Raw genomic sequence first — 72,089 nt, forward strand, 5'->3', positions numbered from 1 at the left:
ACACCGCGGCTCTCGCTTGTCTTGGCTTTCAAAACACAGGTTGGATTGGTGGTACTTCATCTCTGAGCTGCCAGATTGTGGCTGGCAGCATTCTCTTCTCAGGTGGTTGTGGGCAAGAAGACCTGGGCTGAGAGGCATTCCTGTACACCAGCTCAGCAAGGACTTGATTACACTTACACCCTCTCGATGAGTGTGTGACCTCACTGGATGGATCTGTGGTCATGTCGCTGCCATGAAGGGTTGCAGAGCCTAGTGGCTTGGGGGGCTTTGTTGCCCAGAGTGGTATTAGGCAGAGAAAGGCGCAAGCTTACAAACTCATAGATGACAGATGATCACTCCAGACGCTACTTGGAGCGTTGTGGGGTTCCATAATCCCTTTGCCAGGAAAGGTGGAGCAGGGGTGGAAAGAGAAGGGGAGATTTAAGGGCCCGCCATAGGTGCAGAAGCGGGGTCAAGGCTGTGGGTCATAGGGAGAGTTGATGGCAAGTTATGGACAGTGAACAAGGTGGCCGAAACACTAACCCCTCTGTCCGCCCTGGGTACATAATGTCAGGTGGGAAATGGGTAATAAACACAGAAGGCACGCAAAAATGGTCAATGGGCTGGTAATGCAGAAGGGCATCGGCCGCAGGATGGGATTCAGAGACAGTCATTCCAATCAGGTCCTTTGCCTTATTATTGATGATGTCGTAGCGCAGGGCATTCCCGCCATTGGTGAGCGCCCTTCCATTTGTGGCCAGAATTTCCTGGCCATTTACATTGCTCAAAGAGATTGCCCAAGTTGTTATACATCCGAGGCTGGTTACAATCCGTTGGGGCTCTTACTGCCACTCCCATGACGTCTTTATACTGCCCCAGGTCTCGATAGATCTCTTCTAACGGGTCTATAAGATTAGTGAGCTTGCTGGCAAATACCCCAGTGGTTCCAAAACCAAAGCCGGAAGTCTTGGCCGAGGGTAACCCCCCTGCTGCTGCTGTCTTCTCACAGCCAGTGTCTCGTGCTGGGATATGGGTATTTGAGGATCTTGTGCAGCCATTTGGGTACAAAAAAGAAGTGGAGGAAAGGGGGAGATAGGTGAGTGCTCAGTAGCCACTCCAGCATGGCTTCTGTGCTCTTCCACACCGGGCTTCATTACAGGCAACTTAAGCTCACCTCTAGTCTCTTTTACCAGGCTGTCCCATGTTTTGGCCTCAAACTCCCGCAGCACCGAACACCACCCGGTGCCAAACGCTGCGCCCTTACCCCACTGAAGACTTCACCGCTACAGGACGAATACCGACCTGAAGTAAGCAATGTCCGGGAACCAGAGAGTACTGCCAAGGGCCAGAGCGGCGCCAAACACTGCACTCTTGCCCTGCTGCGGGCGAATACCGACCATAAGTAAGCGGGGGGGGGGGCATGGCCTCCAATGTCAGGGAACCAGAGAGTGCTGCCAAGGGCCAGAGCGGCACCAAACACTGTGCCATTGCCCCACCGGGGAAGCAACTGACCTGTAATAAGAAAATGACATCACAGCTGCCCTGTAATCAGTTATTACGCTTCAGTTGCAGTGTCACAATGCTGCTAGAAAATGTCAGCGGTCACTGCAGCGCTTCATTAAAGCCTTGAAAAGCTTTTCAAATTCCTTGCTTGCAGAATAGTTTTCTGTGCCAATTTACAGCCATTAATTGACAAGGAACTGTTAATTGTAGAATTTTTAATATGTGCATTGGTGGAGCTTAACATATGTGAGTAAGAATCTACATGTCATTATTTATTTTAAAGCACAAAATGAAAACTTGTTTTCAATACATTTCAATAAACGGCTTGAACTATTTTTCTGCAACACATTTGTAGTTGCATTTTTGCTTTTTTAAATCCAAACAGATACTATATTGATTATATGGGTCTGCAAATGGAAGATCTCTTACATTATATTAATCAAGAGACGAAGTATTAAATGGAATGACAGAGTGTGGCCATGTAGTATAAGGAATAAAATACTCCGCACCATACATAAAACGGAGATTGCAAGTCACGTTGGAGTTATGTGACCTTCTAAAGGAACCCGGCCTTCGGCCTCATTCCTCTGTTTGGTCACAAAACTCCTCAGTGACTTGCAATATCCGTATAACGTTCGTTAGGGGGTACTTTATCCCATATGGTACAGTAGCAGTGGGCATTATAATCCAATTAATAGGCCAGCTGGCTTTGCTCACTTAGTGACATGACAAACGACATCGAAGGTTGTGCATATATCACCATGACTCATCAAAGGACTCTGCAAATTTGACTTCACCCCCAAACCCTTTAGGGGCTTTGATGTGGATTATTCTGATATTTTGGCTGATGTAATGTAGGATCCTTTTTGTACCACATCAATTCTAGGCCACATGGGTTCCTCTTTCAAAAGGAAAAATACAGGTACCATTCAGCATCAATCCTGTTCCGGGTCCTTTCCAGCAAACCCTTCCCAGAATAGTTATTATATGACCAGTGTTTCCCTTCTCTGTGCATTGGACCTGTTGGAGTGTTCTAGGCCAAAGAGTCTAATCAACACCTAGACCAATCCATTGTTCTGGCTTTAATTTGGGCAAGCTCAGTACATACCGATTTTCCTATCCTGAGACTGTTACTTCTCAGTCATCTCATGAAAAACCCAGTCCCAAACCTGCCCAAATTCCTGTTGCTTACGTATTGGGGCCTACATACCTCAAACAGGCTTGTATGAATGGAATGAGAACACTCCTTCCTTGACGTTGATCTGCCAACTGGTATACCTCCATGTTCATATCCACAGCCACATCTGGGTTGGGACTCCTGCATCTTCTTTCAGTGCCTCATACCAGGACTGATGCCACCTCAGATGGACCACAGATAATCATTCAGTTAATCTTGCACTTTCTCCCAGGTGCTATCCCACTCCATATTCTTTCCATCTTCCATTGTCCGTCTCCATCTGATGTCGAAAACAAGATTCATGAATGTGTTCTGTATGATAATTGTCAGATACTCTATTATCTGTTAGGCATAATGTGATTGAAGTTAATGCCTTCTATGAAACAGTTTGAATTCACAATGGCTTCGCACTGATATTTCATATAATTGATGTTAAACATAACAAGACTGAATGTTTTACTAAAAAAAAATTAACTAATGTCAAGGATCTTCTGTTTGTATTCTGATATGTGAAATGGGAACATGCAGACTTACATAGCTGTATTTGAGTATTTTGCAAGGAAATTAGAGAATGTTAATTATAAATCACATGAGTGGTTTAGTATATTTATGAAAATAGGTTTACTATTTAAATGTGATTATAAATAAAGTCACTGTAAAGAGCATGTTTCTATTACATTGAATACAATGTATCTCACATGCTTTTGTGTATTGTGAACCAAAGGTATGAACTTTGATTAATCTAAACTGTATATTTATGCAAAGCTCAGCTTTCTTGAAAACAGGTCCATCATGCATCGCTGTGACCAATGCATTAAATAATGTAACAGCGCAACTGTGCTTACTCGGGACAAAGGCTTGTAAGTAAAACACTTTTTTTGGCTGTAACTTTAGACCTGTTTGGCCAGTTTGAAATATAAAAATAGATCTGATTTCAACAGAACAGCACCAACCATATGCATACAGGGGTTATTAAAATGCATGAGTTATTAATTTAGCAAACAATACAAGAATGTGGTGTCTCACGAAATAGCATCATAAACATAACATGTTTTATTTCTATACTGAATCCATATGTACCGTATTATATGTGGAAAAATGCACAGGCATAGTCTACCCGACATCCTGAGTCATTAGGATCATACCTTTAATCAATTTTATTTGTGCAAAGAATGACAACATATATCAAAGATTAAAATGCACACAGATAACAAAAGACCATTTATAACAGATATAAAATCAGTCTATCAATTGCATGTGCAAAAGACAGCAATAAAGCACATCAAATAGTGAGGCTACCTTACATGTCTAAATTCATGCCTGAAATAATTATGTATCTTGGATGTAAACTGTGCAACATACAGCATTAAAGTGCATGAATTAATCAGAAAAACATATTGGTCAAGTAATGTATAGACCACATATTGGTCTTTCAAAAAATATATTAATTGTCAATATTGACCATAGACTACTATCTGTAGTTTAATCTCAAACCATTCGTAGTGGACAGAAAGCGTCAATTGTGGGGTGCTTATGGGAGCAAAAACCAGCCTTACTTTCAAAAATGTTCCCTACTGTATATAAACAGCAAAAACCATCCTTCCAATGTAGTTTCGATACACAGAAAACTAATTTCATCCAGTTCTGTCCATCTTCTTCATGACAAGCAAAACCACTCAGTCTCTTCCTATCTATTGATTAGCTTCAAGATAGAGATCGTGGTATAACGAAGCACACAATAGTGTTCTTTCCTACTGAAGATAGATCTACAAAATAAATCACAAAACATCTCAAATCACAAATTGTATTTAAAAAAACCAGTCACTCAAATATAACTAACCAACATCTTAATCAGAACAATTACATGCCTCGTATCTATTTAGCCTATGAGCCTCATTACGAGTTTGCCGGTAACGGGTTACCGGCGACCTCACCTTACCGTTACCGCCACCTGACATCCCAGTGTTACCGGAACATCACAGGCAGCAGCGGTACGGTAAGCTCCCATTCCCATTGAGTCTGGTAGGACTCCATGGGAATGGGAACACTGAAGCACCAGCACAGTTGTAGAAGTAATCGTAATTTTACTTTTATTAAGCTAACGGTGGTGCTTCACTGAAAAACCTTCTGGTAGGGGCCTGAACTACCGGCAGGTCTGGCCTGCCGGTTGTTCAGTGCCTCTGCTGGCAGACACAGAGTAACCCGGTCTAGAAAAGGTGCTTGTAATGTTGTTACCGGCACCTTTGTTTCTGGACCGGTTAACTCGTATATCCATTGTAGAGAAGGATAATGAATTACCTTCAAGCATGTTAAGACGTGGACAGTTGATATCATCACGTATTGGTTAATCAGCATTGCTGGACATTCAATCCCGACAGCAACGAAAGAACAGAAAACACACAGGCACCCAGGGTCAATACTTTCCAATTGAACTGTGGTTTAGAAACTGCTCTTTAGAAATACATGTATACTACATGATACATACCTGTGCCTCAGAATCTATCAGCTCAGTACCAACAGCAGACCACATCACCAAAACGCCATTATGATCATTCTTACACTGTGTACATCAGTGTCTAAGTGCTAAAAACCATCACGAAAACATGCAATCAGTCAATCCATACTGCTGCTAGTCTGTGGTTAATAACTGCAACTGTATCGAGCTGCCAACCCCAATGCAGGGAAAGTTATAGATGTTCGGACAAAGCAGATGAAGCGGCACCTTCATCGCCCCCTTCAACATATGTCTCGGACTACTGGTGCAATTCCATCCTTCTTTCTTTGCTAACTGTACTTCGGGTTTTTGTGGATTCGGGTTTCTCTGTAATTATTATAGGCTTCCGGCAGTGAAGCAGAACTACTCAGGCGAGAGTCAACATACAAATCCGCCTCGCTAGGTGGCAGGGGAAATGACGCCGGTGGCGCAGATGGGAGAGAGGGAGTAGCAATCGCAGCCACTGGCACAGGTGCCAATAGAGGAGGGGGCGTAAGCAGAGGAGCAGCCGGAGGTGGTACATAGGGAGGTGGTGCAATAGAATCATCAATTGGGTCAGACCTTCGCTCATTCAATATCTTGTTTATGAATTTGTCTGACGCATGCATATTCTGAGAGGGATATATCTTCTGTTTTTCTAACTGGAATGCCCTGTTGTCTCTGTTGGTCATGCTCTAAAGCTTTCTCAGCATTAGTCTTGTGTTTGCATGCATGCTTTTCTCTAATTCGCAAGCGCCGTGTCGCTTCCTTCCTCCAGTCCCTAATAGTGTCAAATGCAGCGGGCCTAGCCTTCTTGCGTAAAAATACTGTTTCTAAGTGTGCTATGTGGGCTAGCTCGAAACTGCTGTAATCTGGCCATTGAAGTTCGGGTGCATCCCTAGTTTGCCTGTGCCAAATCGTATTAAAAACTATTGTTCCTAGTCCATATTTTACGTACATTTCATATGCCGGTGACCCTTTGGGTGGCGCCGGTTGGCCATATTCCAAAGATCGACTTCTGCAATGCAAAAATCTGGCAAAGCAGGATGTCAATGTCCCAGGCATAGTTACAACCCGTACTCTCTTTACCTGGGCGTTTGCTCTTGCAAGGCAACTCTCAACAACAAAAATCAGGGGTATCGGGTATCGGGGCACGACTCACCTGATTTCAACAATCGTCCTGAAGGACGCAGTCATTGTGTCTGGTGTGTCCTGGCTCAAGCTGCCTCGATTCCGGGACCCTCGCCGCCGTGCTCACAAGATACAGTCTGCCGGCCAGAGAAGGGCTGTGCGCAAATCTCCAGAGGAATCACTTCTCACTTTGCATAGGGGCACCCCTAAGACACACGCCGATCTCGGTCCGGTCACCTCGTCCTCGCTCATCTCCGCGATAGGGCATCAGTGGGAGGGTCCCTATTCGGGCGCCATTTTGACAGATCAAAGACCGGAATTAAGGCATCCAACCATATACTAATGACGCGCCAGTCACGAGGATTCGAAGTCAAATATATTTATTCAGTAACAGCATTTGATCAAATGGATCTCAGCGCCCCACGATGTGAAAGGCGGACACCGTGAGGTGAGAGAGAGTGAGCATCAGTTCAACACACACATATATAGCAAACTTCACAGCATTAGAAGGTATTGCCCGGCCCCCTTTGTTCAGACATCATCAGGCTAGGGTTCAAGGGGTTACTGTTTAATTCATTACAATGGGACACCATACATTCTTGCTGCCAGTGCCAAGACAATTTAATATCTTGGAACCGGGTGCATCTGGTCGGAGAAAGACATATCATGTTCCCTATAACGAGGTGGCATTCCTTGCTTCGCCAGCTAATGTTATCTTTCAGTGCTAACGTCAGACAGTTCTGAAGCAGAAACGAATAACAACTCTTGTGGAAGAGCACATACAACCATGTATAATTCTTTCTAGCTGCTTGCCATAATGGCCTAACTAGACAGGACAGCACCTGGGTTTGCTGATTACTCGTGATTATGTACAGCTTCAAGGTTCTCTCATTGTAAGACAAAACAATTCATGTGGCAGCCTGGTATTCCAAGCTATGTAAGCAACTCAAAGTTCAAGCAATGGTCGGTTACTGCGTGCAAGCTGAAAACCAGAATATATATATATATATATATGCGATGAGAAGAGAGCAGAACAAAAACTCAAAATGGCCTCTTTACACAAAATGACTTATCAAGCAATGGTTTCAGATTCACATGTTGCCACATTGTTTCATGATGCGAAAGTGATACGAGTGCGCTTAGGTCAATATATAATCAGACGGCATAAATGCATTTACATTTCTACACCCCTATTGGATCACTGAAAGGCGCTACTGCATGATCACTTTTAGCTACTTATGGGAGCTAGCACTGCTTCAACTTTGAAGGGTTTCATAATCCACCTTCACAAGCTGATTCTACAGCATACCCCATGAGACAGTTTTCCTGGGGCTTGTAACACAACATCACCATGGAGTTCAACAGATTTGTTTTATATTGTTCTGCAGTTTCCTAAAATACATGAGGATCCTGGTAAGTGCATTTTGGCTAAGTGGAAATGTGCCACGATGTATAGTCATTCGTATCATACCTATTGAATTACTCATGATTTTGGTATTTGGTATTGTAGTATATTGTGGAAACAATGTGGCTACCTGACATCAGCGGGTACATGTAATGGTTCTTAAGTTTACACTTTACTGGGAGCTTTGCTATTGCCTACTGCCCTGGCCATAGTTAAGTGCAAGGCACATGAAATGTCTAAATCGATGTTTGTGACAGGAAATTCTTTTGCTGACAAGTCAGCTTGACCTGCGGCCATAGAAAGCCTGCTGGCTTCTAATGAGGTCCTTATCTGTATTTCAGTGGATCAGTCTCTGATTACTACACTTTCTAGCCTAACAGTGTTTCAGGACATTGCACCCGAATAAGAAATGGAACACTGGTCCCCGAAGAACTAAGTTACACAGTGATACACTGTGGCATATTCCAAATGGCCAACTTGTGCATAGATCCCTTTTACCTTATCTTGTCTCACTAGCCTGTTTAGTGGCTCATTCAGGTAGAAGTTCAGGTGCATCATCACCACAATGAAACTGTTGGGCTACTCTTTCAAAATAAAGAAAGACATTTCCCACATCCTCTTCCTCCGTATAGGCTTGTAAGACTCTGTGAGGGAGAACTGGTCGTTGTTGGGCTGTGATAAGTCATTCTAACCCAGCCTGATAGCTAGTCTCAGCTTGAATTTGGTGGACAACTAAACGCGCCAGCAAGGTCTCAACACTGGCCATTTTAGTTTATTGACTTTCACTTATCTTCACAGAGAGGTCTTCAGTTATGTCAGATACGGGTGAAGTAGGTGGGAAATAAATGTCCTTTTCCTATGTTTCTTGAAGTTTGTTTTACGTACCTGGATCTTGAAGAAATTCTATTTGGGGACTTTTTGGTATTTGGAGAAGACCAAATAGAGAGGTCTTGCTAATGGAAGGGAGATATCTCTTTAGACTGTGATGTATACCCAGCAAACCAATAGGAGGGAAATGTGTCACCAGCGTTATTTTGCTATGAGATAAAATTGGATAGTCGGATAGACGAGACCCACCATTAGGGGCCATCCATTGAAAAGAAGACGCTGCTTATAGGTTGGTATGCCCAGCTGTTTTGGTATAGATTGCTTGATGGTTTGGGTGGGTTTGTCTGGGGAAACGTCTACTTCATACAGGGGAGGGAAAGTAGTTTTAGAACTGTAGGGTATAACAACAGGTCTCCCAGTTGTGAGGTTTCTTCCCAACTATTAGCTAGTCCATAACCCATAGACTCCTTGATGGTTATAATTAGATTGGTAACTTGTTTGTTAGATTTTACAAATTCGGGGGTTCTCCCCAGTTTTTAACAGCTGAGCCGGATCCCGCTCTTGATACCATATGTAAGTGATCAAGAGTAAGACTCCGACACAGTAATAAGGTACAGTGTAAAGTACTTATGTGGTAAAATAATAAGAGAGGTTGGGGAAATCCACCTGTCCCTAGGTCTATGAGGGACTTCCCTACCTCAACAAAACAAATGAACGTCTGTGTCAGGATGTTAAACCAAACGGCTTTGTCAGTCCTGTGTCCGAAAACCCTAAACTGACCCGTACAGTCTAAACTTAACATAATGTGTACAAGGGGATTACTGTAAGCTATGCACTTTTAGCTTTCTTTCAAAATTCTAAACATGAAGTTCCAAGGTGCAGAAAAGCAAAGAACTAAAGGTTCCACAAGAGGAAGGTTTGTCCTTCACTGTCTGTCTGGTACTTCTGGAAAAATATTTCAATTTCCTTATATAGCGTTTCACTTTCCAATTTCAAGAGGAACGACTTCTCCCCTTGAATTTCTTCACTTGTCACACTTCCACAAATTTAAGGAAAATACTTCATTCCCTTTTCTCTTTTCTCTTTTTGCTTTCAGTATTTAGTATGTTAATACCTTCACAGATATTCCAGGGGAATGATCCTTCCCTCGGGTCTCCTTTAAGCAAACAGTTCATTTAAATGTCCAACTTCACACTCTGTATTCACACTCTGTATTTCCGTTATTCTTACAAAGGGGTAGGGTCCTTCCCACTTCCATCACTGTTCTTCTTTCTATACCTGGTATACTCTCCTGCCAGGATATCTCCAACAATCTTACTGATCCTTAAAAAGGGTTATGGGTCTTCCCTTTTATATTCATTCTTACTGTTCAATGGTTTCTGATTTAGTTCCGCTTCTCACTCCTGGTTTACTCTCCTGCCAGGATATTATCACTCTGCTTCTTCGGTGCAGGTCGCAGACTTGCACAATGCCTGGTTTACTCTCCTTCCAGAGCTTTTTATATCCCTTCAATTTGCAATATTTCCACTTGTCTTTGGGTGTGAGTCTCAGACTCACTGTTTGCCTGGTTCCCTATCCTGCCAGGGCTTTTCTGTTCTCCACTCACGCTTTCTTTCATCCAGGAAATAATATTTTTCCAAAACTGGGTCACTGACACTTTCTTAGCAGTGTTCTTATTTGTATCAATTCATTTCATCAAACAATGGTCCACCGCCCATTTCTTAACACTGTTTGCAAATGTCTTAGTCTCTCTTTGCAGGTATTGGGTTGCTGACCCTTTTTTACTGCTTTGCGTACTTGTATTAGTCGCTCTTTCCCAGTATTGGGTCGATGACCTCTTCACAACACTGTCTGTATCTGTATTCCTTTCTCTTTCCCAGATTTGAGTTGGTGACCCTTTCACAACACTGTGTATCTGTATTCCTTTCTCTTTCCCAGATTTGGGTTGCTGAACCTTTCACAACACTGTTCGTATCTGTATTCCTTTCTCTTTCCCAGATTTGTGTTACAGAGCCTTTCTTACTATTGTTTGTACTTGTATCAATAGGCTCAATTGTACTGATGCGACGTTCACCCTCAAAAGCCCCGGTAACCTGGCAGCATTGGCGCTTCTTGTGTCTCTCCTCCTTCTTTTCCTGTTTGTTGGTTGGGTGTGCGTCCCGTCAGTCGGTGTGCTTTTGCCTTGCCTTCCTTCTCCCCGGGCAGTTCCAGCATCCTGCAGTTCTAACGCATTCCACTCTCTCGGCTCTGCTCCCCTTGACGCCGTTCAGATAGTCTCTGTGCTGCTCCTCTCGGCGTGTTTAATTACTGCATTCTGACCTGTGTCAGAACAAGTTACAAATAACTTTGGTCTCTGCCTCACGTTCATCTGCCTTTCTCTCAGTTGTTTCTCTTCCCACTTCGGGTCTGCTGTGTCTGTTTTAAACTTCCTGTCTTCAATTAACTCCCTCCAAAGACTAGAATGCAGCGTTTGCTTACCGCTTCTGGTCATCCTCATTGTTCTATCCCTCTTCCTCGTCTCAGTAGTAAAAAAGGGGAGGAGGTAAGTGAAGTTGTTGGTCATGGAAACTTGGGAATTCTTTATCTACATCACATTAAGCCATGCAGACATGTGGTAAAGGTACATCTGAATGGTTATTTTGGTTCAGTACATTCCTGCCTTTCTGGAGTATTTCTTCCCCCACATGGTGCTCACGCAGATAACCACACCCAGAGTCAGAGTCATGTAGCTTCTGCCTTTCCCTGGCCATGGGAGAGAAACTGCCCTCCAGAGATTCAGTGACGATATCGCTAGATTCATCACACCTGCGTTTCCTGGCATCTATCTGGTTATGAGATAGTTTAATGGGCCTTTCTGCTCCAGGACTTTATAGGGACCATAACACTGAGAAATCATTTTATCTTCTGACATGGGTAAGACGACGAATACTGACTGTCTGACCGAAAAAGTACAGATGACTGCCCGTCTATTAAAGACAGCCTGATGTTGTTCCTGGGACTGCCCCGATGTTTTTTAAAATAATTTCTCGCACTGCTTTCAAATGGAATTTGGATTTTTGTGCAGTTTAAGAAATTCACAAAAGGGCTTCCTCTCTTTCCTCCCAGGTCTCCTTTAGCATGTATAAGACATCGCAAGGTGCAGAGTTCTCTTCCATACAGAAGCTCAAATGGAGAATATATCAGGGAGGCTTTTTAAAAAAAAAATGTACTGCATAGTATCATCATGTCACAATTCTTCCCATCGTCTCTACCAACATCTGTAATATTATTTTTAGTGTTTGGTTGAAGCGTTCTACGAGACTGTCGGTCTGGGAATGATACGCTGACATCCTTAGGGTTTTGATATTCAGTATCTCTTGTACCTCTTCCATCAGGTGGGACATAAAGGTGGTACCTTGTTCTGTAAGGATTCTTTTTGGAAACCCTACTCTGCATAGAAAAGGTAACACGTTTTAAACTTTGATGTGTAGCATTGTTACGCAGAGGGAAAGCTTCTGGATAGCGAGTAGTATAATCAACGATTACGAGGATGAAGTGGTTCCCCAGCTTTGAGGTTTCTAGGGGGTCCCACTATATCCATGCCAATTCTGGAAAACGGTACCTCAATTATGGGCAAAGGTTGGCTGGTACTGGAGTGTTCGCTGTTTTCTGACAGATCTCACAAGTGGCTATAACATTCTTGACATCAGCGAAGATACTCGGCCGATAGAACCTGCGTATAATTTGGTTCTGGGTTTTCCCTACTCCTTGGTGACCTGCTGTTAGATGGGAGATGGCTAACTCTATCACAGTCTGTCGATGACTTTGTGTTACCACCAATTGGGTTTGGCAAAAACCCTCAGATGTCACATCACCTCTATACACCAGCCCATTACTTAAGGCTTCCGTGAGGATGGGATCATTCATCTGAGCGAAGGCCAGATCAGGTAAGGGGCACCCTCCTCTATTTCTTTGGAATTTCTCTCTATAATTGAGATGCCTGCTCCCCGGAAACCTTTAGCAACACATTCTGTCTCTTCTTGTTCTGCTACTTCTTGAGGAACTGGGAAGGCAGCATTCTCTAAAATGCCTTGAGCAACCTTTCCCCCTTCTGTTACAGCAGTGTATGGGTGCTTTCTGGGATTATGTAGAAGAACTTTAACATCCCCTCAGAATTCAAGATCTATGACTCCTGCCATAATATCTCCAAGCCAGACCAGATTTAGAGGCTAGCCTAATGTAGGTTTCTTTTGGAGGGGCTAATGTTAAACCCGTGGGGATCATACGTCTCACACAGGTGGTATTTCCATTTCTTCTATGCTTTGCAAGTCAAACTCTATGGATTTAGCTGTGGCTACCGTGGGGTCTCTGGTCTTGGGACTCAATGTTGTGAACTTTATGGGTCCCCAACTTCTATCAGCTGGTATAGATCACACTCTGACACCATTTGTGGCGAGCCAGAAGAAGGACACAGACTCTCTGATAGGCCTATCTTTCCCTATCACTATGGGTGAGCCCTGCCTATATTACTAAAGTGCTTGTCAGTCATGTGTGAGTGTCCAAATAAGAGTCAACTCTCCACGCTAACATCACTGACCCTCCCACTATAAAAAAAAATGAACTTAAACCAGGAGAATGACTCCCTTCTTCTAGTGGATACTTCTAGTATCAGTCTGTTGGGTTCTGGATGAATACACAATTCTTATATAGCCTCTCATGATTGCTCAGATCAATTGCAGCAACTCTTCAAATGGCCTCTTGCCTTTTTCCTTTTCTTTAGGATTCCCGTTTGAGGATCTGATACAATATCTATTTTCCGGGCTGCTGGTTTCAGCGTATCCTTGGAAAATACTATTCCTTGTGTAGGCTCTCCCTACTGGGGATTTATTATTCCACTTGTTCTGGTCTACTTGATTGTTTGTTTGATTTAATTGACTACTTCTTTTGAAGTTGCCCTCATAATGTTCTCTCTCTTCGCTTGTATCATAACACTTTAAGTTCATCAACTTGTGATTAATCCTTTTTGTTATATCATAACACTGTAAGTTCATCAGCTTCTGATTTAACTCTGTCTCATTATTTCCACTGAGATGAGTGGCTTGCACTGCATGATGAATCCCTTGATTCCTCCCGTTATTTATGATCTCCCCATTACCTTCACGTGTTTGAATGGAATGTCCTCTGGAGCCTAATACCTTGGGACCGCTTCTCTGGTTTTGCTCTGCCGTTGGTTTGTCTCTTTCGGCTTCCTCTTGCTCGGCTCTCCTTTTCTCTTTTCAGTGTTTTATGGGCTGACCGTACACCCCGTTATGAGATACCTGTGGAGGTATCGCGATGGTTTTTGGACCACTGGTCCACCATGGATCCTGTGTTGTCTCGCCACCACCCTCTGCCGGGTTCCTCTCTCCCAGGCTTCTCTATCCTGGGACTCACCGTAGCTCTGGCATCCCGCTTTCGAGTGTTGGGCAAGTTTGAAACTTGCAGGCTTCCTCATTTACACTCACCCGGCATTCTGCAGGTGTTACACAGCTTGTGTTCTTCCCATGCCGCTGTACACGTTCCTCCCTCTCGCCTGCGTGTACGCTCTTCTCTATCTGGCTTCTCTCGCTCTCTCGTCTAGTTTGCGTTATTTCATGTACTCGTCCCTGTGCATTGAATATATCGATTTAAAGGGACATGTCCTTTTCTTATGTGATAATGATGTCTATAAAGTGTTTCTTCGTCACAATTTTGGGGTTTAACAGTATCTTAAAATGTGGAACATCTCATGTAGGCCATGGTGTGCACAGCTTTAGTGAGTTCCTCACAGGAAAGGAGTCCTTGTCCCCTTAGGTGGAGTCTCTCCCAGTGACGTCCCACTTGCCTTGACCCCTAGGGAGAGTGCTACAGAACGGGCTTCCCTCTCTAGCCTCACAGGGTGGGGGGCTCCCCCTTGGGGAGAAGGGACGAATTCCCTTCATTCGTCACACTACCCTAATGTGGCTACTTTCAAGGACATAAGAATGATCTAATTAATCAAAGAGCTGACAATCTGGTCAGTTCTCTCACTTATACTGTGAAGTAGCTGGGGCCAGTGTTTTTGCTGCTGGTGCGAGAGCCACAAGTATTTGTAGTCTGAAGAGGATGTGGCATTCCTTTAAAAAAGTGTTCCACTCTAAGGGATCATTACCACCACAGAATGTTCCCATTATTTTTACCATGTAAGAAACACAACCGTTTGCATTGTCTATCATCTCCTGTTTTTTGATAGTTCTTTTATTTGGCTAAGTATAACATTTGAAATACAGAATTGCACAGGGTGTCCCACCCAGGTGTGAGACAACTCTTCATAGATGGCACCATGTTGGCTTCATGTTGCCATGACATTTTTCCTCACATTAACGTTTCTTAGGAGGATGGGCCGAGGAGACATTGTACTATCTGCCTGCCCACATTCCTACACATCTTTAAACATTGTATGTATTACAGGGTAAAGTCAAACATTGAACTTGCACAAAAAACAAAGCACTCTCGACACATCATCCTACCACATATTGCATACAAATGTTATGTTGAGAATACCTGATATACAATAGCACAATAGCACTTGCAAATGAGAGTTTACTTAACTGTCCCCCGCCCCCTTTTCCAGGGCATTGTGCAAGTCTTAGGAGATTGCACAACAGTCGTCTTTTCATTGTACATTTGATTATCAAAGGTATAATAGCTTTAATGAGCATTTGCCCGCTCACAGCCTCAGATATCTATGGGCATTGTATGTGTAGCTGGACAAGGCAAGAACATTAAAATACAGAATAACAAAAAAACAGACCATCCAGTATCCACCAGCATCTTACGTTTTCATTCCTTTGAGTTAAAGTTAGGTGCATGGACTAAGCTTCCTCCTTACCTACCCTTGCTGTAGATTGAAAAACGTACACAAATTCATTGCAAATGTGGAGGTCATTGAATTTAGAATTATGGTAATGCTCATTTGGACTTTGCAGCGATGTACAAATTAGTACCATTTTATTACGTTTTGGTCTTATTTTGCCAATTGCATTATCTATTCTAAAATCTTTATATATAAAGCTAAATGTATGCTTGTGTGTGTGTGTGTGTGTGTGTGTGAATGTTTGTCCGGCTACACAAATCTACACCGTTGAACCCACGTCTACCAAATTTTGCATGGGTTGTTCTTTTGTCGGGGGCAAGATCGTAGTCTATGGGCCTCATTACGACCCTGGCGGAAAGTGACTGACCGGACCGCAACAGCGTAAATAGCGTTTCCGCCATTGCACGAAGGAGCAAAGTGCGGCTAATTACGACCCATCGGGCACGAGCATTACGCCATGGCGGAATCCGAAAGGCTGCGATGGCGGAAATGACCCCAAAACGGCCCTTACCGCCGCCGTACGCTGCACCAGGTGCAATACCGCCACCCATCTTAGCGGTCACCGTAATGAGCGGTCACCGTAACGAGCGGGCACCGCAAATTACGGGCACCGTAAATATACGGAAACGGAAGTAAAAGCATGTGGCCGGAACGGGAAACAGCACGCCGCACAACTATAAAATCCGAATCCCAACACAACCATTAAAAATCCGACCCTGACACACATCCCAACCCGTTAGCAACCCCAGTTAAAAAAATAAATATGGGAAAGGTAGCCAAGAAAGCGTGTGATCGCAAGCGGCAGGTACACTTCTCCCGAGAGGAACTGACCGTGCTCACCGAGACCCTCCAGGAAAATGCCGCCGTCGTCTTCTCCAGTCAAATGACCAGGACGGCCCTTGCCAACAAGAAGGCCATATGGGCCCTGGTGGCACAGCGCGTAAGTGCGGTGGGGACAACACCCCGCACGCCACAGCAATGTCGCAAGCGGTGGGACGACCTGCGGATCCGCGTACGCAGCATACTTTCTGCGAACAGGAACATCGCCACAGCTACCGGGGGGGGTTCAGAGTCGCCCATCAAGTTGACCCCCTGGGAGGATATCTGCGCCTCCACCATAGGAATGGAGAGCATAGAGGGAGTCGGAGGGATGGAGAAAGGAGTGCCGACATCCGGAGAATCAGGTAGGTTGGCCAAGAGAAACAATGCGAAATCCACAAAACACGAACATGTGCAGTACCATGTGACCCCATAGTGCAATACATACTTTGCCCTGACAGCGCCCTCTAAAAGTCAGAATGAATAAACAAATCAATCAAGATGCCATAAACAACCCCTACATGTGCAGCATGCACCCCCTAACTGCAGGCAGCCAAATGAATGCATCCTCAATCCACACGAAAATGAGACCACCTCCAAGGCCCAGTCCCAAATCAGCCTCATGTACCACCCCAATGCATTTGATACGTTGCCATTCCAAATCCGACAGACCCATAACTAACGCTCGCCCCTCTTTACTCCACCACAGGGTCCGATACCAACGACGAGCTGCAGGACACCCCTACCAGCACGCCTGCAAAGAGGGCCAGGACCAACGTCCCAAGAGCCTCCACCTCAGGTGCAAGGATCAAGACACGGCAGCAGCAGGAATCAAGTGGCAGCACACTGGAGGGGACTGCAACAGGCACCCCAGCAGCCAGCAAGTCCACAACCCCAGCACCACAGGTCCCCCCAAAGAACGTATCTGATGGCACTGCCTCTGGTGGTAGCAGCACCATAGGTGACACAGCTGTCATGCCAGCATGCTCCGACACGGAAAACAGTGCTGGCGACGTAGGTACCATCCATGACCTTTCCCAATCCCCCTGCATGTTCCATCCCCTACACCATGACGAAACCACGCAGGGGCACCCTGAAGACGACGACTGGCCAACCCCCACAAGTCCTGTGCCAAGGCAACATGTGTTGAGCAGCCCCCCTGTCACACCACCGCAAATGTCCATGGCCCAGCAGAGGCAACAGTCCCTCGACCTGCTGATCGAGCAACAGCAGGAAGTGTCCACGCTACTCAAGGACCATGCAAATGAATGCGGGGGTTCCAGGGCAGCCATGGAAACATCCACCGAGACACTCAGGGCACAAATAGAGAAAAGTAGTGAGAGCCTCAGGGGAGAAATGGAGAGAAGCACCGAGAGCCTGAGAGCACAAATGGAGAGAAGCACCGAGAGCCTGAGAGCACAAATGGAGAAAAGCACCGAGAGCCTGAGAGCACAAATGGAGAAAAGCACCGAGAGCCTGAGGGGGGAACTGCATGCGACGTCCAAAGACGTTTGTGCTGAACTTGCTGCTGTGCGCCGTGTGCTCTCGGAGCTCTCACAAACCCTCAGAGACATGCATGGACGCGAGCAGGCAGAGACATCATCCGTGGCAAGTTCCGTCCAGGGCAGCCCCCAACGCAGATCTGGCAGGAACCTGCGCTCCACGGGCAGGGGTGCCCCTGATACCCGTAGAGGGGGCTTGCAATAGCGTCTAACCACGGACAGCATGCATATTTGGACACTGGTGTTGGGGGGGGAGGTAGTAGGGTGGAGGGGGTGTGTTGGGCTTCACTGGGTGGCGGGTCCATAGGGTGTATAAATCAAATCACATTAACAATACAGCACCTCATTATCATCCAATGACATGTGTGGACATTGATATTTGCGTACGAGGCCTTCATAGGCGTACAGTCCACAATGTGCCTGTACTACACACACACAGTGCCACAGGTCCCCTTTCCGTGTAATAGGCACCATGCGTGGTTGCTAGAAGCATGCATCTATGATGCTCTGTCGGATTGCACGTGCATCCTGTGCCTCATGGACTCCTTGAGGTGCCTCCACATCCCCACCCTCATCATCATCATCATCTTCAGGTGCATGCAGTACAGCGTCAGGGGGCATGGGCACATTCCTACGTATGCACATGTTGTGCAGCATGACACATGCCATGACCATCTTAGAAACCTTCTCATGGCTGTACATGAGTGCCCCGCCAGACCTGCTGAGGCTGCGGAAACGAGCCTTCAGTAGGCCGAATGCCTGTTCAATGACCACACGGGTACGTGAGTGGGCATGGTTGTAGTCCTCCTCATGCTCGTTCTGTGGGTTCTGGATTGGTGTAAGGAGCCATCTCTTCAGTGGATACCCGGCATCACCTGTATGAGACGAATAAAGGGTGTCAGTGGAATGATAGTGCTAAGTAGCCCCCCCCCCCCTCCTGCAAGGTCATTGACGCATCAAATGGGCCACGATGTCATGCATGGAATGAGACTCACCGAGTAGCCAGGATCTGTGCCCTGCGTGTCGCTCCATGTAGCGTGGTATTCTTGTGTTCCTCAGGACCATAGAATCATGGGTAGATCCTGGAAATCTGGCACAACAATGCGTAAAGATCTTGTTGGAGTCACACACCATTTGCACATTGATTGAATGAAATTGTTTCCGGTTGCGGTACTGGACCTCCATGGCATGTGGGACAACCAATTCAACATGGGTGCAGTCGATGGCACCAATGCAACCCGGGATGCCGCCAAGTGCATGGAATCCCACTTTTGCGTTGGTAATCTCCTGGTACGTGCGTGGTAGTGTGATGTGGTCGTCGGCGTGCTTCAGGAGGGCATCGTGCACTTGGAAGAGTGTCCGTGAGAACAGTGGCTGTGAAATGCCATGCAACTGTCCCACTGTGTGCTGGTAGGTGCCTGTGGCCAGGAAGTGGAGTGCAGACACCACCTTCAGTAGGGGTGGGATGGCGGTTGGGCTATCTATCATGCTCACGAGGTCAGCATGTGTCATGTCCACAATGGCGATTATGGTGTCCCGGTCCAAACGGTAGAGGGTGTGGATCTGCTCAGCAGTGAGGTTGAACGGATCGGCTCGGAGGCGTGGGATTGCGGGCCGCCTGCGTGGTGGTAGTGGCAGTGCTTGTGGGCCTTGCTGACCCTGCCTTGCCCTCCTCCTCCTCCTTCTCCTCCGTCTCCCCTGTGCGCCCGGTTGTTGTACCTGTTGTTGTTCGTCGTCTTCTTGTAGTTGTAGCACTTGCAGTGCTATCTGGTCCCCCAGGCCCAACATCGCTAGTCCTGCCGGTAGCATTTTGGAGTGGGAGTGGTTGTGGGAGGGGTTTGGGTCTGCTATATATGTGCTGTCGGCCTGTATGGCCTCCACCTGTGCTGATTGAATGAATCTGTGGCAGATGCAATCCCTTCTGGCCGAGCACGTCCCGCACGTAAGGCTGCATTTGGCCGCATGGCATCTTGGGATTGGAATCATGTATCAAATCCCGATGGCAGTGTGATGTACTTTGACTGATTTTCATGCTATGCTCCCATTGTTACACATGCTATGATTGCAGCCGCTTACATACCTGTGAAGAGTCAGTGGTATGTAGGGCTCGATCGATGGCCGACCCTCATGCAGCACAGTAACGTACTTCACCGACGGGCGTGGCGTCCCATTTGTGATTGCAGCCAGTTAGCATTATGACACACAGCCGCACTACATTGATGTAATTGTGAATGCAAGCGTTCACAGAAGCCTTTTCGACGTAATGTTGCAAGTGAGGAATTCGAAGGCCAGCATTTTTGGTTTTGAAGTAGCGGCGAGGATACGCCCACAGGTCTGGCTGGAAATGTAACGTTCTATTGTAGAATGTCCTTGGGACATGGCCCATAACGAGCAAGCAATGAATGATATGAATTGAATGGGATGCGCAATAGCGTAGTGGACGATAAGGCAGGACGTTCCCAAATCCATCTTGCTTCACAACACTACAGATCCGGCCAGGAGCACAGTGGTTTTTGCAGACTGCATTACGCACAGACGCGATGGAAGTTTCACATATTATGTGAGTGAATATTCATGCGTTTTCATTGCGGGATGAGGGAATGATGAATGGATGCATGGACAGATGATTCCGTTTAGGGTCTGCCATGTACATGGGTTTTTTGAATCACTCCCCTTCCCCTGCGCTATGTGATGCAAGGCTGCCATAGTGGGACTTACGTCTATCTGCCCTTGTCGGATCCTCCCTGTCTCGACGCGCCTTCATACACTTGTGTCTAGGCACGTTACTAATCCCATGTCATGGGTTCTATCTTGACGGACGCATGCACAGTAACCGACGTTGCCAATGGTGTATTTACCTCGATTGATTTCGTTATGAATCGATACTGATTTAGGGGTCTGTATATTCCTTTGGAGTGGGCTAGCATGCATATGGGTGTGGATTTGGTGTGTTGAATGAAGATTGTAATGCATCATGAGTCCCGTAATGCAATCGGTTAATTTGTGTTTCATTTGGGTGACAGGTATCTCCTGCCCTATTGCAGATGCCATCTCTACGCCACTCCTCCAGATGGGTTTTACTCTCGACACCTGCAGCTTCGGGTGAATCAGTGGAGCACCATTTCGATCTTATGGGACGATCGCCAATGGGCCACATGCCCTTACGCTGTACTGGTGGCTAGGTGCAACATTTCGGCCTTTCAGCTCGACTAGTGCCTGCCTCATGGGACGGACCTGCGGTTCTTGCCGCTTCCATGTTGCCTTTTGGAACGTTGATGTAGGCCCTGTGTGCCATGATGGTACAGGGCGTCACACAAGTGGAAGCTGGTCAATTATTGCAGATGCAGCCCTCGGTGATGATGGATGTTTTGGTGTTATTTTGCAAATTGCTGTGGGGCCTTTGTCATTTGGATGTGCATTTAAATTGTATTCCGATATTTGTCGTGTTGCGTTATTCTTTGCAGGTGATGTGGCGATTTTCGATTTGTGGCGGTATGTATTGCGAGATGATCTGCATTGTGTTCCGCCTTCTGAGTTGAGTTGTGTGGTACAGTACTGGCCGCGTTTGCCTACGTAGCACAGTATGGTCACGGATAGGGGCTGCCATTGTGACTGTTTACATGATGTGCTGTTCAGGGGCGGGGGATTGGCTTTTGGCCGACTGGTGCCTGTCAGCCAGGTCGATTGGTGGAATGATGGGATGTTCAGAATGTGGCTGGTCACAGGTGACTGTGTTTGCGTGCGTTTGTTGGAGGGGGACTGGGGTCATGTCCATTGGAATAGCTTCTGTATTCATGCCATCTGTGCCCTGCAGCTCCCATCGGCCCCTCTTGGGATGAGCCTGGCTGCTCAGTCACTCTGCCAACTTGTGTGGTACATGCTTCTGCTGATGGTTGGTTTGTTTACTGGCAAGAGTACAGGGCTGGTGCAATCCCCCTCAGGATGCTGTTTTGGATGTTGCCTTGCGCTGGTGGCAAGCGATGGGGGACTACTGTTGTTTTGTGTCATGTGTTCTTGATTTTCATTTTGATGTATTGTACCTTCACATGCCTGTGCTGCATCAGTACGGCTATGGTGACATGCCGTACATGGATGCCCACTCACGGGGCGCTTTGAGCCCCTGCATGCATTTCTACGTTGGCATGCATGGGTGAATTGTAGATTTCACTGGTTGCATAGTGTGAGTACATTGCGCCTGCCAGGAGTTGTGCAATGTGGCCAGGGAGTGGAGTACAGGCACTCAGTGGGCCATTTACGGTTGGTTCACGATGCCGTATTTCTCGCCATGGCGGAATGGTACTTTACGACGTGCTTGATGGCGTTCAGTACATGTCCGCTAGGGTCAGAATTCGCGTACCGTTGCGCCATGGCGGTGATTCCGGTTTTGCAAGGCGCGCGTGCGCGTACTTGGTGCAGTTAGCGTTGCCGTTCACTGCGGTGTCGCTAATGGCATCGTACTTTACGGTGACGGGTCATAATCGCAACGAGCGGTGTTCGATGGCGGTATTGCATTTCCGCCATCATTTTTCCATTTCCGCCAGGGTCGTAATGAGGCCCTATGTCTGTATGCAAAATATTCACTCCGTAGACACCCTCATTTACTGATTCTCACCCTGATTCACTACAGTAGGATCTAGAAGGAGTCAAAATTCGGAAAAGTGTCTGAAGGTATATATGTTCGATATATTGGTTATTTCTTTGAAATGTATTACTACTCTATGCAGTTTCAAACTGTTTATTAAAGCATTTTTAAAGGGAATTAAAAAAAATGTTTTGATCACGCCGCTCCAAATTTGGGAAATGGCAAGGTTACAGTTTCCTTAAATTCATTCACGGGAAGAGAGCACAATCAATCATTTTCTGAAATGTGCTGAAGCCATTAAGTGACTGAAAGACGCTGCACAAAAAAACCAACATCACGCCATCTTATGCAAAGCAAAAATCAATATCAAGAGCTTCTGAAACACAACAACAAACAGCAGCATGACTTGCCGACCAGAGGACAAGAGCAACTTTCTCCAGGGCACATGAGACATTAGAGCAAACTGAAGCAAGACTTGCCGACAAGAGCAACATCCTGCAGGGCACATGAGACACTAGAGCAAACTGAAGCAAAACTTGACGACAAGAGCAACATCCTCCAGGGCACATGAGACACCACTCGATCAGGACACAGGCAACGCCGGGTACCCCAGCTAGTATTTAATATTTCAACATAAACGTAAGCCAGTAAGTATAATATAGATCAATGATGTGACGTTCTAAGTATTGCTCCAGTGCATGTTTACTTTGTATGTCTCAATTTCCCCTGTTTCTCTGGGACCATTTTATTACTTGTCCACTGGAGGAGACTATGGCAGCCAGTGCAGTTTTGCTACCATCTGGCACAGTTCAGGCCATGCAGGGATGCCAGTCATGGTTTCCTTGTCGAATAACGAGCATTTTATGGAGTGTAAACATTCTGAGCAAACATGTCATTAATATCCGTATTTTTAGTGTCTAGGCCTATTGCAAGGTATTGTGACATCCTGTACCCTCATGTGATAACTGTGCCTTTTACTCTTCAACAGTTTGTATTTCATGTCTTCAGGAGGAGACAATATACAGAATATAAGGGTACCTGTAATGCTACTGGTCTTCCAGGTAAGAATCAGAAAAAAAAACATAAATGGACCATAGCTGAGAGGTTGGAAAGAAGCTAATAGCACACATTTTTACACAATTATTTACACAAATAAATACAATTTATTACGAAATAACATATAGAAAATCATAAAATTATGATAACTTTAAACAAGACCCATTAGTAAATTAACATATCGTCTAACATCCAAGTTAACAAGCTTTTTGTGCTGTTGGCTTGGAAGCCATGTGAAAGGACGTGTCTGTACGGGGGCTCCCGAAGATCCGCACATTATCCGACTGAAAACAGTGCAAGGACCGATGCAATTTTGCTGAGACCGATATGACTGCGCGCATGAAACTCAGGTGAACGTGAGGTTATGTTTCGACACGGGCCTGCACCGTGAGAGCGCAACAAAAAGTTAAAAGAAGATCTGGAGGCGAGAGTGCGCTGAACGAGAAAATGGCCGCCGCCGAACGAAGGAACAAAGGGGTGCTTGATCTGGGCGCCTGTCGGTCGCACTGGAGCATGGTGATGGTGTAGGTGCATGACGCGGGTGCATCGAGGTCATTAAGGACACCCAGTCCTGCGAGGCCGACGGCGTGGACCTGGGAAGGGAGCAGGGCCTGATCGAAGATACTTTATACCCGGATCGTGCGGTGTGACCGGGAACTGTGCCCCGGGCCCTTTGTGGCCTAAAGTGGACCTCAGAGGGTGTGACGCGACCTGGCCTAGCTAGGTAAACAGACAAGATGGCCGGGGGTGCCGGAGGACAGAGGAACTTAGTGTCAGAGAAGTGGTGATAACAACGGGGCACCCGCAGGGCGCACTGTGAAACCCTGCCCCAGATCCGAGCGGGGATTGAAGGACGTGAGACATGTCTAACAAGCCCCTGAGAGCGAAGACCAAACAGCACACGCTCGACGAATACGCTAAAACGCCTCCCGGCCCAGACGGAGCCAAAAGCAAGGACAAAACGCAAGCCAAGGAAATGGCCGCCGGGGGTGCGAACCACGAGGTCCTCGCTGCGATCGCAGACCTGAAAGCGACCTGGGAGACCAAGCTCCAACTCGCTGTGGCTGAATTGAAGACCGCAATGGAACTCCAGGTCGGGGCAGTACAGGAGGACGTGAACCTCCTAAGGCAGGATGTGCGTACCCTGGCAGAGCGTACAGAGACTTTGGAGAAAGAATTGGGCCCTACCGCGGCGGACTGCGCTGTGCATAAGCGTGAACTCCATGCCCTGGTGCAACGCGTGGGCAACTTGGAGAGTAGGGCGGAGGAGGCAGAAGGCCGCGCCCGGAGGAACAACATTCGCATCGTAGGCCTGCCGGAGGGAACTGAGGGCCACAATCCAACAGAATTTATTGAAAACATGCTACTGCAGGAGATCACGGGAGGCACCCTGTCGCAGGGTTTTGCGGTTGAGGAGCGCACAGGGCCTTAACTAGGAAGCCACCACCGGGAAACCCGCCCAGGCCAGTGATAGCTAAGATCCTTAATTACCGGGACCGAGAAAGGATCCTTGAACACTTCCGCAAGGGAGGCACAATACAACGAGGAGCGGCGAATATAACGGCCTATCCCGACTACACCCTGCAGGTACAGCGCAGTCATATGAACTTCGGAACGGTGAAGAGGAGATTGCGGGAAGCGGGGCTTAAATACATGTTGCTCTATCCGGCCAAACTGAAGGTCTTCTTTCAGAGCAAGCTACTGTTCTTTGTCACCCCAGAGGATGCTATGGAGTGGTTGGATGCACACAACTGCCCTCAGGAGTCAGATGTTCAGACGGCCGGTGGAAAATAAAGGACGAGATAAGTAACGCTGTAGGCCCGGTCGGGCCATGAACATTGGGACTAGATTATAGTCACTGAACTCGCTTGAGAACATGCGCGCGTCAGGGGTTATGAAACGTGGTCCTTGCGCGGACATGGTTGCGAAGTTGTGGAGCCGCCTGAAGCCACCCTTTACACCCCCTTTTTGTGTTTAGTTTAGTCACTGTTAGTAGGGTGACACCCTGTCGGGTTCTCTATTTGGGTTACCAAGGAGGACCGAACACAGGGATGCCTGAGATCCAGGGATGGAGCTGGGCAGTGGTTGGGGGTAGGGGTTTGGGGGGGAGTTTTAGTTTTTGTATGAGCCTGAGGGTGGAACCGGGAGTGGGGGTTCGCAAAGTGGGGAGGGATTGCCTTGGATGGGGGGAGGAAACTACTGATAGGCCATGGGAGACCTTAGGATACTAACGTGGAACGTTAGGGGGCTTAACAGCTACCTTAAGCGAAATAAAGTCATGTTGTATCTCAAGAGGCAGAAGATAGACGTAGCCCTGCTACAGGAGACACATCTAAAGCGAGAGAAACTGGAGCTGGTAGGGAGGAAGTGGAAGGGAACAGTGGTAGGATCATCGTGCTCCGCCTATGCCAGAGGAGTGCTGGTGTGGGTGGCGCCACACGTCCCATTCAAGCTAATTGAGGAGGTTGTGGGGGAGGATGGGAGGTTGGTTATGGTGAGGGGGCTGGTAGAGAACAAAGTAGTGTGCATTGTAAATACATACGCGCCTAACCAGGAAACGGCGACATATTTTAGGACGCTGTGCACCAAGCTCAGTGTTGGGATGGGGGGCACGGTGATATGGGGTGGTGACTTTAATTGCGTGTTGAACCCCAAGGAGGATAGGTCGGATGACAAGATGGCTGGGCCCGGTCCGGCGGCTAGGGTATTGCAGACGCTGCTGGCGAATTTTGGCCTAATTGATGTGTGGAGAGCGAAACACCCGAGCGCGAGACAATACTCGCACTATTCGGCTCCGCATCTACTGCACACGAGGCTTGACTACTTTTTCACCACGCCAGACATAGTCGCGGAGTGCGACCATATAGAATACAGGGCGAGGGTCCTCTCTGACCACTCACCCCTGGTCATGCGATGGCAACTGTATCCCCCACGAGCGCGTATACCAACATGGCGCCTAAGGGCGGAGGCGCTCAAAGACCCCGCCTTCAGAGAGGATATCAGGGAAGAGATAATTGCTTATTTTGAGGTGAATAAAGGGAGCGTTAAGTCGGCTGGCACCTTATGGGAGGCCTTTAAGGTTGTAATGCGGGGGATCGCCATTGCGAAGTCTAAGGGATTGATGGGGGGAGTCCTGGCGGATTTGCATAGAGCTGAGACCGCGCTGGAGGAGGAGTTGAAAGGTGGTGGGACAGATGCAGAGGCGGTCTCTAAGTTGCAGCAAGAGTGTGCGGAACATTGGGACAGGCTCTGTAATTTGAATTATAGAAAGTATACTGAGAGACTGCATGCGGGGGGAGATAAAACGGGCCGACTCTTGGCTTGGCTGTACAAGAGTGAGACCCCACGATCCCCGATCAGAATGGTAACCAATGAAAAGGGGGAGGAGGTAGACACCCAAGAAGGCGTGAATAGGGCATTCGTGGAATACTATAAGGTCCTATACGAAGATTGCGAGGGGGGCAGCCAGGAGGAGATAGACGAAGTGCTGGAAGATGTAGGCTTGCCCAAGATCAGCGATGAGGAGCGAGAGGAGCTGGATGCTCCGATCACCCTGGAAGAGCTGAAGGAGATTGTGAGACAGTTGCCCACTAGTAAGACCCCAGGGGCAGATGGGTTCCCCAGTGAATTTTATAAAGTTTATGCAGAGGAAGTGCTCCCGCCCATGTTGGAAATGCTCAACGAAGCGTACGAGATGGGATGGTTGCCGGAGTCACTTAGGGAGGCGATTATAATACCGCTCCCCAAGCCAAATAAACCGGGACATGATTGTGGCTCCTACAGGCCCCTGTCGATGTTGAACCAAGATAGCAAGATCCTGACAGCTGTCCTGGCTACTAGAATGCGTAGAGTGATCGGCAAGTTGATCCACCCTGACCAGACGGGCTATGTCCCTAATAGGAACATCACTCACAACCACAGGCGCCTCCACAGGGTGGTCGAGTGGGGTGGTGGTGAGGACGGCGAAATGGCGATAGTAGCATTGGACGCGGTTAAGGCGTTCGACTCTGTTCGATGGCCTTGGCTGCTAGCGGCTCTGAAAGGGTACGGGATGGGACCGGGTTATGTTAGGTGGGCCGAGATGTTATACAGTGCACCACTGGCCAGGGTCCGTACGGGCGCAGTGGTGTCAGAGAGATGGCAGTTGGGCAGAGGCACTAGACAAGGGTGTCCTTGGTCCCCTATGTTGTACATCCTGGCCCTAGAACCCTTGGCGATTTACCTCCGGCAACAATATGACCCGGTCGGCATCGAGGTAGGAGGAGAGTGTCACCTTATATCCCTGTATGCGGATGATATGCTGTTATACCTAAGATACCCAGAAGAAAATTTGCAGTATGTCTTAGAGGTGATGGGGAGGTACGCCTGGTTGTCCGGTATAGCGGTGAACCCTCAGAAATCCACTCTATTTCCGCTGGGGGGCTATGTGGGGACTCCAGTGGAGAGGTTGCCAGTGTTGCAGATCCCGTGGGCGACGAGATCCTTTAGATACTTGGGGATTGATGTGTATCATACGACCGTGGAAGAGCACAAGTATAACACTGAACTTGCTGTGGGGAAGATCGAGAAATGTATGAGGTTCTGGGAAAGATTGCCACTAGCGATGATGGGCCGAGGAGCCATGCTTAAAATGGTGGTGCTGCCCAGGCTTCTGCATTATTTTAACAACATCCCCTACATGATTCCTAAGAAGTTTTTTGTGAGGCTACACAGTGTTTGCAGAGAATTCCTGTGGCACGGCATGCGCAACAGAGTCGCACTGTGGAAGCTGCAGAACTTCTATGAGAAGGGCGGAATCAAGCTGCCGAACTTTGAGGCATATTATGTAGCAGCGCAGCTACAATATGTGTCCAGGTGGCTCTCTGATGAAGAGACCCCTGAACACAGGCTGTTTGGGAGGGATTGCTCCCCTTTTTACTTGAGAGAGGTGATCTGGGTGGCTAATGCATGCATGAGGGAGCGGCCTAGTATGCTAGCTTTGGGACGGAACATGTGGAAACGGGCCTGCCGGATGATGGGCAACCCTCTGCCGTGTGTATTGCAGTTCCCATTGGTCGCACTGGCGAGGGGAGATGGGCAGCTCAGGGCAACCATTCGGATATACTGGGAGTCAGTGGGGTTGGTCACCATGGGAGATATTTGGCAGGATGGGATCATCTTGGAGTTCGAAGAATTAGAGGCAGGGTCGGGACTGCACAGGGGTCAATATATGACATATCACAGGATAGTGCAGGAGATCCGGAATAAGTGGCCCGAAACTACCCTGGCCGATGAACCGGATGCCCCGGTGGAGATACTATATGACACATCGGAGGGCGGGCACGAGGTCTCTAGGTTGTATGAGATGTTGATGATGAAGGCTGGGAGCGATTTAGGGCACTTGAGACTGGAATGGGAAACGGAGATGGGGGCCCCGATGACAGATGGGTTGTGGGAGCGAGCCCTTGGGTATCATAAAAAAGTATCGAGAAATGCCAGGTTCAAGCAAATACAGCTTTATATAACGCATAGAGCATACCTGACCCCTTTGAGAATATCCAAATTTCGGGGTGTTGGACGCCAGGCGTGCCCCAAGTGCGACGAGGAGAATGCAGACATGATACACATGTTTTGGGCGTGCCCAGTAATTGCAAGCTATTGGGGCGAAGTGGCGCAGAAGCTGGCAGGAAAGGGTGTCACACTCAAAGTGGATTCAGCTTGGGCCTGCTTACTGGGGGGATATCCCAGAGCGCGTAAACTTAGACATGTCGATAAATTGAAAGATCTGGCTTATGTGCTTGCTAAACGTAGGATTGCCATGGGTTGGAAAGAGTGTCATAAACCACGAACTGAGGTCTGGTGGAGGGATCTCCAAAAATGGGCGGAGGCCGAGACGGCTGTGTGGCGAGACGCCAGTATCGCAGGGGAGGACGAGGAAATGTGCTCTCTTGCGGCATGGAAACTGTTAATAGCTGAACTGTTTGGAACGGGGTCAGCTTCATTTGACTCTGAGAGTGCTGACGCCCCCTCGCCCACAGCGGATACCAATGGCGAACACCATACAGGCTCATAGGGGGGAGGGATGGGGATTGCAGTGTTGTTTGTTGTTAAATGTGTTTATCTATGTTCAAGTTGTAATGTTGTGTGGTTTATATATATAAAATAAAAATATATTTAAAAAAAAAAAAAAAAAGCTTTTTGTGCTGTTTAACATAGAGAAACATTTGTAATTAGGAAGAGTGCTTTAGAATAGTTGAATAAATTGTTTTTTTTATAGCTACTTACCCTAGTAATTGGGCAATACATGGGGGCTATATGAGAATGTTAGTATGTGAATGAATGGTGGATTGAATTAGAGGATGTTATACGATTTTTTCATTTAGTAATGGGTCTTATGATTTTCTATATGTTATTTTGTAATAAATTCAATATATTTGTGTAAACATTTGTGCTATTAGCTTCTTTCCAACCTCTCAGCTACGGTCCATTTTTGTTTTTTGTTTCAGGAGGAGGCAGGTAGGAACAGCCAGTGCTTTGTATGTATCCACCATATATGGCAGACACGGTTGCGTTGTCGAACAGTGTGAATGTTGTATTGTGTAAAGGTTTGGGGGTGTATATCACTATTATCTGTCCCTTTACTTTCAAGGCCTAGTGCAATGTATTGCCAAATCCCATATCCTAAAATGATAAGTGCCTTTTACTCTTGGACCATTTCGTTTCTTGCAGCAGGAGTAAACTGGGGCAGCAAGTGCTGTTTCTGTACCCTCGTGAACATTGCAGGCCATGCAGGTATGTTCCATTGTCGAACAGTGTGAATGCTGTCTTGTGTAAATGTTTTGAGCTAGCATGTCACTAATATCAGTCTGTTTAGTTTCTAGGCCTAGTGAAATGTATTGTCCCATAGCCCATCCACATATGATAACCGTACCTTGTCTTCTTCAGCCATTTCATTTCTTTTATGCAGGAGTAGACCTCCAGTCCTTTGTCTGAGCCCACCACATGTTCCCTTTGGTAAATTGTGAACTATGTATATATAGAATGTTTAAATGTTTATTAAGCTGTCTTTTGAAAAATCTGTAAATCACATCAAAAACCTCTCGATCGTTTTACCTTGTTCTGTGTTGATGCACACTAAAACATAAGTAGCCATACGCTACAACAATGTGAATGTTACTCATTTATATGTTTGTATTGTTCTAGCCTGAAAGCGGCACAGTAGGATGGTCGGTTGTTAAGACCCTTTATCCAAAAAAAAGGGTAATTTGTCACTGAAATAATGTTCAGGTCGCCATGCTTCAAATAACTTGCAAGTGTCAAAATCCCCTTCCTCCTCCTCACCCGAGTCGTCGAGTGATGAAGAGGTGAGGGGTCTTGCTGGGGTGTCCTTATGTTCTTCTTCTTCTTAATTGTTCTTATCTCCTTGTGGAAATAGGGTCTGCCACGGAAGGAAGCCACTATGCCAGATCAGCAGGTGTTTGATAACTGAGCCAGTGTCTGACCACAGGACTCCCTTCCGTTAAAGCAGGGAAGGGGAAATTGTCACAAGGCTCAAAAATACTTAGACCTTGGAGATTGCCCAGTAGATGTAAGTAGGAATGAAAGTCCAATGTCAAATAGGAGAGTAATTATCCAAGTCCAAAAATCAGCAGGAAGGATCCACGGGAATCACAAAAGGTGCAGAAAGCAACAAGGCAGGTGAAGGAATCACAGGCGAGGAAGGGCAAAAAAACAGCAAGTACTAAACAGAGGAAAGCGGAAGGCAGCTAGCAGGCAAGGACAAAGAGGAGGCAAGATGAGAGGAACAAGGTAAGCAGAAAGAGCATGCGCTCAAAAGGAATGAAAATGTACAGCATATGGCCCAAAGGAGAAGGGTTGCGACGCAGCGATTGCCGGAGGAAAAGTGAATAAGAAACCAATGGCGGCAGCCATCTTGGAAATGCATAGACTGCTAACCCACGTTCCAAAGGAAACGTGATGGCACATTAATGACGGCGCTGTCTCCTCTTGTTCCATAGCTGCCACAGAGGGCTCACTCTGACATCTATGTTCTTTTTTCGAAGTATAACTACCCGTTCAAAAGTATTTTTATTCAGAAATATTATTTTAATTTCAAGGAAAAACACACTCATTTTAACTTTTAATTTTATTTTCTCATTGATGCCTTGCAAAAAGGCCGCCCAAAAAACACAGACCACGCCTGTGGGGATATCACTCGATCGCGGGAGCGTGTTCTCGCGAGATCGCACTTAACGAGATCTCGCGAGCCCATGCTCCGCGGGAAAACATTTCCCGCTAGAGAGCTGGCAGCCCGCCAGATGAAACGGTCGCACCACAGCGCTGCTCCTAATGAGGAGCCGAGAAGGTAAGAACTTCCAGCAGCCGTACAGCCCAGCTTCTAGGGTGTAACACCACAGCCAGAGGAGGTTACCTGGGGGCCCTAGAAGCTTACAGCGTGCCACCCTAGTGCACCCACTTCCCTCAGTGACTCAACTGGGGAGGTCCTGAACTTAACTGAACTGTAAGTACGTGCTTGATGAGAACTTGGACATATACCAGTCCACACCAGTTGTTATTTAATAAAGTAGAGTAGATTCACTACACCGTCTTGTCGTCCTTCAAGGCCACAACATAATTGGCGACGAGGATACCAAAGACCCCACGGCCTCACCATGCAAGGCGCCACGCCGCCCCCTGCCTTTCTCCCATCACCGGGGACACCAGCAATTCCATGGATGCAGTGGGAGCCCCTGTTCTCCACCTATCTGGAAGCGATAGGCGGCACGCGGTATGCCCCCGTGAGGAAGAAGGCGATGCTGTTAAATGCGTTGGGGGTTGAAGGAAAGCGCATTTTTGCTGGGTTGAAGGAAATACCTGCGGCCGATGATGACGACGACGTCTACAAGGAAGCGACCCGTCGCATTGTGAAGAGGTTCACCAATAAGGAGAACGTTGTACTGCACAGACTGAGGTTTTAGACCCGCAAATAAGAAGGGAGCGAACCCGTGGACGACTACATCACCAGGATGAGGGAGCTGGCCTCTCTTTGCGCCTTTGGCGAAAACGCAGAACAGGTCATCTGCGACATGCTCGTCGTTCACACCAACTCTAGGAAAGTGCAGGACAAGTTCATACAAGAAATGGAGGTCACCCTTGACAAGGCCATCCAAATTGCTAGGGCGGAGGAGGAAACCTCCAGCAGATGCAAAGAGGCGGGACGTCACCAGCCCGCGCCCAAACTTGCGGCGCTACAATGGAGAGGGCGCAGAGACAAGCAGTCCCGCGACGGCCCCAGAGACAAAGGTCCCAGGCAAAAGGAGGCACCCAAATGCTATAGATGCGCCAGCACCAAGCACATGGTGAATGATCGCGACTGCCCCGCCAGGAATAAGGAGTGCTCTAAGTGCGGACGCATCGGCCACGTGGCTCAGGCATGCACGTGGCGGGAGAAGACGGTTTCCCGTGTCGATGGTGACTGCGTTTCAAGCGACGACGACGACCAGCAGGACAGACCCATGGTGGTCATGGTCAACGCTCCCCAGGCCAGGAGGGAAAAGCCCCACTGCACCATTAAAGTTGACGGAATGGAAACGCGCGTCATGGCAGACTCAGGATCCGACCTCACAATCCTCCCCATCAACATGTACAAGGAGATGATGGGTCGAGCGCAAGTAGAGATCAGAACGACCAGGCAAAAGCCGACGGTGTTCGGTGGTGAAACTGTCGACCTTTTAGGCTACATCAAAGCCCGGATCGAGTTCAAAGGGAGGTCCACCACCACCAAAGTGTATTTTTCACCCAAAGGCCCAGCTGTACTGGGATGGGACGATCAACACAAACTCAGCATGAAACTGGATCCCAGCACTCCGGAACAGTTTCTGATGGTCTCCTCAGGAGCAGCGCTGAACTTCAAGGAGATGTTCCCGGACCTGTTCTCCGAGAACCCAGGGAAGGTGAGAAACTATGTCCACAGGATTCGCCTAAAACCCAACGCCATACCGGTGAAACACAAAGTCAGGGCAGTTCCTGCCACAGCGAGACCCGCATTGGAGGCCCACCTTCGGAAGATGGTCGAAGAAGGAACCATCGAGACCGTGGAATCCTCACAGTGGTTGAGTTCAGTAGTTTTGATCAAAAAGAAATCCAGCAACGACCTTAGGATCTGCATCGACCTAAGAAGCCTCAATCTAGAGGTGATCACAGATAGCTTTCCACTCCCCAGTATCAATGAGATCATCCTCATGATGAAAGAGGCGGCAATCTTCACTAAGCTGGACATGCGTGATGCCTATCACCAGATTCCCCTGCACAAAGCCTCTCGCCCCCTTACAGCGTTCATCACGCCCTTCGGCACCTTTCAATATACCCGCATGTCATTCGGGTTGTCATCGGCGGCATCCGCATTTCAGAGAATGATGAACTCCTTACTCAAGGGACTCACAAATGTTTCCTTCTTTCAAGATGATATCCTTGTGTATGCCAGAGACAACGAGACCATGACAAGGCACTCAAGGCTGTCTTGAGCAGGCTTCAAGAGGAGGGCATTCACCTACGCCATGAAAAGTGCGTCTTCGGAGTGAACAAGGTAGAATACCTTGGGTACTGCATTTCAAGTGACGGCGTTAGTCCCAAGAAGGACCTCATGCAGGCCATAACAGAAGCCCCGGCTCCGGTGTCCAAAGAGGAGCTACGCTCATTCCTGGGCCTAGCGGAGTACTATGCCAAATTCGTCCCCAGATTCTCCGAGACCACGTCTGAGGGAGCTTCTGAAGAAGGGGCAGCCTACTCGTGGGGTCCGGAACAGAACGAGGCGTTCCGGGAAATCAAAAAGAGAATCCTACACGCGCCGTGCCTGAAACCATACAACCCTGAATGGGACACCTGCATTACCACAGACGCCAGCGCGTATGGCCTGGGGGCCACCCTGACCCAGAAGAAGGGAGACGCTGAGAACATTGTGGCGTATGCATCCAAAGCGTTATCCGCATCGGAGAAGAATTACTCCACGGTCGAGAAGGAAATGTTGGCATGTGCATGGGCCGTCGACTACTTCAGATCGTACGTATGGGGGACGAGATTCAAGCTGGTCATCGACCACAAACCCCTCATCCACATGTTGAGCCCGGGCGGCACCAAGATGGCCACCCCGAGGCTGGCCAGGATCGCCGCAAAGCTTCAAGAATACACGTACGAAATAGCACACACAAGTGAGGGTTGACCAAGACGTGAACATGGACGGCATAGCGTTTCGCATGCGGCGCAACAAAGAAGCCATGAAGGCCCAAGGGGACTTGCGTCGACCCGCTCGACACACAGCAATTAACAGAGGTGACCTGGTGAAAATATGCCTTCCCCACAAAGACAATGAGACCGGCTCCAAGTACAGCAGTCCCATAGAAGTCATGGAGAGAGGGTCAAACCACATCTGCACCAGCGACGGAAGGAAATGGAATCTGGAGAGGGTGGCCATGTACCGCAGGAGGGAAGACGTGGAACAACCACACTGGGACACCGGAGAAGATCAAGACCGCCAAGGGACATCCGAAAACCCTCGCCGCTCAGAAAGAGGTGTCTTGGAGCCACACCAGGGCAACGAGTTCTCAAGCCCCGACTCTCCAACTACACCCAGGGAGTCACAGCGAAGAGCAAGGGAAGAAGAACTTGAATCACCCGCATCTTCTCAAGGGCACTCCAGCAATCCTGCCCCATATACCGATCTAAGCAGACCTCAGAGAGAGAGAAGAAAACCCAGCAAGTTTGCAGACTTTGTCATGGAATGACCATGCATCCTTTTTCCCAGCAAAAGAGGTGTGTGGGGATATCACTCGATCGCGGGAGCGTGTTCTCGCGAGATCGCACTTAACGAGATCTCGCAAGCCCACGCTCCGCGGGAAAACGTTTCCCGCTAGAGAGCTGGCAGACCGCCAGATGAAGCGGTCGCACCACAGCGCTGCTCTTAATGAGGAGCGGAGAAGGCAAGAACTTCCAGCAGTCGTACAGCCCAGCTTCTAGGGTGTAACACCACAGCCACAGGAGGTTACCTGGGGGCCCTAGAAGCTTACAGCGTGCCACCCTAGTGCACCCACTTCCCTCAGTGACTCAACTGGGGAGGTCCTGAACTTAACTGAACTGTAAGTACGTGCTTGATGAGAACTTGGACATATACCAGTCCACACCAGTTGTTATTTAATAAAGTAGAGTAGATTCACTACAGCGGAGTAGATTCACTACAGCGTCCTGCCGTCCTTCAAGGCCACAACAACGCCACAGAGAAGGAAATCAGGTTGCCAAACGACGATGAATTGGGCGTATTTTATGTTTCAGCAATGTTATCACCAAATGTAATCATGAAAGATGTTTATGTGCACGGGTTAGAATTTAAGGTAAACACCATTGCAGAAGCGTGGAATGTTCTCAAAGACCATTGCTAATGTGTAACATCTGCTACTAAGCATACATAATTTTCGGAAGATGTAATTGAATTCAGTGCAGATCAATATCTTTCCTAATTGACCCCGTCAAAGCCAGACTTATTTTTTCAAGAGAACAATTTTCCAGTATAACTGGCTGTATCCTCTGCACAAGCAATATGGCTTTTTAAAGCTTTGTCTGAGCTTGATAATATTTCAGATAATAACAAACGTGACCAGAACTACACTATGGGCCTCATTACACGGATGGCGGAGAACCATGACGCTATTAGTGCCATGGTTCATGCCGGTAAAATACCGGCACCGCCTTGGCGGAAAGGGGAATTACCGCCCCATTCCAAGGTTGGCTGGGCGGTAATTCCCCCTTCCACCATTGCCCTTCCCCATTCCCATTTTTGCCCCATAGGGCATAATGGGAATGGGGAAGGCGCTAATTGCGGTACCGCAAATTGCGGTACCGTAATTAGCTCCCTGGGTCCCTTTGCGGGTTGGTTTTTAACTCCTGCAAAAAGCAGGCGTTAAATTCCCCAACCCGCAAAGGGACCTCGTAGTAAGGCGGTAAGGATTTACCGGTACCGGTAAAATACCGGTACCGGTAAATCCTTACCGCCATCCGTGTAATGAGGCCCTATGTCTAGTGTAGAGGAATCTAACATGATTGAACCAGAGGAAACGTAATTGCCAAAAGAGGACCTGTTGTGAGAACCTAAATATATAGTTTTGAGGGCTACATCCTTGATATTATAAAGATGCTAAAATGCACAACATCAACTGACTGTACAGCTTACAGTAAACCATTGATTCATTTTCAAAAACTTGTAATTGTCACTGTCTTAAAATGACAAGGTACTTGTGAAGAGGAAAACTGCAACTTTTCTTTATCTGCTCATTCTCTTCTTGCCAATGTTGCAGCAGACAATATGTTGAGTTTATGTGCACTTTTGTTTAGTGGTTCGCTATTCTCCAAAATGTCTAGTTTGTGTGAATTCTTTGAACTTGAATTCATATCAAAGAAATTCAGTTACCAGAAAGGGTACCACATCCTGCAATAGAGTATGCATGGTGACAAGAACAGACAGCTCTGGACAATGCATTATCATTGGCAGGTAATGGTCAGTGTAATAGCCCTGGATTTAATGCCAAATGTTGCACTTATCATCTCCAGGATGTGTTCACTAGAATCCAAGTTACAGAATGCACCTCATCTTTTGGCTTGGAGAAACTTGAGTTAATAAAAATAAAATGAACTTCTTCAATCCAAATGTTTAGAAGTTGTACTTGTAGGCACCAACAATACCAACTTGAGAAGCCAAAATCATGTGAGAGAGGTTCCCACGGATCGCCTTTTGGCATGCGTCTAAATCAGTGACTGAGAAAATCAGTGCTGCAGGTGGAAAAAGGTTGTGGAGAGCTAATAAATTGGTCACAGTCAATAAGCAATCATCTTTGGTAGTGTTCTTGCAATTCTGATCAATCCGAATAAATATTGTTTGAAAAGTGGCAATCAGTTCTGCAACATACTGCCAACAAATATGCAAGGGAAGCAATCAGACATTGACATGCATGCACACAACTGCCACTGAGCAAGGAACAGGAGAGGAGGACGAACTGGCTCAAATTTCGATTGCCGCTTCATACAGCTCTTATAAATACATTATGTGACAAGGCACCAACCAGAGATTTGAATGTCCTTACAGATTTTTTTCACACAGGGGATTTATTGGTGTTTCATAACATGTCTCAAATACATCCCAAAAGATGACATTTTAGCTTTGAAGACATACAGGCGAGGATGTGCATGGCAGTTTTTTCCCACAATGAAAACGTGGGTAAGTAACAGGCAAGAACTGATGGAAAGAAGGCAATGGAGAATTGTGTTACGATTTGGCATTCTCCAAAAGAAAGAAAAAGTGGGTAGACAAGGACATTTAAAAAAATATCACATTCGTGTACAACCTAGTATTATTTATCATGCAATGGCGATCCATGGCATTGAAACTGGATTTAGACTACTTGCTGTAGTATTGCCAAAACACATTGTACTCAAAGAACTTCCTCCGAAATCTGCATTGCGACCCAACTCGGCAGCAGATTTTGATGAATATCTCATGTGCTCTTATTTAAATTGTAAATGTGTTATGGTCACAATTAAAGGCATATTTCATCAGCCCGTCAACAAGTGCCTTCTGTTTAAACATTTCACTGGCTACAGTATGGATCATGCACAATAACAACCTCTAATGAATATTAATGATATACAATTGCAAAGATTTTTTTGCAGATAGCTCTATGGGTGAAGCACTTTCTGAAGTGATCTGTATTCAGGTGGAAGGATACTGTTGCATTTTTCATTTCTTAGCAGTTTGTGCCAGCAAACCAAAAGAAGTTGCAGTGTTTGGATGGGGATGTGATTTCTTTGTGTGAGGGAAAAGAGGCACATGCCCATGGTCACACTTCTTGGGAGAGTACACTGCATGGTGGACTGCTGAGACTATCAGGTCTGAGCCTGCTACCTGGCTGTTTTCAATAAGTACATTTCAATCAGATCCATTTAGCATATATTGTGTTGTGTTTTAGTTGAAACTGTTATCTCACTCTAGAATATGTGGTCTAGTGTTTTCACTCTTATCAGGTGAATCTATTGGTCACATGCAGTAACCACAGTTGAAATGTATATTGATAAATCTGATTTCCTTTCTTGTACAGAAGATAGCTCACTGTGTTATAAACTTGTTGCAGAGATCAGTGTTAATAGGTCTCAACACAGTAGCACATTCAGGCTCAGCCAAGTCAGCCTTTCCTCCCTCTGTGGTTGATTATTTGAATGTAACCTTTCGTGATTGTAACATTTATGGTGCTACAAAGAAACCACCTGCAGCAGATAGTGCTAGTTTTAAAAACACATCAGTATAGTGTCGATCTATATCTCTGTTCCTCAAAACAAGGGTTGTAAAAACTGTCGGTCAATACTAATAATGAGCGTGAAATGTTAGTATGTAAAGGTGATTAGGTAGCTAAGTTTGATACTGTGGAATAAACTTGTTGAGTTCCATGTCCCCTCTTTGCCACAGGATGATGTGGTGAGCATGGACAAAACCTATTCTCTCACTGTCTAGTGCTGTGCTGTCTTGTGTACAAATCTTTGCATACTCACTTTTATTTATTTATTTATTAATAATGTGATACAGTTTATAAATACACTTAACACATGTTTGTAGAATATACAATTAAGAACATATACATCCATATCATTTTCACATATTTCTAACAAAAGAAAAAAACGGAAAAGAGAAAAAAGAAAGATTTTTTTTTAGAAATAAATAATTTTTTCACTTCTCTAGGTAATAGGTTGAGATTCAGCAATGCAAAGTTAACCTCCAGAGATTGCAAAGTAGCAACCATTATTACTCGTTCACAGCATTTTTATTAGATTTAAGCTTCAATTTATAGCACAAGGCGATCTATTCAACCTGAGATGACCTGAAGTCCAACTCTTGTCAGAACCTTCTAAATCAGATCCTACCGATGAACCCTATTGTTTATCAGACTTAAATGGATACACTCAAAAGATTTTCAATTTTAAGCCAAACATTAAACATAGCAAATAATACCTTAAAGCTTTGCGAATGAGCACAACGGAACCAAAAAATAGGCTCTCTTATGAAATCCAAGTCATGTACATAGCTTTCGTAGCATAGATGGTACATTTTTGTCATAGCAGCACATTCTGTTGGTATATGTTTTGCCGTTTCTCTAATCACTACGTTTTTGCATATTCTGCAGTTTCTTTCCTAGGGGGACTGGTCTGTAGGCACCTCTGTTAGGAATTAAGAATTGGGTATTTTCCCTCTTTTTTTGTTGGCGGGGGACCAGTTTTTGAATGGGAATATTATGAATTAGGCACTCCAACAGAAAAAACGGTTACCCCTCTCTTTGTCCATGTTATGTTTACTGATTACCCAAGCACGATATTTCCACATTTGTCCGCCATGAAGCATAACAGACGATATAAAGTATTTCAAAACATTTACAATTTATTTTTCATAAAAAGCTATTTTTATATAGATTTTCACCGTCACACACAGTGTGATTATACAATACCAATACTTAAAACGCTAATATGCACAAATCATGATTTACAAATTGAGACAACCAATCATAATGGTAAAACACAAACAAACCATATGATGAGGTGAAAGGAACAGTGCAAAGGTGATTTTAAATTTACAGAGAAGAAATAAATGATCTCTGTTTGTTAAGTTTCAAGCAGTCATCAATATCAATTGTGTTAATCTCATACCGCTCACCTCTGTAGCCAAGACAGGTAAGTGGTCCATCCTCAGAAGTAAGATAAATCGTCTTAGTTTACTTGAAGGGCAGAGGTTCATATAGTTCTGCATATGTTTAAATGAATATAGTATGTAGTGTGTGAAATGGTATTTGCGAAGGTTATCCAGGTGCTCATAATTTCCAACCAATCCCAGAGATCCACCTTTTTTGATAAAGTAATTTTCACAGGATCGCTGTACCCCCCGGTCACGCGCCGGACTCCTTGGCGCCTGTGGTCTGCTTGATGGCTCACTCGCCATTAGGATGTTCCACTAAGCTCCCGTCTTTCCGGGAGCGCAGGTCTAGTCTTTCTGTCCTAGGTTTCTGCTTCCTCCTTTGTTGCTCCCCCCCGCGGTGCGTTGCAAACCTTTACTCGTGCTTCACTCCTGGGCTAATACGCTACTATTCTTGTTCGCTTGCTACCTTGATTTAGTCCCTTGCTTTCCTCGCCCTAGTAACCTTCTCTAACACGCTCTCTCCCTCGCCTTCCGCTCACCCTCTCTTTTCCCTCTTGTCAGAACGGATTGCTGCTCGTTCCACCTCAGTCTGACTCCTCCTCCTTTGCCGGGTCTCGCCCCGGTCTTCTCTGTCTTGTTTTCCACCTCTTATCTTCCTTCTGGGACTCTCCTCCCTTCCTGTCCTTCTCTATTGGGTTTTTGGTTTCTTCTTTTCTGCTTCCAGACCGGCTTACAGTGTTTACCTGTCTAGCCTCTTTGTGTTACTTAAGGATCTCTGTCCGTGTCCTCCGGTTAAGGTTTTTTATTGTTCCGGACTCCACTCCTGCCTTCACTCCTGACAACGACCAACGGTCTGCAGTTACTCCTTCCTCCAGACTGCCTTCAGAACCTTAACTTGTTGCTCCTCCTTTCTCCTGCGGATATTCCTTCCTATCCTGTTTGGAATACGGAATTGCCATCTACTAAACTACTGCATACCTTTCACTCGCTACATTCCTTGCACGACTTCGGATTGTACGAGAGTTTTTTTCTGCCTATAGCTTTTTCCTCTCTTGGGCGCTTTCGGGAGGGGGTCCTTTGCCTGCCATCACCAGAAAGGCGGCAGAGTGGCTTCAACCCAAGGGAGGCCTTATCTCTACAAAAAGAAACATAAGGATCAAAAGAAAAGGGGAAAGAGGCCAGAGACATCCACGGAAGACACAGGTGAGGTGGAGGATGACATTGAATTAAGTGACAACCCTGAAACTTGTGCCACAACCGACAAGTCTGACAAGTTTGCAACGCCAAAGAAAAGGAACCACTATGGCTACAGCTGAACTACAGGAACTAGTTAATGCTGTACAGGGACTGTCCCAGGAAGTCCAGTCCTTGAAGACAGAGAATGCCACGCTCCGCAGATGATGGCTAACCGGGATCAACCGCGGACCGAGCTTCCACCCATGTCGCTGATCTCGGGCAAGTTTGATGGGTCACCTCGTAAATTCAAAGAATTCATGGAAGCCTGTATTATTCACTTTACCTTCCGTCCACAAACTTATGCCTCTGACCAGGCTCTTATAGGCTTCCTGATATCAAACCTGATATTAAACCTTACTGGGAATGCCCTGGCCTGGGCTACCTCCTTGGTCACTAGCGCGATTCCCCTGTTACAGGACTAGAGCGCCTTTATGGCACAGTTCAAGGCGGCATTTGAGAGGCAGGAATCAGCTCAAGTTGCCAGCGAGGAACTGTTGGACACTAGACAAGCTTCATCTGACTTGCTGACCTACATTTCGCACTTCAAATGTGTAGCAGCTGAGACTGGGTGGCCAGAAACCGCCCAATACACCATATTCCGGAGAGGACTACGTGAAGAACTCAAGGACGAGCTAGCCCGATCCCAAAGACCTGCTACGTTTGCCGACCTATTATCCACTGTCCTGCAGGTGGACTTCAGGCTCAGCGAAAGATGCTCTGAGCGGAGAAAGGGTCGTGGTCTGTGCTTCCAACCGGACCTCCCTGGACCGGTCCCCTCCTCACCTCGACAAACGAAGGACGAACTCATGCAGATGGGGACCACAAGAGGACCGCCGCTGAGCACCGAAGAGTGAAAGAGACGAAAGGACAACAGTCTTTGTATGTATTGTGGATCAAACAAACACATGCTTCGTGATTGTCCAGAGGTCCTTGCTCGTCAGTCGGGAAACAACCATCCTCGGAACTAGAAGGGACAAGTCTCTGAGGAAGCTCTTCCAGTCCCTACTTTTCTATGTCAGTTACCACTGCAGTTCCCACTGAAGACAACCGACTCATGCTAGTAGGCATCCAGCTCCAAGCCAAGAAAGGTAACATCGAACTAGCCCTTGTCGACTGAGGGCTGCAGGATGTTTCATGGACAATCTTTGCGCCAAGAAAAGATGGGCATTGAAACCCTGGAAAAGGACGAGGACCAGAAGGTGGAGGGGGTGGATGGGAAACCCCAGAGCTCTGGCCTCATCACCCACACCACTGTGGCTTTAACCATGACAGTGATGCAACATACAGAGCACATCCAGTTTGATCTCATCAGGGCCGCCCACTTCTCTGTCATACTCGGAGTGTCTTGGCTCAGGAAACACAACCCCGCCATCGATTGGGCAAATAATCAAATGGCTTCACCTCAGCTTACTGCAACAAGACCTGCCTTCATGGCGTGAACTACTCCACTGTGGACACCTCTGCAGGGATGTCCAAGCCTCTGACCACCTTGGGAATCCATACCATCCCCGCCTTCCTGGGCAACTTTGACAACGTTTTTTGTGATGAGGACCCACAGGAACTACCACCGCATCACCCGGAGGACTGTGCCATCGATATCGTACCTGAGGCCTTGGTACCCTTTGGCCGTATGTTTTCTCTGCCCCTCAAGGAGAAGGAGGTACTACGACAATATCTGGATGTCAACCTTCTCAATGGTCTGATCCAACCATCACAGTCTCCTGCAGGGGTGTCTTTGTTCGTTGTCCTTAAAAAAAGATACACAAGATCTCAGACCATGCATAGACTATTGCGGCCTGAACCAAGTGACTGTCCGTGACCGGTACCCCATGCCCTTCGTCAAAGACATCCTGGAGGCAGTTCAAGGGCCAGTGGTGTTCTACAAGCTGGACCTTAGAAGAGCCTACCATCTTTTACGTGTCTCTGCGGGGGACGAATGGAAGACTGCTTTCCGTACCCCATACGGGCATTTCGAGTACCAAGTCATGCCATTCGGGTTGGTTAATTCACCGGCCATATTCCAAAAGTTTATGGACCTCTTGTTCTCTGACCTTCTCTATCACACTACTATCCTCTATCTAGACGACATCCTGGTGTACTCCTCCTCTCATGATTCCCACCAGGAACACCTTCACCATGTAATGCAGCGTCTCAGAGAACATCATCTCCTGGTGAACCCAAACAAGTGTGTGTTTCAAGCCACCACAGTTCCGTATCTGGGTTTCATCCTTTCCAGTTCTGGCATACAAATGGATCCACGCAAGGTGGCGGCCATCCTCGAGTGGCTTGTCCCTAAATCTGTTAAGGATATACAGCGTTTCATGGGTTTCACAAACATCTATTGCAAATTTATAGCAGGGTTTTCTGATGTGGTCTTGCCCATTGCGTCTCTGCTCAAAAAGACTGCTGTCCCTTTTTCCTGGACCAAGCAGGCAGATGAGGCCTTTGCCCACTTGAAACATTTGTTCTGCTCTGCTCCTATCTTGAGTCAGCCCAATTAGGAATGCCCTTTCGTCGTCGAAACAGATGCCTCCGCTGCCGCTCTTGGAGCCGCCTTGTTGCAGGAACACCAGGGGACTGAGCATCCAGTGGCTTATATATCCAGGACACTGACACCCAGCCAGGTGAACTACTCAGTGATTGAAAAAGAATTTCTTGCTATGAAGACCGTTTGCAAGGAGTGGCACCACCTGCTCCAGGGCGCCACTCATCCCTTCACCCTCAGTACTGACCACAAGAACTTAAAGGCCATACAACAGATGGAGTGTTTCAACTCCCGGCAGGCTAGGTGGGCACATTTCTTTGCCCAGTATGATTTTTCTATTCCCTACCTGCCATGTTCCAAGAACATATTGGCGGATGCTCTCTCCTGGGTACCAATTCTGGGCCTCTCTCTTGACCATCCTCCCGAAAACATGTTCCCAAGTAACAAGATCATAACTCTACTCTCCTCATTTCTGCAGAAAGTGAGGGACGCTACGGTGCTTTCGCTGACACCACTTTCTCTCACTTCACAGGATGTAGTCAGCAAGCAAGATGGTTAACCAGCGTTTGTTCCTCCCAGATTCTTACTCCAGACGGAGTGCTCTGGAATGATGCCACGACAGCCCGGTGGCGGGGCACCGAGGAGTATCCAACACTGTTGACCTGCTCAACCGACAGTTTTGGTGGCCTGGTCTGTCGACTGATGCAAAACATTATGTCCGGGCCTGTCCGGTCTGTGGTAGATCTAAGTATAGCACCCAAAGTCTGATAGGCTTCGCTCTCGAGTTAACGGCGTGCTTTGAAATTTTCTTTGAGAAAATGTCGTCTTCTACCCCTTCTACTCTCAAGACGGGGTTAAAAAAATGTGACTGTGGATCAAAAATGTCAATTACAGACCCTCACCACGTTTGTCTTGGTGCCTGGGTACGGACCATCGAATCGGCGACTGTGGCTCCTGTCAGCTGATGACGGAGAAGGCTCTTCGTGAGAGAAAAGGTAAACTGGCGATGGGGCGGGAAGCTTCTAAGGCCCCTTCGAAGGCCTTGTCAAAAAAACATAGAAAGTCGGGTGAATCGAAGGATTCGGATTAGCATAAACATTCCAAAAGGTCTCGATCACGTAGTAGATAAAGACATCTTTGAAGAAGAAGATGAAGAGGAGACATAGATCTCCCTCCTCCTCCTCTGATACATCTACCGAATTGGTAAGATGTCCGACTAAGTCGGATTCCCCAAGAAAATGGGATGAATTTAGAAGGAAGATGATGAAGGTCTTTGTGAATGCAGCCTCAACCCCCTCAAAGAAACCTCAAAAGAGCCAGACCACGGTCGCTCCGTTGGACGATGCAGGAGAGTAATAAACTACTGTGGAAAGATCCAGTAGTAAGGGAGAACCTCGAAAATCTCAAGCCGATGTCAAATCGTCGAAGGTTCATCGAGAATCAAGTTATTCCCCGACGGAGAAACATAAGTTGTCGAAGCCATCGGCGCCGACGGCTTCGACATCGAAGCCGAAGGAGTTTTTGACACCTTCGTCGAAGACGTCATTGATGCCTTCGAAGACTCCTACAATTCCTTCAAGGCAAATTCAGACACAGGAAAGGAGATTTACTCCTTTACCTAAATCAGACTTTTTTAAGTCTTGTATTCTATCTTTGAAGAAGAAAGTGCCTCAGAAGAAGAAGAAGGAAGTTTCTCCTTTTGGAGTACAGTTTGGTACCAGAGAGGTGCCAGAGGAATTAATCGGTCCAAAATTGAAAGTGAGAGACCTGTGTGACACTCTTCACTCTGCTAGTGGCATTGATACGTCACCAGAGCTAGAATTTACAAAACCTGACCCTGCAAGAAATATCTAGTAGTGACCCTGATTACTTAAAGAGGCATCCCATGCCTGAAAGTCTGGTTATTCAGGCGGCAACTTTGTCAAGACAAACAGCCTATCCATTTATCCCCCCGGATAGAGAGGATAAGAAGGTGGATGCTTGGGCCCATAAGGTCTTTACCTTGGGTAGAATGGCTCCCAAATCAGCAAATGTCACCTGTACCCTGGCCAGGTTTACCCATACCCTGTGGGACTGCATTGCGGGGTGGCTGATCATATTCTGGTAGGCGAGGAAAGGGAAGGCTTCCTGAATATTATAAAATATGGCAAGGAGGCAATGGGGGAATGTCTCCAATCTGGACTGAATACTGCTGATAGCATCAGCAGATCCATGGCTGCAAGCACAGTGCTACACAGATTTGCGTGGTTGAGGAAGTCAGGGTTTGCACCTGACGTGCAGGCCAGGCTACTCAACATGCCTTTTGATGGCTTGAGGCTGTTTGGCAGTAAAGCTGATGAAAGTTTAGAAAAACTGCAGACCTCAAAAGCGGTGGCTAAATCTCTTAGCGCCTCTGTGCGACAGCCTCAGAAACCTTATTCGGGCTCATCTTCCTGGAGAGGCCGTTCTTTTCGATACTACTCCTCTTTTTGTAGAGGAAGAGGACAGGCCATTCAAAGAGGTAAAAGAAATGTCTCACGTGGTGGACAAGGAAAAGGTGCGAAACCAGCCTCAGGAACGGCATCTTTGCCCTCAGCCGCTCCTGCAGCTGCCTCCAAGTCACTCTGAGGCCTTATCACACAAGATCCCTGTGGGAGGCAGAATCTCAGAGCATCTGAAAGAATGGCGGGGCATTACTTCAGATGCTTGGGCACTGGAGACAATAGCTCAAGGATACTGCCTTCCCTTCCTAAAAAGGCCTTAGGATGATCCACCGGGACCCAACTCTGTCAAAATTCCAGATCCGCTCCTTGTGCAGGACATTTTAACCCTGCTAGAGAAAGGTGCAATAGAACATGTACCTGAAGATGAGAGGAACAAGGGTTGGTATTCCCCATAATATCTCCCCCCAAATAAGGACGGAGGATTGAGACCCATCTTGGATTTAAGAAACTTGAACAAGTTCCTCAGGAAGGACAAGTTCAAGATGGTAACCCTTTCTCAGATTCTTCAGGCTCTCCAACTCCACGACTGGTTGGTATCATTGGACCTTCAGGATGCTTACTTTCATGTGCCAATCCATCTCAAGCACAGAAAGTACCTGAGGTTCGCGGTTCTAACTATCAGTTCCGAGTTCTGCCATTTGGGCAGACCTCCGCCCAAGGGTTTTCACCAAACTGATGGCGGTTGTGGCAGCGAGGCTCAGGAGAAGGGCTATTCATGTATACCCCTACCTGGACGGTTGGTTGATCAGAGTGCGTTCTCCCGAACAAGCTCAGGAACATCTGTCCCTCACCTGTCACTCCCTTTACAGACTGGGCTTCGCCCTCAATTTCAAGAAGTCCCACATGATACCATCCCAAAAGCTCCAGTTTATCGGAGCAGTCCTGGATACTTTACTCAGGCAAAGCCTCGCCTCCCTAGTTGAGAGCTCTCCACATTCTGCAGATGGTAACAAAGTTCCAAAATACCCAACATCTTCCGGCCTTCGATTTTCTGAGGTTGCTCGGTCTCATGGCATCCTGCATCTTTCTCGTGCCAGAGGCCCGATTGAGGATGAGATCCCTTCAATGGGCTCTCAGGACTCAGTGGTCCCAATTCTCTGGGAATATGTCAGATCTTCTGCAAGTTCCAAGCACAGTTGCTCAAGACCTTCTTTGGTGGGCTTGCAACGACAACCTTCTCAAGGGAGAATCTTTTTGGCAACCATGGCCAGAGATAACTGTAGTGACGGATGCCTCACTCACGGGGTGGGGCACCCACACCAACAATCTGACTATAAGCGGTCGATCTCCATCAGAGTCCAAACTACACATCAACCTGTTGGAGCTGAGGGCAATCAGACTAGCGCTGAAGGCCTTCCTGCCCCCTGTGCGGGGAAAGAATGTCCTGATAATGACGGACAACATGGTGGCCATGTACTACCCCAAGAAGAGAGGAGGAGTAGGGTCACTACCACTGTGCAGAGAGGCAATGGAGCTCTGATTCTGGGCAATATGAGAAGGAATCTCTCTATCGGCAGTTCACATAGCCGGAGGAGCAGAACACGGCAGCAAATGCTCTGAGCAGGCAGGACACAGTGTCCCACGAGTGGGAACTAGCCCAGGAAGTCCTTCGAGAGACCTTTACACTTTGGGGAATCCGTCAAGTGGATCTGTTCGCGATCAGGGTCAATCAGAAGTGCGAACAGTACTGCTCAAGGGAATGTCCTCTGAGAGGAGCTCTACGAGACACGTTTATGGTGGACTAGGAGTTTCCATTTCTGTGCGCGTTTCCTCCAGTCCCCGTGATTCCTCACGTAATCTTGAGGTTGAGAAAGTTCAGGAGAACCATGATCCTAATTGCCCCTAATTGGGCCAGGAGGACGTGGTACCTGGACCTTCTGGATATGTCTATCTGCCCTCCAATATGTCTTCCGCAAAATGAGGATCTTCTCTCGCAAGAGGAAGGTCGGGTTCTCCATCCAGAGGTCAAGACACTCAACCTTCACGCATGGTTTCTGAGAGGTTGAGATACAAGGATTGCGATCTTCCAGATGACGTAATGGAAGTTTTGCTTTCGGCCAGAAGGCCTGCAACTAAATCCCTGTACCGGTGTTGTTGGAATAAATTCAGTATCTGGTGCAGGGATAAGGATGTGGACCCTTTTCAATGTGGCACCCCAACAGTGCTTTCTTTTCTATTGCATCTAGCTAATTTGGGGCTCTAGATCGGAACAATTAAAGGATATATAAGGCTGCCCTGTCTATTTTCAAGCGCTCCTCGGAAGAGGTTTCCTACTTTAAAATTCCATGAATCATTCAATTCCTGAAGGGGCTCACTAATGTGTACCCTCCAGTCCCTTTTCATTTCCCCGACTTGGGATTTAAATCTTGTACTTACATTTCTAACTTGTATACCTTTTGAGCCTCTGCATTCCTGTCCCTTGAGGCTTCTAACATTAAAAAACTGTCCTTGTTGCCTTAACATCAGCCTGCAGGGTTAGTGAGTTGCATGCTCTCTCATGCAAACCTCTGTACACTACTTTTCACAAGGACAAGTGGTACTTAAGGTTAAACCTTCTTTCTTACCAAAAGTAGTTTCTGTCTTTCACTTGTCACAACAAATCATACTACAAACGTTCTACCCTACTCCTCATTTGGGCAAAGAAGTGGAGAGGTTTCATATACTGGACCCAAAAACGGCTCTCAGTTTTCATATTTCAAGAATGTCAAAATTACGTCAGGATGACCGGTTATACTGGCCATAAATTGGGATTAGCGGTGACAAAACAAACCATATCCCGCTGGATCATTTTAGCTATAGTTGAGTGCTACAGATTGGCGGGCAAGGAGCCGCCGGATGGGCTTCGAGCCCATTCTACTAGGGGTATGGCTACTTCTGCGGCTCTGAAGAGGGGAGTCCCTGCAGTGGATATTTGTTCAGCTGCAACATGGGCATCAATGCATACCTTCATCAAGCATTACTGCTTAGATGATGCTTCTTCAAATTAAGGATTATTTGCTAAGGCGGTACGTCATTCCGTCCATGAGAAAAATAATTAGTACTCCCACCTCAAAAATGATCACTGCTATGGGAGTCTATCATAAGATGAGGAATACGTGGGAGGACACAATCCATTCGAAGAACAAGTTACTTACCAACTGTAACGTTCTTTCGACTGGATGTTCCTCCCACATATTCCTCATCGCCCCTCCCATCCTACCCTGCAGTACAGTTTACGTTAGTTACACTTATCTCTCACAAAGAATTTTCAGTCAGGAGGCATGCCTGGGTGTTACTCGAATATTTCCTCGAAAAAACAGAACTGAAACCAATGGGCACGGCACAAGCTACTTATACTGATGGTGACGTTGACACGGTACGGAGCCCGTCGAGGGACATCGACGCCACAACCTCTTGCACAGCGCTCTATGCCGAGAAAAAATGTTCTGAAGCAGCGAAGCTGGCGAGATACTAATATCATAAGATGAAGAATACGTGGAAGGAACATCCAGTCGAAAGAATGTTACAGTTGGTAAGAAACTTGTTCTTCTCTCCCCTACCGGGTTTACCTACTGCGGCGGAGATGGCAACCGTGTTCATCAGAGATATTTCCCGTCTCCACGGTCTCCCTGAAAAGATTATTTCTGATGGGAGAGTCAGCATACATTGCGCTTTTGGAAGGTCCTTTGCACTAAATTGGGGGTCTAAAGAGCTTTATCTTCAGGTTTCCATCCTCAAACAAACGGTTAAACCGAGAGGTTAAACACCTCCTTGTAACAGTATCTCGGGTGTTTCATCAACAACCAGCAAGGCAATTGGGTGGCCTTATTGCCCACAGCAGAATATTCTTACAACAACTCCAGGCATAGCGCTACCACATTAAGCCCTTTCTTTTGCTCCTATGGTTTCCATCCCCAAACCTTTGTACCCGGAGTCCTCCGAGCTACCTCAGTACCTTCAGTGGATGCCCTTCTGACTAACATCTCAGAAGCACATAAGACCGTCTCCAAGAGTCTTCTGGAAGCCCGCAACCGCTACAGTGCTCAGCTCAACCCTCACGCCTCTCCTCCCCCATGTGGTAAAAAAGCACCAAGGTCTGGCTCTCGACCAGGTACCTACCTCGATGGTTACAGCAGTCCAAGTTGTCTCCCCGATATTTGGGTCCATACCCGATACTCGAGCGCATTAACCCTGTGGCTTACCGGTTGAAACTACCTGTGCATATGAAACGCATTCACTCTGTATTCCATTCCTCCTTGCTCAAAGAACACCTGACGTATTCATTCTCCCATCCTTGCCCAAGGGTGTGGAGATCAGTGACAGAGCAACCCGAGGAATACGAGGTGGCGAGTTTGTTGGATTCCAGGTACAGGAAGGGCCGACTTGAGTAAATTGTACAATAGAAAGGGTATCCACACTTGGAGGACTCCTGGGAACCAAGATCTTATTTACACGCTCCTGTTTTGGTCTGGAAGTGCAATCGGTGCCATCCCGGTAAACCGGGTGGTCCCTCCTTGGAGGGGGTATACTGTCACACGCCGGACTCCTTGGCACTTGTGGTTTGCTTGGCCGCTCACCCGCCATTAGCATGTTCCACTACGCTCCCGTCTTTCCGGGAGCGTAGGTCTAGTCTTTCTGTCCTAGCTTTCTGCTTCCTCCTTTATAGCTCCGCCCTGCTCTCCCTGCAGTGCGTTGCAAAACTTTACTTGCGCTTCGCTCCTGCGCTAATACGCTAGTATTCTTGTTCGCTTGCTACCTTAGTTTATTCCCTTTCTTTCCTCGCACTAGTAACTTTCTCTAACACTCTCTGTCTCTCCCTCGCCTTCCGTTCACCCTCTCTTTTCCCTCTTGTTGGAAGGGATTGCTGCTCGTTCCACCTCAGTCTGACTCCTCCTTCTTTGCCGGGTCTCGCCCCGGTCTTCTCCGTCTTGTTTTCCACCTCTTATCTTCCTTCCGGGACTCTCCTCCTTTCCTTTCCTTCTCTATTGGGTTTTTGGTTTCTTCTTTTCTGGTTTCAGACCGGCTTACGGTGTTTACCTGTCTAGCCTCCTTGTGTTCCTTACGGATCTCTGTCCGTGTCCTCCTGTTAAGGTTTTCTATTCTTCTGGACTCCGCTCCTGCCTTCACTCCTGACAACGACCAACGGTCTGCAGTTACTCCTTCTTCCGGACCACCTTCAGAACCTTAGCTTCTTGCTCCTCCTTTCTCCTGCGGATATTCCTTCCTATCCTGTTTGGACATACGTAATTGCCATCTACTAAACTACTGCTCTAATCTATGTTTGCTGAAGACATACCTTTCACTCGCTACATTCCCAGTGCCACTTTGGATTATACGAGAGGTTTTTTCTGCCTATGGCTTTTTCCTCTCTTGGGCACTTTTGGGAGGGGGTAATTTGCCTGCCATCAACAGGAAGGCAGGAGCGTGGCTTCAACCGGAGAGAAGCCTTATCTCTACAAAAAGAAACTTAAGGATTGAAAGAAAAGGGGAAAGAGGCCAGAGACATCCACGGAAGACAATGGTGAGGAGGAGGGGGACATTGAATTAAGTCACGACCCTGAAACGTGGACGTGTTGGACAATTGACTTATCAGTGATGTTATTTGGGCGACCCTGATTTTACGCGATTGTATACAGGAAATGTATTCTCCTTTTGTATCTACCTCTAAACCTAAATATCTATATTGGTGTGTGTATTTGATCTCAGATTCACGAACCATAAGTCTTGGGCAGGCAATCTTTCTGCCTGAAAATACCATTAGCTGTGTTTTTTCTCAATTATCAGCCCATTGCTCTCCGCATAGTCCCAAAGAGTGTTGGCCGATCTTTGTAACCCGCTGAATGTATGATCCATAATTATAAGATCATCAACGTAGGCTAACACTCGACAGTGGGCAGTTCCGATAATGGGGGGGCAATTATGCTCTGCGGATATGACAATAGGGAGATCATAAGTAAATAGATTATAAAGAAAAGGTGCTGTCACGCAGCCCTGCTTGACTCCTCTATTCTGTGCAATGGGTTTGGTCATGTTTCCCTGACTATCTAACCTTAGTGCCACAGTAGTATTCTGATGAAATAATCTGAGATAGTATAAGAGTTCATGAGGGCAACACAGAAGCTCCAATTTAGACTATAGCTTTTCTCTGCGAACTAAGTCAAAAGTGGCGCGAGAATCTACGAAAAGAGCATAAAGAGGAGGATTACCAATTTTCTTTGCTCTCGTTCGCAATATTTCCAAGATAGTGATGTTTTGTATGGTAGAGTACCCTTTCCTAAAACCACTCTGGAATCGATTGAGTATTCCTTCTCTAGCAGCCCAATCCTCCAGCTTCTCTAATAATAATGATGCAAACATTTTGCCTGTGCAATCAAGCATAGGTAATAGCCTGAAGTTGCCAGGTTCCAGCTTATTGCCTTTCTTGAATATTGGTACTAGAAAGGCTGTTTGCCAGGTCTTAGGAATTTGTCCTTCAGCCAGAATCTTTTCAAATAGGATTTTCAACAGTCTAGCCCAGAATTCTGGTTTACTTTTCATTACAGAGTTTGGCATGCCATTAGGGCCAGGCGTACGCAAAGACTTTAAGGTTTTGATCTTAAGGATTAGGTGATCAATTGTGACACTAAAAGGAGACACAAGGGGTACCATTTTCACAACAGACTGACCCTCCTCACTATGCGGTATATTGCGGCTTGTCAAGAAGTCAGTCCACTGTTGGGCTCCTATGGGGTTGATCATAGAGGTTTTTTCACATCCCCTTAATTCCCCTAGCATGGCCCAGATGCTTCTGGTATTTTTAGAGCACATGAACAGTACCATTTTCTGCCAACGTCTAATCTTCTTGGTGATTCTCCTAGATTTAATCTAGGCTCTGTATTTATTCTTTAAAGGCCTACATGTGGAGTGGTACGATCCGGGTGATCAGTTGGTTATTTTGGCCCTGCGAATTACAGCTCTGAGTGCCCTTTTCGCATCCCTGATGCATCTATCAAAGGGTTCAATCGGCTTGCCTCCCTTAGCAATCATACCAATCGCAGTAGTGGCATGGATCAACGCAAATGAAGCAATCCACTTTTCAATGTCATCCACTGACATTGTATGGAATTGTCTATAATCGCATGTGTAGAAGCACTGCGCCGAGGAGACAGCTTTGCTGAAGTTTTTTTCAGACCATCGGATACGGGTCCCAGAGTGATTAACTGTCATTTTACCCAGGCGCTTAGCTTTCTCGTCCTCTACATTAACCTTGAATGTTAAAGTGAGTGAACAATGGTCACTCCACCCGTTCAAGTTAATCTTCTCTCGTGGCCATTTCTGGGCTCACAAATATGTAGTCTAACATACTTTTAGACCTACTGCTTTCCCATGTGTGTTTACCTGGGCAATCACTTAATGTTCTCCCATTAATAACCTCCAAGTCCCAGCTGCTGAAGAAACTCAGCCAGCACAATCCCTGGGGATCTTCAATATCATGGGTCATTACGCTTTTGGGCTTTAATAGAAGATTAGTAGAGGTGCCCTCCGCGCCTTAAATATGACAATTAAAATCCCCAGTAATGATAACCGCTTTATTCCCAGTACTCAAAGTCCATTGAGGAAGTCATGCAGAGCCTCTGGAATGTTTTCTCTTGCATTAGCTCCAGGTGGATTATACAGGCAGATTAACATAGTTCCTTCAACATCAGCTCTGTATTCGCCTTCTAACTCAGCAGCAATACTATTATCTTTGAGGTTAGTTCTCTTGCAACTTGATTTTACATGATGTCTTACACCAATAATAAGCCCCCAATGGGGTCTTCCCCTCTTCCCATTTTTAGCGAGGGACTGTTAGATTGAATAACCATTAAGCACAATGGGCAAAGTCAACCATGTTTCCTGTAGACATATACAGGAATGATTGATAAGTGAGGGAAGAGAGCCTGTGGGGTAATACAAATGCTTGAAGCCTCTGCAGTTCCATGAGATGATTGCAAAATCTCACTTGGGGCTCACAGCCTTTGGTAGTGGCTCTGCGAGCCAGATTAAAACTTTCTGTATATCAGCAATCTGAACCTGTTCTCCCTTAGGTAGCGGAGGTGCACAGACTACTTCATTAGGCTCCTTGATGTCCTTCTTGGGCCAATTCAGATCTTCCAATTCAAGATCGACGTCGATTTCAATGTCCACCACAAGTAAGCTCTGCTTGTAGCTTTGCATCATTTGAGCCGAGGAGAGGAACTTGCAGTGACTTGCTGATACATTTGCATTTGTCACTTGCAAAGGCTCTACAAACTCGAAGTCTTCGGGTTTTTAAGAGGCATATACGGTTGCCAGGTTGAGTGCCCATGCTGTCTTTACTCATGTCTTTTGGTTTAACTTTGCACAATTCGTCCCCTGTGACATCTTTGAGATTTTTATTTGGTGTTGAAGAGTTCTTATCTTGGTCATTACTTAAATTGGATGACCCCAAATCAGACAAATCTATGCCTTCTCTGTAACTGTCAGCTTCATTATCCGAGAGGAGCCAGCTAGTTAGATAGCCTGCCTTTTTATCATTTAGTTTTTTTGGGGGTGTTTACACATAGGGACTGTTTCTAGTAGCGCTGATGCCATCACACAAGGTTTCTTGCTCATAGCAGCTCTTCTGGCAAGCCTTCGTTGTTTAAGAGAGAAAAATACTTCTGATGTATTGGCTGCATTTGGTTCAGTCTCAGTCTTCCCAGTGGGTTTGGTTAAACAATTTTCAACCTGTGGAGAGTTTATAATCTCTTTTCCGTTGGCTGATACTTTAACTGGACCCTCAGGTAGCAAATGAGAGTGGTCTCCAGTATACGGCCGTACATTTTAAGCAGGATCTTAAGGGCAAACTGGAGTGAAGCCATAGACAATTGTAATTCAGTCAAATCTGAAGGGTTTGTTGATGAAACACCGCTCGCTTCGTTATCTCTTCCTTCTGTAGAGGGATCTGCATGTATGTCTAAGTTGGGGGAAGTTGACAATCTTGCTGATGCTAGGCTCTCCAGTCTGGGGGCCACAAGGGTTTGTCTCTGAGGCCTTCATGGGTGCCGGAGTCATGGATCTCTGCATTGACAAGCAGAGTTCTAGAAGCAAATTATTGTCAATGTTGCCATAATTAGACAAATCCAGATGATTCATCTTGTTACTTACACCTGGTTCGATCTCATCCTTAACAGTGGAATTATTTTGTAGCTGAGCATTCATCTGAAAAATGTTTGTGATTGCACCTTTTGCTAGAGGTCCATGCCGTTTCTGTTTAACCTTACTCATTGTGCTGCCGTCGGAATTCGTGTTGTTTTTCTGGTTTCGCTTGCGCAGATTATAGTTCGATTGTTGGCCCTTCTTATGCGACGGCATGAGGCAGACTCCATGTACTCTTCTTGCAGTGACCACTCAAGTTATAAAGAATGCCTCATACTCCATAAAAATTATCTGGCAAGAATACGTATATGAAAGTCAATGGCATAGGTCTCAAGGCGTGGCGCTGCAGATAAAGCCAGATCACCAAAATGAATATAGGCCCTCATTACAACCCTGGCGTTAAGGGATTAATGGCGCCGTAAAAGGTGGCGGCGCCGTTAACCCCTTAACGCCTGATTACGAGGTCCCTTTGCGGGTTGGCAATTTTAACGCTTGCTGTTTGCAGGCGTTAAAATCCAACCCGCAAAGGGACCTTGGTGCTAAGTACGGTGCCGCAATTTGCGGCACCGTACTTAGCGCCTTCCCCATTTCCATTGAGCCCTATGGGGCAAAAATGGGAATGGGGAAGGGCAATGGCGGCATGGGGAATTACCGCCCCGCCAACCTCGGAATGGGGCGGTAATTCCCCATTCCGCCATGGCGGAGTCAGTAAATTACCAGCATGGACCATGGTGCTGTTAGCACCATGGTCCAACGCCAGGGTCGTAATGAGGGCCATAGTAATGTTTAATTCTTTCGGGTGATTCCCATATGTAGCACAGTGAACTATACCGTAGCCAAGTATGTTAGCTTCTACTAATAGAATGAAAACAAATAGTCCATCAGACTTGGTGTAACAGTGTAGAATGAGCGGGCGGGATCAGAGGGGGCTGGCCCAGCAGTCTCCCGCTCCTATCACTTGAATATACCATATGCTCGCAGAACCCTGTCAGCTCTCGTGAGTTGCACAATTAATAGAAATTAGCCAGTTATATTAACTTAGCTTGTAAACAGCAATCACTTAATCCATTGGCCTTAATGACACTGAACAGATTCAGGAGCAGGATCAAAAGGAATTTTCCCCGCAGTCTCCCGCTCGCATCTGTTAAATCAGCCTTTCGGATACAGTTCACAAGTCTCGGGTCGTGTTCAGATGATCTATCCTGATTGAGTAGGACTGTGCAATACAGATGGATAGCTGATTTATTGCTGTCTCATCAGATATTCAGACACTCATCATCCCGTAATGCAGTGAAGGGGCAGATTAGTTAAATCTGTTACCTGGGGTCCAGAATTCTTAGCTCCTGCCGGGTGCCTGAGGAACACAAGGGTGTATGGTCGACCAGATGTCAGCCTCTCTGCGGCCAGCCAAATAACCTCAAACAGCATCAGAAAACGCCCTTGTCTTGCAGACAGGCTTACTCACGTTTAAATTGCATTTTTAAGCACAGAGCCCGCTCTTTCATTTCACATAGGATATTTGAGTCCTAAGGGTTTTGGATAGCAGAGAACAAAATGAATGCCACAGGCTTTTTGCTGGCTTAGTTTCAGTTCTGCATATTTAACACAAACAAATGTTTGCTTTTTGTACAATTTCGAAATTGTCCTCTTCACATCAAGAAAATCAATCCACAAATGTGTGTGTTGTGTGCATTTAGAACTTTGCAATACAGCACTGACACTCAGGTGAGATAATTCAAGGTTAAATACGTTATTATTCAGGTACTTGGACCGTCATATTATTTGATAGATGAGAAGAGACAGCTACAATTATTCTCTCATAGCCATGCTTCGGAAACATGGTTTATTATGCGGTTTGTCTCGTTTCGAATTCATGTCTACAAATGAGTTAACTATTTGAGTTCATTAACTACAACATATACACATTTTTTTGAAATATTTGAAAGGAACTTGGGGTTGGTCACCCTGAGTTACCTGGGGGCAACCAGACGTGGACTCCCTGCTCACTGTGCTTAGAGAGACAAAGCTTCACCTCACTGATGAGGCCCAACAAGGCTGAAACACGTGCATGGGATTGCTTTTGGTACTCTTGTTCAGAGAGGAATTGCCATAGCATTTCGGTGCTGGACTGCCCATGTGGGCGGGACAATGATTGATATGCAAATGGATATTTCCCATCTGTGAAAGGTACAGTGAGCAAAAAGCGTGTGCTGCAAACTCTCATCTCGGAACAGGTTGTCATGCCATGTTCTTTCTGGAGAGGAGCGCCTGCTACCTTTTTTGAAATATTTGAAAGGATCTTGGGGTTGGTCACCCTGAGTTACCTGGGGGCAACCAGACGTGGACTCCCTGCTCACTGTGCTTAGAGAGACAAAGCTTCACCTCACTGATGAGGCCCAACAAGGCTGAAACACGTGTATGGGGTTGCTTTTGGTACTCTTGTTCAGAGAGGAATTGCCATAGCATTTCGGTGCTGGACTGCCCATGTGGGCGGGACAAAGACTGATATGCAAATGGTATTTCCCATCTGTGAAAGGTACAGTGAGCAAAAAGCGTGTGCTGCGAACTCTCATATCGGAACAGGTTATCATGCAATGTTCTTTCTGGAGAGGAGCGCCTGCTACCATTTTTGAAATATTTGAAAGGAACTTGGGGTTAGTCACCCTGAGTTACCTGGGGGCAACCAGACGTGGACTCCCTGCTCACTGTGCTTAGAGAGACAAAGCTTCACCTCACTGATGAGGCCCAGCAAGATTGAAACGCGTGTATGGGGTTGCTTTCGCTACTCTTGTTCAGAGAGGAATTGCCATAGCATTTTGGTGCTGGACTGCCCATGTGGGCGGGACAAAGACTGATATGCAAATGGATATTTCCCATCTGTGAAAGGTACTGTGAGCAAAAAGCGTGTGCTGCAAACTCTCATCTCGGAACAGGTTATCATGCCATGTTCTTTCTGGAGAGGAGCGCCTGCCACCATTTTTGAAATATTTGAAAGGAACTTGGGGTTAGTCACCCTGAGTTACCTGGGGGCAACCAGACGTGGACTCCCTGCTCACTGTGCTTAGAGAGACAAAGCTTCACCTCACTGATGAGGCCCAACAAGGCTGAAACACGTGTATGGGGTTGCTTTTGGTACTCTTGTTCAGAGAGGAATTGCCATAGCATTTCGGTGCTGGACTGCCCATGTGGGCGGCACAAAGACTGATATGCAAATGGTATTTCCCATCTGTGAAAGGTACAGTGAGCAAAAAGCGTGTGCTGCGAACTCTCATATCGGAACAGGTTATCATGCAATGTTCTTTCTGGAGAGGAGCGCCTGCTACCATTTTTGAAATATTTGAAAGGAACTTGGGGTTAGTCACCCTGAGTTACCTGGGGGCAACCAGACGTGGACTCCCTGCTCACTGTGCTTAGAGAGACAAAGCTTCACCTCACTGATGAGGCCCAACAAGGCTGAAACGCGTGTATGGGGTTGCTTTTGGTACTCTTGTTCAGAGAGGAATTGCCATAGCATTTTGGTGCTGGACTGCCCATGTGGGCGGGACAAAGACTGATATGCAAATGGATATTTCCCATCTGTGAAAGGTACTGTGAGCAAAAAGCGTGTGCTGCAAACTCTCATCTCGGAACAGGTTATCATGCCATGTTCTTTCTGGAGAGGAGCGCCTGCTACCATTTTTGAAATATTTGAAAGGAACTTGGGGTTAGTCACCCTGAGTTACCTGGGGGCAACCAGACGTGGACTCGCTGCTCACTGTGCTTAGAGAGACAAAGCTTCACCTCACTGATGAGGCCCAACAAGGCTGAAACACGTGTATGGGGTTGCTTTTGGTACTCTTGTTCAGAGAGGAATTGCCATAGCATTTCGGTGATGGACTGCCCATGTGGGCGGGACAAAGACTGATATGCAAATGGATATTTCCCATCTGTGAAAGGTACTGTGAGCAAAAAGCGTGTGCTGTAAACTCTCATCTCGGAACAGGTTATCATGCCATGTTCTTTCTGGAGAGGAGCGCCTGCTACCTTTTTTTGAAATATCCAAATTTTGCCTTTCAGTAACAAAATGTGTGAGACTCTCTGGTCATGTGTGGCAATGGCAGACTGAGCTCAAATCCCAGCTTCACCTCATAACTTAAGGATGCGTTCCTCAATCTTGCACAATATTCAGCCCTAAGAATGATTTTGTTGTTAGAGTAAGATCATTGGAAAAGATTCACCCATAAATGTTGCTTCATATGTAACAGGCGTCTGCAACATTTGGTACTCTGGATTTTGAAAGCAAGACTCCCATCATCCCAGGCTAGCTTAGTCAATAGCAAAGGATCATGGGAATTGGACTCCAAAACGTCTGGGGAGCCAAAGGTTGCATGACCTTGATATGTAATAATATTGACTGTCAATATATTACATACCGCAAAGTAATTTGTTGCTTTGCTTACCCATGTCAACACCACTTGAAAAACATGCCCCTCTTCCAATTTCTGTCTTCTTTATCTATAGTGAAGTGTGTGTAGCTTTTTTATGTCTACTTTACCAGAGAAGCATTGTGGGGAATGTCTGTAACTTATGTACGGTTCTGTGACGAATCCTGGATTCTCATTGCTGTTTCAGATGGGGAAGCCCCTTCCCATGGGGCCAGGGAGGTGTGTCTGCCACCCGAGAATCCCCCTGTGGTGTTGCTTAGCAGAAGGATCTCATGGGAGTGGGGACCCCATTGAGAGCAGTGGTGAATTTGGGAGAAAGCAGTATCTCCTTAACTCACCCACTTTCCCTCAAAGCATCTTTCATTCTCTAATACCTAATGTCCCTATGTGCTTTGGTGAGACATCTCAGATACAAAACCACTGGGATGAGGAGAAAAGCAACAAGTAATGAGGATCACAACATGAACGCTGGCATATGCTCTAGCCTTTGCAGTAACGTGATGGGCTATCTCTCATTTAAAGACAGCTACGGTACAGAACAATGGTGTCTACCTTTACCGCTCTATGCGGACCGAGAGTGCAGCAGGAGCTGTCCAGACACACGGGAAAGAGAAGCCAACGGTACACTGGAGTGAAGCACACCCACTGAAGGCACAGGAAGCAAACCGAAAAGGAGAAAACCTGTCCGCTGGGAACCAGAGCTGCAGCACTGTCCACAAAGCACCAGCAGACTGCAGGGGAAGCCTGTGGGCCCCCGGGAGACATTCCACTGCTACCGAAAGGCTGCCAAAGCCTTTGGTAGATTGTGAAACCATTGGAGACAGACATCCAAAGCCCAACAGGGTGGCTAGTTTTGCTGTTGGGGAAACATAGAGTGTGTTTGGACCAGGAACCAAAGTAAGGGAGAAATACTCACTGGAAAAGCGTGGCAAGGAAAAGGGGGTCTGGCAACCACATCAGAAGGAAATATCCTAACTGGCAGACATAAGGGATATGCACAGACCTTTGCAGGAGAGTAAACTAAGGCTGTGGGCAGAAGTCAAGCGAAAGCAAGAGAACATTGGGAATAACCTAGAGAAAACAGTCTGGGGCCCACATCAGAATAGCATAATCCGACTAAAAGTAAGGGGGAACATAAACTTTGGGGAAACACACAATGTTCACAGACATTCAGCAGGCGAGTAAACCAGGGCTGTGGAACAGAGAGAGATTGGATGATAAAGACACAATACCGGCTAAAGAATGACCTAAGGGTGTTACACATTTTTCCTTGTAGGGGAGAGTTAAAGTTAGTCCTCCTGAACTACTCTTCAGATTGTATTACAGTTAAAAGGGGAGACTTGGTTGGCTATTTGATATATGAACTCCACCTGGAGACTCCATCACACTGGAAGAGAGGGGAGATAGGCAGAAAAGACCCTGTGAAATCGCCTACGGGATGTAGGACCCCAGAAAGTTTTCTATCCCTCCGAAGGGGAAGCTGATTACAATCAGGCCAAGTGCAAATCGGTATCCAGTCTTTTCATCGAAATAATTTTCATCTAAACATTTTCCATCTAATATTTTCTAATGAAACAATGTTAATCAAATGCATTTTTGTGTGGGGTAAAGGGTTAATTTTGTTTGTGAAATGTTTCTGTGGGATTTTAAGGCCCCCCCAAAATGCATTTCATGAACATTTTTTCGTTAGAAAATATTTGATGGAAAATGTTTAGATGAAAAACGTTCCGATGAAAAGACATGGAACCATGCAAATCTTCATGGGAAAATAACAACATTCCCCATGACCTAACCTCTTTAGAAATGTTCTTCCCTCTGGACATAGAAAACCTTAAAACTTAGAAGCCGGGCGCCTCCATGTCCTCCCACAAGAGTGACAACATCATGGTACCCGAAGGGGAGGAGAACACCATTCTATGACAAGACAGGAGGCTCATATTATGCATTACAATCTTTACTCTGAAACCACAGCAGCAAAGAAAAAAAAAAACTTTTACAAACAAAAAAGTTGTAAAGGACAGAACTAAATAGAGTTCAATGTCAATGTAAGGCAGCTCCCCAATCCATCATGGAGGACAGGTCATGCCCTGCAGGAGACCAATGAGCAGGGACCCTTCCTTATATAAGTCCATTACTCTAATCCCAATTCCTCTTTCTTTGCTGCTGACACCACAGCTAAATTCATGCCTTTCAGTTTGTGTCTTGCATGTTGTCACTAGAAATAAACCTTAATTGGTTACATTATGGAAGGATAATTGTGTACTTGTAGCATTTCTTGGGGTACATTTACATTTAATATATATTGGTCCTTTAGATTATAAAGTACTGTTTATTTGACTTTCCAACGCTTGCGCTGGTTTGCCTCTGGGCGTTTGCTTAAGCGTGTATTGTTTTCTCTTTATATAAAGATTGATGGGCTGTCAGAAGCTGCTAATGCTTCGTGCAGGCGCACGCAAGCATTCCTCTTCTAATTTCATCTGTTTATTTCAAGTTTACGGCCTTCGTGCATGTCTGACTGAAGCTGATAAGCTTCAAGGCCAGTGCACGCGAGCCTCTCTTTTGTTTGTTTTAGCCTCCATGTGTGTCTAATTAGCTTATTCGGGGCCTGCAGGGCTAGCGACCCGAGCACAAAGCCCTTTTGTGGGCTGCAGTGTTTATTTGGATAGCACACCCTCCAGTGGCTCAACGGCTAAGTGCTTGGTGTTCGGAGGCTAGGTACCTGAGTTCTAATACAATTTCCGGAACATCATGGATATTTAAAAAAATGTATATTGGTTAAATTTACGTCTCTTTTTTCCTTTGAATTACACCTCGGACTGCCAGGTGTTGTGGGTGTGCTTGGTCCACTATGTTCCCTATGTTTCCTTTTTTTTCTATTATTTTGAAGCCAGTCTGTAGCACAGTCAGTAGGGGTTGTCACTGGTACCTGGAAAGTTCGAGGTTCGAACCTATCCTCCAACTTAAAAATTCTGAACGTGTTGGGGAAAAATAATAATTACATTTTTATTTACCATACCGCCCAACCATGCAAATCCCGGAGGGGGTTTCTAAAATGAAACCCGGGTTGCCTGGCCACCCTAGTTATGCGCGACAACTTGAGACAGCCCAGTCTGCATTTTTTCACTTTAGGAAGATTATTTATAATTATCATTACTTTTGAATATGAATGTTTTGTAATTTATATGTTTGAAACCCGCGCTCCAGTGCCTGATGCGCTTCTAGTCTGCAGTTTTGTTTAAGCGCGGCATATGGCATAAAGGATTACCTTCACTGTAGGTGCCATAAACCTGCTCGGTGCAGGCTTTGCCTGTGTTGTTCTGCGAGCTAAACCCCTCGTGTACTGCTGGTTCCACACCTTGCTCGGGTGAGCAGGTTGAGGGGCACTTGCTCAGTGTATTCCTCCCTTAAGGTCAGCAGCTTTGTTTAGGTGCTGCATATGGCATTGGTGATTTCTTTCACTGTATGGGAGCCATGAACCTGCTTGATTGCAGGCTTGCCTGTGTTCTTCTGCGAGGTAAACCCCTCGTGTACTGCTGGTTCCACACCCTGCTCGGGTGAGCAGTTTGAGGTACACTTGCTCAGTGTATTCCTCGCTTAAAGTTGGCAAATTTATTTGTCTGCATATGGCGTTGGTGATTACCTTAACTGTCTGTGTGCCATAACCTGCTCGGTTTCAGGTTTTGCCTGAGTTCTACTGTGAGGTTACCCCCTCGTGTACTGCTGGTTATCACACCCTGTTCGGGCGAGCAGATGGAGGCACACTTGCTAAGTGTATTCCTCCCTTAAGGTCGGCAGCTTTGTTTAGGTGCTGCATATGGCAGATATCTTTAATTTCTTTTCTGTAAGCATGCCATAAATAACCTGCTCGGTTTCAGGCTTTGCCTGGATGCTGCTGCGAGGTGCTCCCTCATGTACTGCTGGTTGCCACACCCTGCTAGGGTGAGCAGTTGAGTGTGCACTTGCTCAGTGTACTCTTTTGCTAAACAATATGTTTAAGTGTTGACTGGAACACATTTGCGTTTCTCAGAATTGTCAGTAGCCCGGATAGCTCAGTAGGTATCCGCTTCTATAAGGGCCAGGGGTTCGGACCCCTGTGAGGGCGTAACCCCTCTTCCTTGGATATTTTATATACTTTATATATTTTATATTTTTTATTTATTAAGTACTTTAAAGAAAAGAGTGTGAGGAGGTAGTTATAAACAGACTCATGTGGGGGTTGTACCTCTCCTCCAGCCATCTCTCTGGTGTTAACCTTCGTCTTTTAGTTAAAATTCTGGTGCCCTTTACCTTAGTTAGTTTTAGGACAACTCAGCCCTTTCCTTAGGTTTTTTGCTTTCCCCAATAACAATTGCTCCACCCAATACCCATGCTGATTAAGCTACAGAAATGTTCTCTCGTCATGAGGAAGAAAATGATACTTTAGGCCCCTATTGAGGTCTGCAGGGCTTGAGGCTCTCTTTAGTGGGGAGGTGTTTCCCTTTCTATTTGTCCCATTTTGACATTCATTTTACTATTGAACTATTGGTGGAGTCAAGGTCAGCTTGAGGGTAACTGTTCGGTTTTGTTGCAAGGCAGGTTGGGCATCCATGTTTTGCTTGGATGGAGTGTTTGGAAACACTTGCTGGTATCAGATGGACGAGTTGCCAAATAATAACTTTCTGGCGCCTGCCCCATGGGTTTCCTCCCAAAGCTTGGTCTATTGTTCAGCTAACCGTCTAGCAGCGTGTTACAATTTCTCCTCGGCTCGAGGAGTACAAGTAGGTTTCTGTACCCTTAAGAGAGTTGTTTAGCCTCTTTCGTTATATATGTATATAATTTTTTCTACAGTGCAGCGAATAGAGTGCAGGCTTTCACAGCCATGCTGAGCCTACTGATGCAGGTTCCTAACTTGGAAAGGTTTAATTCAGTCTTTCATCCGGCTGCAATCGATAAGTAAACACCTCACACCACACACTGTTGGTAGTAGTGATGAGCAACACTAGTATAACTGAGGGTTTGTAGCACTATATAAGTGCTATTTTTGCTATGGGCAATGTGCTTAATATTTTTCCTTCCCCTGATTCCCTTAGTGGCCAGTTCAGCCTCACACGCATACAGAGACTCAGACCTCAGGGTTTGAGGGGACAGTGGTCCCAGTATTCTTTCACAACCTTTCATTTACGGGACATGATAATTCCCCAAAGTCCTTTCCCCCCTCATTACCCTTCCCGCCATCCTTTGGGGGGATTGCATTATGATATTACACCTCTTGGAGTAACACCCAATGGTTTTTGTTTTTCCTTTTACAGGAGTTCTGACTCGTGACCAGTGCAGACTCACACTGAGCATTTCCCTCCCGTCAGTTTACTTTCCTTTGCGCTAATTCCTGGTATTTCAATGAGTTAATCGGAGCCCCTTCCATGGTCAGGGGGTTGGTTAGAAGTGCAAGAGTGTATTTATTTATTTTAAAGGTTTAAAGCGGGGCTTTAGTGTGGTCCTCAGGGTAGCCTTCTTCTGGGTTGCAAGGTTTTCCTTAGATAAGTGGGGGAGGGTTCTCCTCCTTTGGGAAGGCTCAATATCCCTAGGTGGGTTAGAGGGGTCTGGGAGCACTACTAATCTCCCATCCAAGTTATTACGACCCTCTTCTTACAATGCGTTCCAGCGTCTCTACATTAACTATCAAGAGGTGTCTGTCTGTGCGTTTCCCAGACGGCGGGGATATATATATTTAGTTAATGAATTGATTCTCCTAGTCACCTGCATGGCAGGTAGACCTTTTGGGTTTCACAGGAGATTGTTTTTTTGCAATAAAGTGCCAGCTCAGGGTGCTTGGAGCTTCAAGGTTCTTCAAATTACCTAAGATAGAGGCGGGTCAACTTCTGGTGAGCAACTACATTTTAACTGTTTAGTGATCAGTTCTTTGCAGTTTAGAGTTTTTGCTAAGACCTTGGAATTTAAGGGTCCTCCTTCGGTTAGTTTATGATCCTCTAGGGGATTTTTCAACCATGGAGGAGGGAACAAGGTTCAAGCTCCGGGCACATCTACAAAGGGGTTCAGATATCACTATAATGGTAGCGATTGGATGTAAGATACATTTTTTCTCATTGCCGTTTTAGTCTCTTAAGGGTCAGGTTTTTGTAAATATCTGCCTTTTGTCATGGTAGCAGAGTCCTTCTTCAAGAGCTCAGGAGGTCTGAAGGGTTCAGTTTTGGCGGTTTGGCATGTTTAGTTTTTCAGGCGGGGCCTCTCTCTTCCATTCTGCTTCTGCCTCCAGAAGACATACCTTCTTTAGTATACCCATATGTCTGAAGACAATTGTGTGTTGAGTCTATTATTGCTTTTCAGCTCCGCTCAGGATAGGTTGTCCTATTACAGATTAATAAAACAACCTTTTTACTCCCGTTTTACCTTTTATGAAGATTTGTCTTTCCCACTCGTTCCCCAGTGTAATTATGTCACATGCCCGGTTTCTAATGCGATATCTTCCTTTAACGCATGGGATGGAACCTACAAAGCTTTCACCCCTATGGGGTATTTTTTCTTTATCTCCAGGAGAGCTAAGTGCTTATCTTCTTTGGTTTGCTGTCTAGGTTCCCAAAGATGGTATGAATGTAAGTGTTTTAAATGTTTGATTGGACAACAGAGGAGTTTATTGTTCCGATGGGGTTTGTCCCAACCTATTAGTATAGGAAAACTTTGTTCAGTGTTTTCCCCCTCTTTTTAACCAGTTGGTTTTGGTGGCCTGTAAGGGACGCTGGAATTGGCACATCTTCCAGTTGTTTTTTTCTTGCAGTGGATTTGGCTATGCCTTATAAGACAGTTATTCAGCCAGCCTAGTCTTGGGCAATTCTCTTGCGGTCAGCTGATTGATCTAATGAAAGCATTGAAAACGTTTTCTTCTCCTATTATTTTATTATTTTATTTTATTATATTGTCTCTATTGTATTGATCATGTTATACTAATGGGATGCAAGGGCTTCGAACTTGCATAATATGAGCCTCCTGTCTTGTCATAGAATAGCTAATCCCCCACACTAACATGAGATGGGGGTTTAGATTCTATTAAAGACCAGGAGGCGATTATTATCCCACCCACCCACCCTTGATATGATATGATATGATATGACAGTTACGCATGTAAACAGGTGTTTCAAGAGAGAACATTCTTTGGTTTGTTGTTCTCCCCATCCACCCACCCTTCTTGCTTGTTGGTCTTACAGCTACGAGTTGAGGTTCTGATCAGGAGTGTGGCTCGCAGTTACAAGTTATGGAGTGCTTGATACGAGAGCTTCGCTGGATTTGCCTTCCTCGTTTATAATCTGATCTGTGCAGTGGACGTCTGGTTCAAGACAGTTACAGAAAGAGGAATTGGGATTAGAGTAATGGATTTATATAAGGAAGGGTCCCTGCTCATTGGTCTCCTGCAGGGCATGACCTGTCCTCCATGATGGATTGGGGAGCTCCCTTACATTGACATTGAACTCTATTTAGTTCTGTTCTTTACAACTTTTTTGTTTGTAAAAGTTTTTTTTTTCTTTGCTGCTGTGGTTTCAGAGTAAAGATTGTAATGCATAATAATCATCGCCTCCTTGTCTTTAATAGAATCTAAACCCCCATCTCACGTTAGTGTGGGGGATTAGCCGTTCCATGCCACGAGAGATTTAAAGAGAACACTCGAACCACTCTCTCGACCAGTGAAGCCCTAGGGAGTACACCTGCCAGGAAAAGCATTAGCCCCCTTAGTTCACCTGTAACACCAATATCTTCCATTGGGAAACCTGTCCATAATACAGTCGAAGCTTACCCTTTGTTCACCCCATTCATAAATGTACAGTTCCCCATACTGGAGGAAAAAGCCCCAGATATCAATATCCTCGAAGTAGATGGAAAAGAGACACCATCCTACAAGAGACGAACCAGACCCCTTGTGGGAAAAATTTGGATTCCCTTCAGGGTATTGCCCTTTACAACAGGAGGAGCGAGAACCATCTGCTCTATTTACAACCAATCATGACTCAGAGGCATTAGAGAGACCCACAAAATGCAGGGATAGTGAACAAGTATCAGCGCCCTAGAGGTAGATGGATAATGATAAATGTCTTCTACAACCCCATCTCCCATTCTAGGTAAGAAATGTTTCAAATTAATTGTATCCTCCAATGTATTCCTCATCTTTGATATATCCAAGTCTTTGTTGCAGCTTGCTTCGGAAAAATGTTTTCATAGGTTCAAGCGTCGTGCAGCGAGGAGTCATGGTCTTCAATGGCCTCCGTAGCATCCCTTGTGACGTCGACGCTGGTATATGAAGCACACGTGCTGACTGTTACCTCAGATCAGTTTTGTATGCGTTGCGGCGTGCTTCTGAGCTATACATCTGAGTGAAATTTAGATTGCATTTATACTTCAATCAAGTCGATTCAATACTCTTTCGATATGTCCTTGACAAATGAAGACGGTTTTAAACGGTGGGGCAAAAATGTGTCATGATGCCTACCCCCGGACATCCGGATGAAGCCCATCAGCCCCGGGAGCAGGCATCCAGACATTTACAAAAACCCCAGCAGCCCCAGCTAGGGGCTGTCTGGCTTCAGTCCTGGCGCCATAGGCACCAGGCTCATAATAAAAATCAGTCCTGGCGCCATAGGCGCCAGGCTCATAGACATTACTTACCTCGTGCAGACCATGCTGCAAATAAATCCAAACCAACGTGAGGCCTGGATGGGACTATTTTACTACAGGGACTATTTTTTACTCGGGTGTGGTCCTGGGGAACTTCTTTCCTGGGACTACTTTGGAGGCTATTTAAACCACGCCCGAACAGCAGCACATGCTTCGTGTAATTCTGCATCCAGCAGCGTGATTCTCACCGTGCCTGCAGCCAGCATCCAGTCTTCTGCCACGCCTGCGTGCCTGCAGCCAGCATCCAGTCTTCTGCCACGCCCGTCTCGAATTCGGAGCTCCTAGAATAAAGAGGAAGAAAAGGACAAGGTTAGAAAACGAATTTATTTCAAATTCCTCACCTGATTCCAGATCCATTTCATCTCCCGACCTGGAAAGTACATCAGTCCTGCACGTGTCGCTTCGCCAGCTCCAGCACGGCGCCATACTCACCAGTTCTCACAGCATCTTTCGATCCGGCACTGTCTCCATCATTTCTTCGCCATACTCCGGCACCTAGGGGCACAAGAATAACAAGGTGAGCCAAGGGAATCAGCAAATACCTCTTACCACCATAGACTTACCTGATTTACCACCAGCGGTATTATTCTCCATATCTTCATATGCCGCATCTGTAAAGAGGGAGAAAAACAAAACGTTAACGCATGCAATAGTTACCGGACAGCATTGGGTAACACAGACTCTTACCTGAATGCCAGCAGCAGCTACGAGACATTCTTCTCACGAACTCAGTTGCAACTTAAGGAAGGAAGGGGACAAGAGTGAACATTGGGCACATTGAACTCTTTGAACTTCATACGTACCAATCCCGCCTGGGACTTCAGAGTCAATGCTTACCGGAACTCTCCCAACGCCTTCAAACCAGTGAAGTAACTGGTATCTACGCGCCCCTGCAAGACACGCAGGATGGAGAGCTCATCTTTTACAAACATAAGGTGAGGTTACTAAGGGGATATTGGAGGTGATTAGTGGGGGAGAGCGAGAACAGTTGGGAGGCCATTACTAAAACCCACAGGTGGCTAATCCCCGTCTCCACTTGCAGGAAAATACTTCTTTGGGTCCAGCAGACAAGACTAGGCGGGCCAGTCCAGACAGTCTTCTCTGCACTACGCATCACGTTGACGGAGACCGCAGCTGTCCGGGTCCGATCGACACCCCTGTGGGGTCCAGGTGAGCGTAACAGAACACAAAGCCTTTCTAAAAATACCCACCCGGGTTTTATGGAAACCTCGGAAACCGACCAACTGGCCCAATTATTGGGGGAACTTAGGGCGGAAGTACATGCCGCTCGCCAAGAGACTAATGCCCTCAGGAGAGAACTGATTGTCTCAAAGGAGCGCACTGATGATCTGGACTAGGCAACTACTGCAAAACCAAGTGGGGCAAACGCCCCTACATGGATATGGGGGAAACCCAACCCCCATTTCATCAATCAATCCTGTGCAAGTGGTTTTACCAGGAAATATTCCATTAGCTCCACCCGAACGCTTTGCTGGGGACCCCAAAATGTTCGCCGTGTTTATGAACCAATGCCGCTTGCACTTTTTATGCAGACCGGGAGCCTTTCCAAATGACCAAGCCAAAGTAGCCTTTGTATTGTCATATCTTAGTGGCAGCGCAGCGGATTGGTCCATTCCGTTAGTCAACCAGGATGATCCCCTTCTCCGGGATTTTCAGGGTTTTCAAAGGAGCATGGAAACTATTCGCCAGACACTCACAGGGTCAAGCCCTGGACAACGAACTTTTATCCTTACGACAGAATAACCAGGATCTGCTAACCTATATTGCAACCTTCAATAGATTGGTGGTGGAAACCGGGTGGCAGGAGGAAAAACGAATGACATTGTTTCATCGTGGACTTCGGGGAGAACTCAAAGACGTCTTGGCTCAAGTTGTGAACCCACCTCAGGATTGCACAGAATTTATAGACTTAGTGGTCCAGCTAGACCACCGACTTCAGAACCGAAAGACTGATCGAGCTAAGTTCGAGAATCGGGTATTGGTTAAACCCAACGTTGCCCCCAAAGGAACAGATGCATCTGAACCTATGCAGATCGGGGGGTTTAAAGGACCCTTAACTCAAAAGGAAAGAGAAAGAAGACGATAGATTAATTTGTGTCTGTACTGTGGAACCTCAGGACATTTTCTACGGGATTGCCCTACAAAACCACCCAAGAAGGTGGTAGGAGTTGCTGATAAAAGCCACATAGAGCCTGATTCGGGAAATGACCACGCCCGACAAGCGTAGCGGTCCGCTTGCCGAGCTTAAAGAAGGGCACTCAGACCTCGCATCTGATCATTCCAATGGTCCTACTTGATCCCAGGCAGCCATCACGTATGCACGCAGTAAGGGCATACATAGATAGCGGGGCCGTAGGAAACTATATGGACCACGAATTGATATCAAGGATGAATCTACCTCTTTGCAAAAAGACCACTTCGGATGTCATCACCACAGTTGATGGAACTGAGATTGCCTCGGGGCCTGTAACTGATTCCACTACAGAGATGACACTGTTGAGTCAAGACGGGCATCGAGAGACTATTGTGTTTGATCTAATAAAAGCCCCACAGTTCCAGATAATACTGGGGATGCCATGGTTGGAAACACATAATCCTTTTATAGAATGGCGAGAGAAGAGAATAACCTTCCCGGATTGTGCACACACCTGGTACCCGGAGAAAACTTAGAACAAAGGCCTTGCTACAGTCGTTAACCCAATCGTGCAGTTACCTTAGGAATACCAAGAATTTCAGGATGTTTTTCAAAAAGAACAGGCCAAAACATTACCTCCTCACAGATCATACGATTGTCAAATCGACCTCCTACCCGGTGCACAACCCCCATGCAGTAGAATCTACGCCCTCACGGAACCTGAAAATATTCACCTACGGCAATACTTGGACCAATACCTTGCTAATGGCTTTATTCGTCCTTCCAAGTCTCCTGCATCCTCAGCTTTATTCTTCGTGGCAAAAAAGGAAGGTGACCTTAGAACGTGCATAGATTATCGCGCATTAAATCAGATTATGGTAAAAAACCGATACCCATTGCCTCTGATCCCCGAATTACTAGACCAAGTAAAGGATGCTTGTATCGACACTAAGTTAGATCTCCGAGGGGCATATCATCTGGTACGTGTCAAGAAAGGCTACGAATGGAAGACTGCCTTTCGCACCAAGTACGGATTATTCGAATATCAGGTGATGCCCTTTGGGTTGTGCAATGCACCAGCAGCCTTCCAGTATTTTATGAACGATGTCCTTCGTGAACTCATTGACGTCTGTGTCGTCGTATATATAGAGGATATTCTAGTGTACTCCTCCTCAGAATCAGACCATGTTAAGCACGTGCGTGCAGTCCTTGAGAAACTACGCCAGCACAAGTTATATGCAAAATTGGAAAAATGTGTTTTTCATGCTACGGAAGTTGAATTTCTTGGATTTATCCTGACTCCAAAGGGAGTCCGAATGGACTCTCGAAAGGTGGACGCAATTCTCAAGTGGCCATCACCCAGTTCAGTCAAAGGGGTACAAAGCATGCTCGGATTTGCTAATTTCTACCGCAGATTCATTCCGGACTTCTCCTATGTTGTACACCCCATCACAGCACTTTTGCGAAAAAACAAACGCTTCTTGTGGACCGAAGAGGCTGAAAAGGCCTTCCAAGAGCTGAAAGCAA

Source organism: Ambystoma mexicanum, chromosome 11 (assembly GCF_040938575.1).
Source record: "Ambystoma mexicanum isolate Mex_15411 chromosome 11, UKY_AmexF1_1, whole genome shotgun sequence".
NCBI classification, from domain to species: Eukaryota; Metazoa; Chordata; class Amphibia; order Caudata; family Ambystomatidae; genus Ambystoma; species Ambystoma mexicanum.